Here is a 72,089-nt window from a genome sequence, read left to right as displayed (position 1 = left end):
CCTTTTTTTTCTGTTTTTTTTTGTTTTGTCATGAAGAAAGGACATATTTTCTCTTTATTAAAGGAACAAAATTCCTTCGCCGTGACTTGCACAGAAATGTTTGGTAATAGTGGAATCAAGGGAAATGTTTCTAGGTTATTTTTTCGATTACATAAATCTGGTGGAGTTATAATGTCGAGACATAATTTTTCTGTCAAGGAATTAATAGCAATCATCATTGTATTCTTTATGACACAAGGTAACTACCCTTGAACTTAGTACTGTCTGTGTTTCATCAAATAGTTCTGGAATATAAAGGCCACCCCAGTTCCCAATAAACTGGTATTTTGGACAATGCTTCCCTCTGAGTATTTTTAATGGGTAACTTTGCATAAAGCCTTCTAATGCACAATGTTTCCTATTTGCAAAACATGCCACAATTGTATGGTTCTTATATATTGACAGCTACGATTAGCTTTGAAACACTGACAGTGTACAGGAAAAGTGTATTTAACTTTTAGCTGTACAGGAAGGGTGCATAGGGAGATATTTAAAACTGCATACAATTAATTTTGGCAAAGGGTCCATGCGGAAAGAACAATTACAATATGAACTCCCATTATCAGTGATTGTATGAATGTCACAATGCTCCTTTTACATATTCAGATATTAATCTGATTTGGCAAGCTTAATGCAATAAATGTAAATGTTTGCAGCTGTTATTTCTGTGCATACTTTGCTATTATAAATGGGTCCTTTCAGATGACAAATTACAGTGTGGTCTATTGAATATTATATCCTTAATTGCTATAACACATTGGAACTGAAAGTAAGCACAGAGGTTTCCAAGAAATCATATATCTTTGATAGATTGTTTTATTTATTTCATTTGTATGGATGTATTTCTTCTTTCCATAGTTGAGCTCTTACCTTGTGTACTGTTTAGAACACTTGAATCCATGGTAAAGACACAATTCACTCTTTGCCAGTGCAGTATCTTAGCAGACTTCCTGCTTTGTCAAAAATTTGGTTTGGTGCTTGGTCAGATGCTCTTTAGGTCTGTGTGAATTCATGCGGCACTGAACTCAGTCAACACAGTAAATCGTGGTGCCTCATTTCAAACCATGTTTGGTCTTCCCTTGACACATCGCATGCCATGTTAAATGGGTGCAGAAATCAGCAGATTCTGAAGAGGGCAAACCTCAGAGATTTCGGGATTTTTCCCTGTCCTTTCCCCTTCAGCTGACTGCAGAAGTCCTGGTGAGATATTTAAGAGCATATCTGGGCAGTCATTGAGGGAACTATTCACAAAATATGAATACTCAGCAGATTAGGCAACATCTGTGGAAGGAGGAACAGTTAACCTTTTGGGCCAAGGGCCCTTCATCAGAACTTGGAAAGAGAGAAATACTAGGTAGTTGTCAGCAGGAGAGAAAGCACGGGAGGTATGTATTGAACAAAGGGAATATCTCTGATAGGGTGAGTCTAAAAGCCTTAATATGGGCAGTTATCAGCAGGTTAAGCTTCTTTGTGTAATGTGTTGTAAATGGTGAGGCTGTAGGACATGCCCAGCAGGTCAGACTATACAAATAGAATAATAAAATTTGTTCACAAAAATGTTTGCTTTTATACTATTTATTTAACTGAAGTAACTATCTGAATGCCTGTAATGTTACAAGAATTTGGCCCATGTATTATTTCGCCCAGAAGTGTCTGTAGTAATTCTCATATAGAGGATCACCTGCACTTTCAGAAGTTCTACTATTTTCATTTTCAGTAAATGGCTTTAAATACATAGGCTCGAACTTTATTGTTGTAATTAAAGGAAAAGCATTAACATTCACCCTCCCTGCAACATAAAACTGACTGCAACTAACGGAGTACACACATGTAGATTTAAATGTGGTACTCCAGAAGATGCCCTCTTTGATTCCCTGCTCTTCCACAGTCTGTGCTGCTTTGTAAATTTCTCTCAGAAATCTCCAGAAATCAGTGTGTTGACAAAAATTTAATGCATTCATGAACTATTCTCACTGTAAAGTAATGAAAGATTCACACTTTGTAGCATGAGTGATACTCAAATCTTTAATGGCATAATTAGTGTTTAGCAAACCCTTTGATTCCAAAAACTAATTTTATGTGTGCGCATTATAATTCCCTCAGAAAACTATTTAAAAATACAATCGAATTAGTCATTGTGATTTTTAATTGTTTTATAATATTTTGACTATTTTAATCTTATGTGTATCTTACTATCTTTATTCACATTCTGTGAATTTTAAAAGTATTCATTCAAAACTGCAGAGTTTCCTACCTGGTTTGCTGTGTGTGGGAATTCTTCAAAGTGGTGGGTTGTCCATCCAGCTTTATGACATCGTTGTTTCTGGACAGCAGAAAATAATACTTGACAACAACCAGCCTCAGAAATGGGAACTCCAGGGGATTACTAGATCTGCATGGTCAGCTTTTTTTGAGATTAGTGTTAGTTCTGGGCCAACTACATTACTGTACCTTGGGAGTCACATATACAGTAGGTCAGGCCAGGTAGCGGCAGCAGACTTGTTTCCAGGACAGAAATATTAGATATACTTTTATGCCAATGCACCAGTTTCATGATCACCATTAGTCATACTGGCTTTATACATCACATTTATTTGACTAACTGATCAAATTCCCCAGCTGCGTTTGTAGGATTTGAATGAGTGTCTGCATCACTAGTTCTGGCCACTGAAACTTCAGTTCAATTGCATAACTTTATGCTATTGAAGAAAAATCACTGAGTGCTAATTTCTGAAGCCTGTAGCTGCTGTTAAATAGTTGCTTTTTTGCAACTATTGATAAACTATTCACACATACAATGTAAACATTTCGGTTTCTTTAAAAATAAATTTTGGTGTTTTTTTTCTTGTTCTTCTAAACTTGTGTGTTTCCTGCATCTATAAAGTAGCAACAAAACATCTATTTTCTTTTCAATCAAAAGAAAACTGCAGATGCTGGAAATCTGAAATAAAAACAGGAAATGCTGGAAATATTCATTGGGTTAGGCCGCATCTGTGGGAATAGAAGTAATGTCTGTTCGTCCTGAAACGTTGACTTTGTTTCTCTTCCTACAGATATGGCCTGACCTGCTGAGTACTTCCAGCATTTCCTGCTTTTATCAGTCTTCTTTTTGCTGAAATTATTGACCGTCATTGATTTTCACATGAACAGCATTGTAGAGAGGCAGATTTTTAAATTGTGATCTGGTGTTCAGACTGCTGTTCAAGCTGTAAAGAATAGTAGAGATAAAGCAACTCAAATTGACATGTAGTGATCAAGACTTAGTTTTAAAACTTAATAGAAAATACTAAGAAACAAAAATGAGAGGACACACAATGTTCTGTAGTTACAGAACCTGGGAAAATGAATGACAATCACCAAAAAGATTTGGGGAGACTGTGGTTACACCATTTGTGGTTTATTACAAATTTCCTCGGGCTGAATGAGTCACAAAAAAGGCTGCAATAATTAATTGAGGTTTCGGTGGGTGGATGAGTTTGGTGGTGGTGGAGGGAGAGGGTGGGGAATATGGATCTAGTTACCACCCACGGTAATGCTATGGTATTTGAAAATTGATTCTATTTCATCACAGCACATTTTACTCAAATGTTTCAGTAATTTAACCAAAGCTTGTTCAGTTCATAATTTATTAATGGGCCTTAGAATTCATATCCTTTGCATTCTGGAAATGTCCTTAATTTATTTATTTTCTGGTACCACTCAAGTGTGAACTGGTTTGGATACCCGTACCTTTCACAAATATCCCTATGTGTCTTTAGAATATTTTCAAAAACAGAGAAAATAGTTGATAATTGAAAACCAGAATTGAATATCCAAGGCACTTCATTTTTAAAAGAACAAACATAGCAGCAGGTCTGGACTCATTCAATTTAATGAGTGAACTTGTCTTCATATAACAGGACCACAAACACATGACTCTTTTTGACAGTGATGCATCAACTTGCTTAATTTGGATTGGACAACTTCTAGCTGTCTTCTTGAAGTTTTCTTCAAGAATAAAGCTTCCATATCATTAGAGGTTTTTTTTGAAGTCACTACATCCACAATCTAATGGGTGGGCTATGCCACACAACCCTCAGACCCTGTTCAAAGGGAGTATATTATTTTGCTTTTACTGAGAGAGGATAATATATTGCTTTAGTCTGTCCTTTGAGAATACAGCAGATCATTAACATTTTAGCAATTTTTGTTCATTAAAAATAGTCCACAAGTATAACTTTTATTCCCCAAATACTTATGTTGAATAAAAACAGCAACATTTTAAAACATGATAGTGAAGTTACTATGATGTAATTGAAACATTGGAATATGAAATACCTGAAGGTAATATTTAGGTTTAACATGTATTTGATATAAAAAGGCTTATTTTTGATCCAGCCAACTTTATTCCCCAGCACAGAGGGATTAAAATTCTTCTGTACACCGGTCTTAACGCATTAGTTAACACATTCCTGTATTTTTCCTATGGGAGTGAATTAACAAAAGTTTTGAAATACCAAACTAAGGAATTTCAATCCCTTACTTGTCACCCCATGAGCTCCTTTTGCACTGCAAGTATTCAATATCCTTCCAGCTACATATCATACACATCCAAAATTTAAAAATATCCATGTTCATTCACACTCCATTTGTAGCTGGTTGCTACCAGAGAAAAATTCTAAACTTCCCAGTTCAAATGACACTGGTCTTACTTCCAGCCATAAAAACTCTAATTAGTAAAAAATTACTTAATTGGCCAGAAGACTTATTTAAGAAAGCAGATACTCGAAATATAGGCAAGCAGTTTAAGTAACCTTTGATATTCCGCCATGGACTAGATGGAACAGATCTTATGGTTGGTACCAGACTTGAGCAATGGGTTGAATTTTAACTCCCCAAGGTGTGAAGGTTTGGACAGTGCCAAAAATCAAAATGTAAACAACCTGAAGAATGCCTCAAACCTGCTCACTTGCTGTTTTAAAGAAAATAGGATGATAGAGATGAGGGGGATTCAATCCACATTGTAATTAGGTTTGTCAATTAAATATCAAAAGGCCTCCTGCCATGTTTATGTCATTTAAGTTCATTCTTATTGTTGGCTCATTTTGGACATATTTCCCAGGGTTCAAAGATGAGAAGGTCTGAATCCAAAATGTGTTTGGTTTGTACAAGATCTACAAACTCTTACAGACCATGTGGGAGTTGAAGCCAAGGAAATGTTTTCCTCCATAAATAATGAAGGGACAACTGGCTGAGGAGGATTCCAGATCTCAGAGCTTAGTTTTAAAAGGATAAGTGGTTAGGGAGCATTTATCTTAGTGGAAGCAATACATAGTGCCATAACCAATAAAGTTTATCTTCTGAGAGAACACATTGTAATGTAAGATGAGCCCTGAGCTCCAGTTCTCAATACATAGTCAGAGTGGGATGGTGAACTTTATTGCTTGTTTTCAGGTGGATGGGATTGTTTTCAGCTCCTACTCCTGATCTTCATTCTATAATTATTCTCAGCTTCAGGTAAAGTATTGGTGACTCCAATGTGTTGAATGGCATATCCAAAGGGTGTTAGTAGAACTATAACTTGTAAAGAGTTAGTAACTTCTGACAATGGATGAAGAGTGAAGGGAAAATCTTGTGAGGAGAGGAGGAAAAAAATCGATATCTCAGTGGAAATCAAAACAAAACTGCAAATCAAACAAAAAAATTCCAGCAAGGTGCTAGGAATCTTAAATAAAAATAGTAACTACTGGAACCACTCAGCAGGTCTGGCAGCATCTGTGGAAAGAAAAGCTGCATTAATATTTCAGGTCCGACAAAGAGTCTTCGAAGTGAAACCTCAGCTCCATTTCTCCTTCCGCAGATGCTGCCTGATTTGCTGAGTGCTTCCAGTAGTTTATGTAGATATCTTAATGGATTTCGTGTCATTAATGCAGCTTTCAGATGGACCAACTTACATTCTTAACAATGGAAATTTTTAATTGCATAAGATCTTACTTTCTGATCTCTCTAACCACTATCTAAGAGCTCAATTGGCATAAAAGGATTATGGCAGAACAGGTTCCTTCTGGCAATTAGTGGCAAGTGGAAAATGTGAGCATTGCATGCAGGAATGTACTACTCAAAAGAAAACTCACACCATTGACGTCCAATCTGCAGAAATTTTTTATATAGAAAGTGAGCCTTGGTAGATTTCACAATTAGTATACTGTATGCTTGTAACCAGTTCCTTAAGCCAGCACTGAGTATTGTGAATTGACTTTATAACAAATGAGGCAAAAAAGCCAACGTTTTCATATATATTTTGCACAGTCAGGTTTGTACTGAGTCACACATGAGCAGTCACAGAACAGTGTATTGTTCAAGGTTTTCTCATTTATTTCAACTGAAACTGGTTCCAGGGTGACGTGAAGTTTACATTGTACAGTAAAGCACTGATAATCTGATATTTTACTATTCAGAAATCCCAAAAAATTGGCATCTGGTTCATTAGGTGCCGATTCCCACTCTCTCTTTCACACTCCAAGGCCCTGATTCCCATTTTCCCTTTCATGCAGCAGGGCCCACATTCCCACTCTCCAGGGCTCTGGTTTCTGTATACCCTTCACTCACCAGGATCCAGGTTCCCACACTTTATAAAGTCTCACAGGGGCCTTGATTCCCATGGCCCCTTGAAACTCAGCTGATTCTGTTTCCTATCCTCCCTTGAAACTTCTCGGAGCCTTGTTTTCTGCATTTCCTTTAAGCTTACTGGGTTCTCTGGAAAATTCATTATTCTAGTGAGTGAAAAGTGCGCTGAAGTATTAATTTGGAATAACATCCAACAGTCCAGAAAATTTGCTAATCTAACATTACCAAAGTCTCAAACATGCCAGATTAAAGGAGTTTTACCATAAATAAGTATTTGCAATTAAGCTACTCGCACGTGCATATTGGAACACAAAATGTAAGTGTATGGATTGAGATAATGTACAGAATAACCATGTGTCGATGTAAGGAGGAAATTTGTAAGTGAAGCATATTCAGTTTTTGTTCACTGCTTCAGCCATTCACAATCCAAATCAATTTTCTCGAGACACTTTCTTCATTCTTTTGCTGTGAGAAAACAATTGATGTTTGAAACCGTTTACCTGCTATAAAATATAAATAACATATCTAAATACCAAGCGGCTATTTTACACTTAACACAATATATTGTAGGTCCCAACAGAACAAGTGTCAGATTTCTCATTTCAGCTGTGGTGAAATTTTGAATAAGCAGTGTATATTATTCACGCCAGAAATTCTAAAACGAGAAATTCTGCTCTTTTATCTTGTCCAGTATCATTGAACAGTCAAAGGATTGTTCTTACCCCAAAATTTCCAGAGCATTTTTCACCCATTATCTCTGAGAATCTGCACAAACTGGCCATCCTCCAATATTGCAAATCTGTGAAGTACTTAAATATTTGGTCAGGTAAAAGTACAGCATCAAAGGTAATATCTGCCCATTCATTCTTTGTATGGATTAAACTGATAAAAAAAATGCTTCTGAATATTGAACTCATGTTACAATAGTTTAAAACCAATACAAGCCAGCCCAGATCATCTGGGAATAACCAACAGTGGTTTTAGAGGAAGTTGTCCAATATCCCAAATGACTACTTTGACAATTACTAGTTTTTGTTTCTGATAGTGACAATAAGATAGGTAGATATATTCTTATTGAAATTAATATTGGTAAAAATTCTTGAAGACAACATGGGATGACTTTCCTTATTTTGCCTTACCATCTGCAAACCTCAGAATAGGATGCAAAGAAACCAAACCAAGCCACCCATAAATAATTAGAACCATAGAACACTACAGCACAGAAAACAGGCCATTCGGCCCTTCTAGTCTGTGCCAAAACTTTATTCCGCTCGTCCCATTGACCTGCACCAGTCCATAACCCTCCAGACCACTCCCATCCATGTATCTATCCAATTTATTCTTAAAACTTAAGTGAGCCCGCATTTACCACGTCAGATGGCAGCTCGTTCCACACTCCCACCACTCTCTGAGTGAAGAAGTTCCCCCTTTTGTTCCCCCTAAACATTTCCCCTTTCACCCTACAGCCATGTCCTCTCGTACTTATCTCTCCTAATAAAGGTGGAAAGAGCCTACTAGTACTTACTCTGTCTATACCCCTCTTAATTTTGTAAACCTCTATCAAATATCTCCTCATTCTTCAATGCTCCAAGGAATAAAGTCCTAACCTATTCAATGTTTCCCTGTAACTTAACTCTTGAAGACCCAACAACATTCTAGTAAATCTCCTCTGCACTTTTTCAATCTTACTGATATCCTTCCTATAGTTAGGTGACCAGAACTGCACACAATACTCCAAATTTGGCCTCACCAATGTCTCATACAACCTCACCATAACATCCCAACTCCAATACTCAGTACTTTGATTTATGAATGCCAGGATGCCAAAAGCCTTCTTTACAACTCTGTCTACCTGTGACGCCACTTTTAGGGAATTATGTATCTGAATTCCCAGATCCCTTTGTTCCTCCGCACTTCTCAGTGCCCTACCATTTATTGTGTATGTCCTACCTTGATTTGTCCTTCCAAAATGCAACACCCCACACTTGTCTGCATTAAATTCCATCTGCCGTTTTCTGACCCATTTTTCCAGTTGGTCCAGATCCCTCTGCAAGCTTTGAAAGTCTTCCTCACTGTCCACAACGCCTCCAATCTTAGTGTCATCAGCAAACTTGCTGGTCCAATTTACCACATTATCATCTAGATTATTGATACAGACGACAAACAATAATGGCTCCAGCACAGATCCCTGAGGCACACCACTAGTCACAGGCCTCCAGTCTGAGAAACAATCATCCACTACCACTCTCTGTCTTCTCTCACACAGCCAATTTTGAGTCCAGTTTACAACCTCTCCATGGATACCTAGTGTCTGAACCTTCTGAACTAACCTCCCATGTGGGACCTTGTCAAAGGCCTTACTAAGGTCCACGTAGACAACATCCACAGCTTTTCCTTCATCTACTTTATTGGTAACCTGCTCGAAAAACTCTACAAAATCCATTAAACACAATCTACCATGCACAAAGCCATGCTGACTATCCTTAATCAGCCCTCGGCTGTCCAAATACTTGTATACCCGATCTCTCAGAACACCTTCCAATAATTTACCTACTACTGATGTCAGGCTCACCGGCCTATAATTACCTGGTTTACTTTTAGAGCCTTTTTTAAACAATGGAACAACGTGAGCTACCCTCCAGTCCTCCAGCACCGCACCCACGGCTAAGGACGTTTTAAATATATCTGCCAGGGCCCCTGCAATTTCTACACTAGTCTCTCTCAAAGTCCGAGAAAATATCATGTCAGGCCCAGGGGATTTCTTTCTTTCTTTTTATTAGTTTTCAAATTAATACAGATTAATATATAACATCAATGTTTGTACATGTAATACAAAGAGATCAGGAGAACAATCATGGCATAGACAATCATAACGAACAACAAAATATTTAAAAAATCTGTAGATCCCACGATCTCTTAGTAAATGAATATAATATAAAAGAAAGGAAAGAAAAGGATTTATTATATATATAAAAGAAAAGAAAGAAAAAAATCCCCGAATCAATAAGAAAAATTATAAACAATATATCAAACCAAACTAAACAGAAAAATTAAAAAAAACAAAAAAAAGAAGATAAAAAGACTGGACTGAAATTTCTCAGTAGAAACAGAGCAATATTATGTCGTCAACTCCGTTCCTCTAAATTGAAAAGTTATTGAAAGGGGATCTATATCATGTGAAAATATTGAATAAAAGGACTCAAAATATCTTCAAATTTAAGCGAAAGACCAACAGTATCACTCCTAATTTTTTCCAAGTTTAAACATGATATAGTTTGAGAGAACTATTGAAAAGTAGTAGGGGGTATTGGATCCTTCCATTTAAGCAAAATGGATCGTTTGGCCATTAATGTAACAAAGGCAATCATACGGTTAGTGGAAGCAGATAAATGGCCAGACTCTATCCTTGGTAATCCAAAAATTGCAGTGATAGGGTGAGGTTGTAAATCAGTCTTCAATACATTTGAGATAATGTTAAAAATGTCTTTCCAATATTTTTCCAAAAGAGGACAGCACCAAAATGTATGTGTCAAAGAAGCCACATTCAATTTACATCTGTCACATATAGGACAGGGGATTTATCTACCTTTATTTGCTGTAAGGTAGCTAGCACCTCCTCCTCTTTAATCTCTATATGTTCCATGACACTACTGCTTGTTTCCTTTCCTTCCATATCCACTATGCCTGTTTCCTGAGTAAATACTGATGCAAAAATACTGTTTAAGATCTCCCCTATCCCCTGAGGCTCTACACATAGCCCACCACTCTGATCTTCTAGGGGATAAATTTTGTCCCTTACTATCCTTTTACTCTTAATATACTTGTAGAAACCCTTTGGGTTTACCTTCACATTATCTGCCAGAGCAACCTCATGTCTTCTTTTTTGCCTTCCTGATTTCCTTCTTTAGTATTTCTTACATTTTCTATACTCTTCAAGTACCTCATTTGTTCCTAGTTGCCTATACCTGCTATATACCTCTCTCTTTTTCTTAACCAGATCGCCAATATCCCTAGAAAACCAAGGTTCCCTATGCCTGTTAACTTTCCTAATTCCTGTGTATTATGTAGTTTCATGATTGCATCTATGTCATAGATTTCATTTGATTATTGCTCCACATAGCCAGAAATTAATCGATTTGGTAAACACTTCTTTGTATACTTGAAGCAACATTCTCAATTTTCTCCTGCTGGAAAATAAATAACATTATTATTCCAAAACATTATTTGGGAAGACTGTTTCTAATGGTCCAAACAACAAGAGGCTGAACATTGTAGTAAGACCTAAAAATTGACAATGCACAACCAGGCATGTTTAAACCTGTTTAACATCAATAGTAAGAAGACACCATGATATTCCTGAAAGCAATCATTGTATCACAGCTTCTTTATTGTACAGGAACAATCCTCCAATCCATAATTTAACTCTGTTGTTACAGTTTCATTTCCTTATTGATATACACCGTAGCTGGTGGGGAATTTTGAATAACTAAAGGAAATTAAGAGAAAATATAATGTGAAGATAGAGGAACCTCCATTATTTCCACTCTGGTACTTTTCATTAATGTTCATCTTGTGCCATCACCTATGTGGAATGACGGAATTATGTTTCAGTTCATTTACCCGTAACTAGTTCATTGATGATCTATTTTCGTAATATAGCAAGTGACTACATGGATGCACTTCTACTTTCCATATCACTCAAATTCACCTTTAACAGAGAGTAGGAATAAATGGGTTATTTCTGGCTGGGAGGGTGTGACTAGTGGGGTGTTGCAAGATTTTATGTTGGAACTCCAACTGTCCACAATCTGCAATAATGATATGGATGAGGCGATCAAGTGTAATATATTTCAAGGTGGCTGAAATTATAAGTATGGGTGGTATTATGGACTGTGAGGAGTATGTAGAAAGGCATCAGAGGGATATAGGAAGGTTAACTGGATGGCAAGTATTGAGAAGCTGGAAAACTGAGGTCATCCACTTTGGCAGAACAAAATACAGGAACAGTGTATTTGGTGAGAGATTAAATGATGTTGGTGTTCAGAGCGACCTGATTGTCTTTGCACACAAATCAATGTAAATTAACATTTGGGTACAGCAAGAAATTAAAAAGGCAAATGGTATGTTGTTTTTTATTGTAAGAGGACTTGAGCACAAGAATAGAGACATCTTGTTCTGATGATATGGGGCCCTGGTGAAATCAGGAGTTTTGTAATTGGTAATTGGCAATTAGTTTATTATTGTCACATGCACTGAGATATAGTGAAAAGCTTTTGTTTGCATGCCATCCAAACAGATCATTCCATATATAAGTACATCTAGGAAGTACAATATGAAAAAAGCAAACAACAGAATGAAGAATATAGTGTTATATATACAGTAGAACAGGTACTATATAGAATATAGTGTTGTATATAGAACAGTTCTTCCTCCCAAAGGAAGGATATGCTTGAGATAGAGGGAACACCTTGAAAGGTCACCAGATTGATTCCTGAGATGGGGATTTGTCATACAAGAAGAAATTAAGCAGATTGAGCCTATACCCACTTTATTTTGGAAGAAAGAGATCTTATTGAAACGTGCAACATTCTTATGCGGCTCTTTATAGGGTGGATGTGGGGTTGGTATTTACCCAGGCTATGGTATATAGACTCAGGGGTCTCAAAACAAGGAATCCCTTTATCATGACAGATGGGAAGAAATTTCTCCACCCAGAGAGTAGTGACTCTTTGGAATTCTCTACGCAAGAGAGCTGTGGAGTCAGTGAGTACATACAAGACAAAGGACAATTATTTTTTGGATATTAAGGTAATCAAGCGATATTTGACCAACGCGGGAAGGTGTTGCTGAAGTAAGAGATCAGCTACGATTCTTTAAAAGGTGGAGTAGGCATGCGGAGCTGACTGTTCCTATTTGTTATGTTCCTATATACTTACCAGTAATGAACAGAGTGAAATCTACCCAGATAAAAAGAGAACTACTGAGGTGTTGTGAAAACTAAGATTGTCCAAATGCAGCAATGAATTCAACAATTTCCGAAAATGAGTAGTTTCAGCAGGTTCTCTTTTTATTTCAGATTTCCAGTGTCCATACTATTTTGTTCTGATAATTTCAGCTAATGCTTTTGCTTCTCCTAGTCACAATGCCTTAAAACCAACCTTTTGTTTATTTACTCATTCCTTGACTACTGTTTCTCCCCTTGCCCACTTCTTGTCATTTAAATGTTGCTACTTTCCACCATTTCACAGACATTTCTTTTGTCCTCCACTCTTATTCTCTTCTCTTTTTCCCTGCAAATAAAACCAGCCCTGATGAAAGTTCTGAATTATAAAATCCATTTCTCCACAGATACTGCCTGACCTGTTGAATATCCCCAACATTCTGATCACCCAAATTCTGGTTTTGTACATATGATAAAATATCCCCAAAATAAGTTACATCAACAATATTATGAATAACAAAACAAACATAATCGATCTATGTATTGCCAAGAATAGGAAATGAAAATACAAGACACTTTTCAGTAAGCCAACGCCTCATGATTTCTAATGATAATTGTGAAGTTTCGAGCTCAATACTACAAATCTGTTCCTGGGAATCAAATCCAAATGCTCATCTCTTCCAGGTTTGGAGAGGTAGCATATAATCTATCAACTGCAAAGGAACTGTTCACAGAAAATGTTGCCAACACATGCATTCTTAATCAAGAATTTAGAATTACAGAAGACTACACTAGAAAGTGCCCAGTGTTGTGCAAATTCACACATATTAGAACCACTGTACTGACAAGTGGTGAAAGGTATGCTTAGCTTTATTCAAACTCTTAATTGCAAAGTCAGCATGCATATATTCACATATTTCACAGTATATTTTCTGTCAAGACATGAGGTGATCAGTCTTAGTCAGACTTATGACTCCATTTGTTCTCACAGACCCATATTCAGGGTTCCTCCATGTGAGTTTAAGTCCTGGGGTTTCTTCGTGACGCTAGGTTCTCATGCTGTTTCAAGGTTCAGTAAGGAGTTAGGTTTAAGTTGTTAGTTAGCGGGCTGTGGGAACATTATCCCTCTTGTGTTCATTGATCTCATTACTCGAGATTCAGTCTCACTGGACCCTGCCACTTTGATCTGGCCCATGCCTTCATAATCTGGTTCCGCGCCACTCACATTTATTAGGATCTGTGCCTTATTCTTTATTCCATATCTTAATAGAGTGAGATAGGGTTCCCAGGTATTGTAGTCGTGTATGTAAGGTGGGGGGTGGTTTATTGGGTTTGTGGAGGGTTTGTGGTTTGTCAGGGTGTTGGCTAGGGTTTTACGGGGTGGTTCAGTGTTGTGGGATGTTAGGGTTAGGGGAAGGGCTGGAGGTGGTGGTGAATTTTGGACATGTGGAAGTGTTTGAGGTGTGAAGGTGGAGGAGGTTAGGGTTAAGGTTAGGGTTTGGTCCTGTTCTAAGATCCATCCCCACCTTGTAACTTCTGTTCTGCTCCAATGAGATGGTACCACATTGATAGTCAAGTTCAAATCCGATCTTATATTCTGTCTATATTTGTCCTGTTGCAGCTGGTCTGTTGAGTACCACAGTATCACATTTATTTTCCACTTTATAAGTTGAGAAGCATCCTAGTTATTGGTGATAAGTCAATCAGGTGCAGAAGAGTGTGGAATTAATTTTTCCTGCCAGTTCATGCATAGACCGTAGACCTTACCCTCCACATGGGGCCTTTAGCCAAGTCTAATTACTTAGATATTTCACAGCTTTAACCTTGGTCTCTAGTTATCTTTTATTATAATGTAGTAACAACCAGCTTGCTTGTCTGTTGTTGAGGCCCCAGAAACCATTAGAGAAGTCTTAGAATGGACCTATTGTTCCTTATCACATAACAACCAGATGGCCACTTCTCAATTAGTCAGGCTTTTTTGCAACCATGGGCCTTGGTAAAACAACCTAACATCCCAATTCATCACTGCTGCTAGTGAAGCTAAGATAATGTTAAATTGGGGCTTCTTCCCTTATCTCATGACTCCTTCAATTAAGCCGTTATGAATCTTGTTTATATTTTCTCAACTTTCCCAGAGAACTTTAGACTATGAACTATCCCTGTAAGTGACAACACCTAGATGTCAGTTCAAACCTTAAACACTCTCCAGTCTTGTTCTGAGTTAGTTATTTTTAACTGCCTAGCTGCCACACTAGGCAAAGTGTTGATTTTTATTCTTTGCCCAAAATCAAGTCTAATGCTACTAGGAATTTTATTCTACAGTTTCCTTAGTGGAGTGCTCCAATTTTTACACGTAATATCATGAATAGTTCAATAGATTTAAAAGTTAAAAGTTGACAGCAACTGAATTAATAGGGGTGGGGGTGGGGGAGATAGGTTCTCTGAGGTGAGGACATCAAATTATTAGATGTTATTGAAGAGCTAAGATCTTACTTTTATAATTACTAAAACAACTACTGGCATACCTAAACAGTAAAAAATGGATAAGAAACCTGAAATAGGCTCATTGCTAATGTCTGATGTAATACAATGAGAATCTCATCTTAAGAAATTGCAGCAGGAGACTCTGCTTTCTAACAAGTTTATAAGAGACAGCTAGTTAGCATATAGCTGAGAAAACCCTGTCAGAGAAACCTCTCTGACATATCCAAGATGTTGCTAGGATAGTTTATTGAAAATTATTCCAAATTCTAACAAGATCCATATTGTTATAGATATAGATATTTATTAGTCACATGTACATAGAAACACACAGTGAAATGCGCCTTTTTGCGATACTGGGGGTAGCCCGCAAGTGTCACCACTCTTCTGGTGCCAACATAGCATGCCCACAGTTCCTAACCTGTACATCTTTGGAATGTGGGAGGAAACTGGAGCACCTGGAGGAAACCCTCGCAGACACACAGGGAGAACATACAAACTCTTGAAAATGCTATTTAATTTAAATGGCAGAAGATGGAATATGATATTGGTTAAGAAGCTGATTAAACACAGAAAGCAGGGTTCTTGACAAATGGAACTGATCTATTTCTGACATGATGCAGAGAGCTTTGTTCATTCAGAGCGTGCATCACAAATTTGGGTACAAAGTATATAAGTCAACTTACATATAATGTTAATTGTCCAGAAGTATGTATATAGCAAACCCAACTTTTCTTACAGAGACCCAAGATCCAGCTAATGAAAAAATGCATTTTGAAAAAAAAATAGATTTATTACACAATTAAAAGGACAAAAAGCAAATTAAATTTCACACTGCTAACTTTAAAAACCCTGACCTTGGATCATAAGTGTGTAATTACTGAGATTAAGTTCACAGGGAGATGAGAAAGGGATTCAAAGGAAGTAGTAGTGATGATTGTTGAGTTACCTGTGCCATGTAGAGTGTTAATACCCAGTCAGATCCCCTGCAAAAGTACTTCTAAAACTGTGCTATGGTGGTTTTCATATAGAAGCATACACCAAAATGGGACCTGCACAATTTCCAATTGAACTGCTTGGAATGCTTTGAACTGTCATGATTTTGCAATATTGATTACCATGATTGGCATTAGACTTTAAAAGAACAGTTGTATAATAGGTTCATATAGTAAAGAAAGATACAGAAGAGGAGGAGGATGATGATCTCCTGTACGTATGGACTCAAGTCCCCAATGCTTGCAGTCCACACCAACGTGAAATATTGAATGACCAATGTGATGGAGATTGCTGAGTATGGTTCTGGTATGCGCAGTGTGAAGAGACTACAATCAGTGATAGGGTAGTCATTGATGATGTTTCAGATATCCTGAACATTGAAAATTGAAGCTCTGTGCAAGACATTGACATCAAAGTGGAGGCATTTCAATTGACATCTCATTGATTTTCTCGTTTTAATTTGCTCCTAGTATTTTGTGGATGTTCAATAAAGTTAATAGGCCCAACCAAAAAATTCCAATATGAGCTGGTAAGGGAAGAAAAGTGTGACCTACAACTTGTGACTTCATTAGGTGCCTGGAGAATGTCAGATGCACAAAGGTGAATTTCACATATGTACCAGGGCCAAAAGCCTGATAGGCGTGGAAATGATCGCTAGTGCAATATAACCTGGGTAAACTTGATTTCATGTGAAAATAAAATAGACATTTGGATCGAATTTCTGACTGAAAATATAATGTGAAAACAAATAGTTTACCAGTTTAAAAATAATCTCATCATCCCTTATATGAGTTATAAATATCCATATAGCCAGAACAGTAACATAAAAATCTATGGAAATTATACTTGTTTTTTGGTGGAAAACCTTCAAAAAATATTCATTTTTGGTCAATGTACACTGACAATATGTGTATTTGGAGATGTACAGAGAAAGACAAGCTATGAAAAAGGATAAACAGAATAAAAACTAGAGAAATTTAAGCTATATAGTCTGGGAAGATGACTCCATGTAACCTGCCATATTAGTAAACATTTCTAGGTGAAGTTGAATGAAATGTAATTTCAAGCTGAGTAGTATAGTTGCGAATCATGCTTCTGCATCCAATGTTTTCACAGTGTCAGCAGTACATCGAATGACATCTGTTATTGTGCATTCATGAATCCTTGCAGGAAAAAAACTGGAAACCCCAGGTCCAGGAAGCACCTGCCATTTAGCAATCACAGAAGAACCAAGAGCACAACCTGTGAGATTTACATTTAGAGCCATTTAAAAGCCTCTCGGCTCACAACAGAATACCCCAATATATCACCATATTCCTTCCCCATAGTGGGAAGGGACATTGGGATCCAGAAAGAGGCTCAATCCTTAATAATGTCCTTTCTTTGCTAACTCAGCCCCAATATCTCTCCTACTTTTGGCCACTGCCTTCATGCTTCCTCCTTCTATGTCCCCAGGAATATTGTGGTATGGACTGGGTCTGGCCAGGGTTAGAGACCTGATAAGGGAAATACCAACATTTTGTCTTTGTGTGCTGTACCGAACATCGTTAAAGAGGACCCACATGAGAAAAGATAAATGTTCTTGGATTCCTTAACCATACATCTGGTAAGGCTGGTCCCAACTAATATCGCAGAAGAAGGCCTCAACCCTTCAGTTAAGCTCTGCTGCTGTGGGAGTGACCCATGTCATTCGGGCCTTAGATGTATGAATACATTTTTTACAAGTTATATTACAACCTTCATCGTAAGCCATTTGCTTTCACTGCATGTCTGTTTGTTTGTTTGTTTGTGTGTGTGACTGTGTGTGCTTGAATAGACCACACACATGGAGAACCACGACCATATTTTTCAAACTGTTGCATTTCTTAAATTAAATCTGAACTTCAAAAGGTTCTTAATTGGTTGTAAAGCACTTTGGATATTCTGAGGTTGAGAACCTGCTGTATAAATACACAATCCCACTTTGTGTGAACCACCTTGCTGTTTGTCATATCACCAATGAATACTAACACACAGGCTCACAGACTCCAGATTAGCAGCCACCTAATTTACCTTTTCATTGTCTTCAGCGATTTGATATCTGTAGCTGTTCACTGAACATGGAAATCCAAGGTCGTTAATGAGCCATCACTAACTATCTGTTGGGACATATTAGTCAAATAAAAGATGACTTAATTTGCAATTTATAGCAATGGATTTGCCAGCCACCTAATGAGAACCCTGATGAGTATTACGCAGATAACCCAGATTCTATTTTCTGGAAATGGGTGCAAGGCATTCTACACTCAAACAAATATTTCCGTTATGAAAACGTAGCTTCCATTATGTCTCTGTAAGGTCATTTATCATAGCACAGGCTGAAATCACTTATCTGAAACACAAAACCGTCAAGGATAAAAGTAAATGGATTATATTGGGGTAGGAATTTGTATTTGGTTGTTACTGCCAAATGATTGCTAGAATATTGACCATGAATTCAGTTCTATTGACTTTCTTCGTGACAGTCAGCCAAGTCTATCAGTCAAGTGAGTTTGCATGGGCAAAATGACAAATTAAAATGGAAATTTATAAAAAAGCCCTATTTGGTTTTCTGACAAAGTCTTCTGTATGTTGCTCAAATCAAAATCCAGAGTTCTATTCACCTGCTCTTTCTTCATAGCTTCCCAATTTAATTTAATCCTCTTTTCTTTCGAATATCACAATTAAATCTGTATTAACTATGCTTTCAGACAGAACATTTCAAATTACAACTACTAGCTGTGCCAATAATCAAACCTTTTCCACATATTCAATGTTGCTTAGATACACACAACATAAAAGTTACAGACCAGATACAAATTGCACAGGTAATTCCATGCTTGAGAAATAGTGATCAGGTTGGTTCCCATTGATCTAAACAATCTGGTTCTTGCAGTTGACTTCATCAGAGTCTTTTAATAAATTTTCTACCTGACTGGAACAGAGCAGTTTTTACGATGTCCTTGTTTTTTGGTAGATATGTCCAGTACAACCATGCCAACAGAAGGCAAGACTTCTCAGTGTTAAAATGTACGTAAGGACTTGATTGATTTAATGAAAGGAAGCTACAAAAGGAGCAATATCTGGAGTTACAATTGGCCATTTAAACTTGCTACAAAGCTTTTTTGCAAGTTTAAGCTACCAAGTGCCAGAGGGCATCTAAGAGTTTGGTAGGATTCAGGCCCAGTTAAGTAATAATTAATTGAAGTTGAGAAAGAAACATTATCAATGCCCAGGGAACACAGATTGAAAATGATTGGCAAATGATCCAGCAAAGATGCAGAGCGAAAAAAAAAACTTGTTGGTACGGTTAGTAGCTGTAATTGGAAATGTTCTGCCTGAAAGAGTGATTAATACAGATTCAAAGGGAATGAGGATTTAAAAAAAGGAAAGCTTTGAAGAAAGAGCAGGTGAATGGAACTGTCTGCATGACCTTGTGAAGAGCCAGCATAGACTCTAACGGAAATGGGTAAATGAGGTCATCAGGTGCTGAAAAAGAAACAAAAAAATCAGATAGAGAGGGGTGGGGAACAGAAATAAAAAGGAAGAAAATAAAATTTAAAATGAAAATTCTAACAGCAATTTCTTTGCTGCATGAATTTAGTTATTGTCTTACTATGCTGAGTGGTTGAATGGGATTATGGGAACATAAAAGAGGTTAACTACCAGATCTATCTTTCTGACTTCAGGAATTCCTTAGAAATTAGAGAGACTGGATGGGGAGCTGTCATGATCATAGAGTATAACGGGAAAGCAGCATGAATCAACCAGCAACTTGTGGTGTTTTATGGCTCACAGAGTATCTCTATCTTGCCATTTAAGTTGCATGCACATTTAAGCTCATCAACTTGTCAATAAAATTTGACACAAATATGGATTGTGAATATATTAAAGGTGTAAAGGAGATGAAAAAAGGGCATGGAAAATGAACAAAGCCAAAAGAAAAAAAAAGCACAGAAAATATGAATGTAATGAAATTGTTGAAGAAGTGTTCTAATATGTGGTGACATAGACAGGAAGCATGAAGGCCATTCCCTTCTCTCTCTTCTACCTTCAAAGAGAAGATACAGGAGCACGAAAGCCCGGACAACCAGACTCAAGAACACCTTCTTCCCCACTGCTATCAGATTTCTGAAGCAATCACCTCTTTCAGATTCCCTTCCCAGTGGTACTGCCACATTCTCCAACCCTTAATTCTACTTCTTCTATTATATCACTTTAGCATTTCTATTGCTCTAGTTCAGTTTGCACTACTTTGTACCATTCTGTTGTTTTTACGCTCATTGCTGTATTACTTGTTGTATTTATTATTACCATGTACACTGTTTACTTTGTGAGCTTCACACGAGCAAGGAATTTCATTGCATCCTGGTGTATATGACAATAGACTAACCTGAATGAATCTGAATCTGAATCTGGAACCCCTCAAGTTGTCTTTTCCAGCATTCTAAACTATGGGAACAATTACCTGCACTTCATTTCCTTCCTTCTCATGCCTGATAAAGCTGGAGATAAGTGTTTGTGATAAGCTATATTGTGTACAGTTCTGACAATCTTGCTGCAAGTTTTTCTGTTAGTGAGGCTAACAAGATTTCATAAAATAAGTTACTGAAGAAAAAAATTGAAATAATTTTCTTTATTTTTCATTCACTGGCATTTAAATTACATAAAATGTCAATTAACATGGTGATATATAAACTCAAAGATATTCCTCCTTAGCTTACACTTTCCAATAAATCAACCTTGAGATTGACAGATAAATATACAGGTGATTATAATACTAGTATTTTCATCTAGTTCGAAACTAGCAGATTGTAGCAGAAAATAAATAAGAATCTACAATTAAGTTACTTTACCATGTTCAGTAGAACATACAATAAAACAGCTTTCACATCAATTGTGAGTAATAAAAAGTACATCAGTTTTAACAAACAATTTTGTCTGGACATAGATACTATGCAGGAAGGTTTTTTCAGATAAATGCAGCTAATGCAGCTAACTTCTTTTCTCAAGATGCAGCTCAATCTTGTGACATTTTTTTCAGTATTTTGCTGGAAGACAAGAGGATCAATAAGTTTCAAATAATCATATGTTATAACAAGAAAAATCAATAAAAGTGTTGTCAATCATTTTTTTCTAAATATCAAAAATTACCGAGGAGTTGTTTACATTTGACACCAACTTGGTGAAGAAGATTACATTTTTAAGACTAACACACAAAAGTCTGATTGTGGATGCCACCCTTATCTTGATTGTCATCACTTTATACATTTCAGAATATCCCTATAGCTTTCTCAGTGTTACTGGTCAATGCATTTGCTGTCTGCTTAAGGCTGAATCTCACCTCAAAAACTTCAGTGCTCTCTTCACCCACTGCTGATCAGGATCTGCACACACTGCTCTTCTTCCGATGGTGTAGAATCTGTAAAATATGTAAATTGATGTTCTATTAATTGAAAAATCTAGTAAATTTTGTTCTACAATCATATGCAATACATTGTTGCTTTGTACTTACATAACTGCATCTATCTCGCATATTTCATTCGATTTTTGCTCCACATAACCAGAGATGTATTTCCTTGGCAATCGATGCTTTGAATAATTGAGGCAACAGTCTGCAAGTGAAACTAGAAGAATGAAAAAAAAATGACATGCTTGTAACACAAGTAAATCTTTTTTAAAAATCTGGTTAGTAGTAATGAGTTAAGAGGCATCTCTAAGACTTACCTGCTGATACTGAGTCACTAAACATGCTTAGCATAATCAGGGAAAGCATAGCTACCGGGGCAAGTTTCTTGAGAGTGTTCATTGCTGGTTATCGGTTTGCCAGATACCTTGCCTGTGGAACTTGTTAAGTTGGTAGCAGAGATCCAATATGTTTTTGATTTTCTGTCAGCCTGTTTATATACCCTTAGTGCTGGGAATTTTTTAAAACAAGGAAATGCATCCTGTGACCTCGTTGGGTTTTCCTCTGTCACTGTACCTGATTGCATCACCGTGTTTATAAATAGATCTTGGCAGTCTGATTTCACAATCTCCATAATTCCTAACACCCTTGTTTAACTGTCCAAGAGTTCAGGAGTGTATTCTTTCAAGTCAAGTCAAATCGTTGAATTTATTGTTATGTGTACAAGTACGGTGAGGTACAGTACGATGAAAAGTTTGCTTGCAGCAGCGTCATAGCACATAGGTTCAGACAACGTACAGAATACAAATTGTACATAATTTGTATATAGTTTGTTTCTTATGTTATTTCCATTTTAATTCAAAAGTATTATCACAACATATGGAAAACATAAGAAGAATAGCCTTTCAAAACTAACCAGTTCTGCAATAGAAAATGGGTCAGCACTGCACAAAACAGATGAATTTTAAAGGTGAACATTTTGTTTTAATTATCTGATATAAATTATTGTGCAAAATTAGAGCTAATTAATCAGAAATTGGCTAAGAAATTGAATCATGTAGCACATTGTGTACGTTACATAATTCACTTCTGGCTAAAACAAAAGTGGAAAAAGAAAATAATTCAAATTCTGCAAATGTCACTGATTTTCCTCTCTGGACCTCAGTGGGTCTGAGACGAGGAAGGACCTGAACATATGCAGTGACGTCTAACATTAAGGAATGCATGCTTGAGTGGAACTTCATGATCTTGGTCCATGCAGCTTGGCCTGTGGATTCATGGGTCATTGACTAAGGAACAGACCTCTGCAGTACTTCTGAGGTCTGCAGTGTCTTTCCTTGAAAAGCGACATCCTGACCAGGTCTCAGCCTGTGGAGTCCTACATTAGGAACCTATCTCAGATACGTCTTTAAATAAAATACTTACTACTGCAGTGAATATTCCTGAAGGTCCTCATCTCACCTATCTCTCCCACATCTCACATACACTCTTCAATGCTCCAACTAATCTCCCATGCAGAACTCAGGGGTACAGTCAGGAGGGTCACTTTAAAGGACAATCTGAGACAGGTTACCAGCTCTGGATTCCATGGGCTGCGAATTGCTCAGCCATACCCCTTTAATTAAAGACTAAGCAGGCCTCACGAATGCTGCGCTTGTAAGTTTCTGACCAGTGCCTTGCATGAAATAAGTATGAATATCACAGAAGAGTCATTTAGGCTGGCATAACATTCCTTTGGGTGTCAGTGCACAAGCCCGGCTCCTCTGCACAACATCATGATAGATGTAAGGAGAACCTGCAAGGCAAATCACACATTCTATGGAAGTAAGAGTACAACTTTCATTTACATTAAATGTCACACCAAAACTGAATAGTATAGGGGACAAAATATATCTCTATTCAATCCAATTTCCAGGCACTAAAGTGTAAAACACCATGTAATATTGACCTTATATAAGCATAAATTCAGCCCAGGTGTGGCAAAAGGAATTGCTGGATTGACTCCAGGGTTGAGGAATTACAGTGGTGTGAATTAAGTGGTGAAGCTGGTGTTGATTTTCCTTGACTGGAGATGGCCTTGTGCACTGTTTGTGTGGAGTTTGAATATTCTGCATGTACCCAGAATCAGAATCAGGTTTATTATCACTGACATATGTGGTGAAATTTGTTGTTTTGCGACAGCAGTACAATGCAAGGCATAAAAATTACTATAAGTTACAAAAGTAAATAAATAGTGCAAAGAGGAATATGAGGTAATGTTCATGGGTTCATGAATGTTCAGAAACCTGATGGCAGAGGGGAAGAAGCTGTTCCTGAAATGTTGAGTGGGGGTCTTCAGGCTCCTGTATCTCCCTCCGATGGTAATGACGTGAAGAGGGCACGTCCCGGGTGGTGAGGGTCTTTAATGATGGTTGCCGCCTTCTTGAGGCACTGCCTCTTGAAGATGTCCTCGATGGTGGGGAGGGTTGTGACCGTGATGGAGCTGACTGAGTCTACAACCCTCTGCAGCCTCTTTCGATCCTGTGCCTTGGAACCTCCATACCAGGTGGTGATGCAACCAGTCAGAATGCTCTCCATCGTACATCTATAGAAATTTGCAAGAGTCTTTGGTGACATTCCAAATCTCCTCAGACTCCTCATGAAGTAGAGTTACTGGCATGCCTTTTTTATGATCGTATCAATGTGTTGGGTCCAGGATAGATCCTCTGAGATGTTGACGCCCAAGAACTTGAAGCTGCTCATCTTTTCCACCGCTGACCCCTCAATGAAGACTGGTGTGGTTTCTCCCGACTTCCCCTTCCTGAAGTCCACAGCCAATTCCTTGGTCTTGCTGACATTGAGTGTGAGGTTGTTTTTGCGACACCACTCAACCAACTGATCTATCTTATTCCTGTACACCTCCTCATTGCCATCTGAGATTCCGCCAACAACAGTGGTGCCATTGGCAAATTTATAGATGGCGTTTGAGTTGTGCCTAGCCACACATTCGTGAGTGTAGAGAGAGTAGAGCAGTGGGTTAAGCACGCATCCTTGAGCTGTGCCTGTGTTGGTTGTCAGCGAGGAGGAGATGTTACTACCGATCTGCACCGACTGTGGTCTCCCAATAAGGAAGTCGAGTATCCAGTTGCAGAGAGTGGTATAGAAGCCTAGGTTTTGAAGCTCGTTGACTAGTACTGAGGAGATGATGGTGTTGAACACCAAGTTGTAATTGATACACAGTAGCCTGACACATGTTTTGCTGTTGTCTAAGTGCTCCAAAGCCGAGTGGAAAGCCAGTGAGATTGCATCTGCTGCAGACCTCTTGTGGCAGTGGGCAAATTGCAGTGGGTCCAGGTCCTTGCTCAGGCAGGAGTTAACTCTAGCCATGACCAACCTCTCAGGGCACTTCTTCACAGTAGATGTGAGTGCTACCAGGCAATGGTCGTTGAGGCAGCTCACCTTGCTCTTCTCGGGCACTGGTATGATTGATGCCCTATTGAAGCAGGTGGGAACCTTTGACTGCAGCAGTGAGAGATTAAAGATGTCCTGAACACTCCAGCCAGTTGGTCAGCACAGGTTTTCAGTACCCTACCAGGTACACCATTGGGGCCTGATGCCTTGTGAGGGTTCACCTCTTGAAGGATGTTCTGATGTCGGCCTCTGAGACAGAGATCACAGGGTCACCAGATGCTGTGGGGATTCACACAGGTGTTGTGTTATTCTCCCTTTCAAAGCATGCATAAAAGGCGTTGAACACATTGGGGAGTGAAGCATCACTGCCACTTATGCCGAAATGGGTTTTCCCTGGGTGTTCCGGTTTCCTTCCAAATCTCAGTGACAAGCTGGTAGGTTAATTGAGAACTGTAAATTGCTTCTGGTATAAATGATAACAGAAGAGTCAGGGTAGAGTTAATGGGTATGTGAGAGAGTATAGTTACAGAGAAAATATAAGAAAGTGAATGGGATTGCACTGAGAGTTGGCATAGACTTGATGTGCCCAATGGCTTCCTTCTGTGTCATTTGAAAATATGGAATATAATAGAGGATGTTTATAATCAGGAAGGGATTAAATGGTGAAATGAAGCGAAATTGGTTCCAGTGGCTGAAGGGTCAATATAGATGTCAAAGTGATTGGCAAAAGGATCTGAGACAAACTGAGGGAAAATAATGAATATTTAGAAATTGGAATGCTCTACTTGATACAATGGTGTATGCAGATTCAATGGTAGGTTTTAAGAGGGACTTGAAAATTTCAAGGATATGAGGAAAGAGTGAAAATAAGTCTATTGTTTTATTGTAAGTTGGACACAGATGGGCTGAAAGACATTTCTTTACTGTGCTATTCTTTGATCTTACCAGAATAGGTTTCACATTAATGAAATAAAAACAAAAGATGCTGGTAAAACTCAGAATGTCAGGCAATTCCAATGGAAAGAGAAACAGAGGAAATGTTTAATGTTAGATGCTACCTGACCTGCTGAGTGTTTCCAGCTTTTACTGCTTTTATTTCATATGTCCAGCATCTGCAGGTTTTTTTAAATCTCTTTCATATCACTAAGCTAGTCATAAAAAATCTTCAGCTGACCACAGTTGTTTAAAGTCTGCTGTTGGAAAGCATACACTTTGAACATTCAGAGAAGATGATAGCTGCAATAACTTCCTTTATCAAATAAATAAAGTGCATCTTCATCTTGCCAATGAGAACAGCCACATGCTGAGGAACCAGAACACATAAAACCTAACCTTAACATTATTCAGTGCTTTTATAAAGAGGCAGGTGGAAGGAATTACAAAATTAATCAATGAAATAATTAGAATCAATGCCAACGCTACTGTAATGAATTGCAGTGGAAAGCTTAGGTATCTTTAGTGAAATTAAAATAATTTTTAAGACTATACATCTTTTACATTGGTTTCTTGTAAAAAGCAATTCTACCTAGAAATGGCTGCTACCAATTTTGGTTGATAAAAGCTGAATGTTTTGTGCCATGTTCATTTGCCTGCTATTTTAATGCAGATGTCATTAGGCAGTAAATTATTTTATTTGATTAGTTTCAAAGTAAAAATCCCTGAAACACCTTGGGTAACTGTGCTATGTGATTTGGTGCTCAATAGTACTGAGCATCAAGATCCCAGATTAAATTTGTATTTCTGTGTTTGACTAGTTCACTTGGCTTTATCCTTGAACTCTTTACACAAAACAAGTCGTATTTCCTGCTGTAAATCTCCACCTCTATGACATTTGGTCAGGTTATAATATGATGCCTTCATCAAAAGACTATTCTGATACTCTGGCTCATGTGAAAAATGGCTGACTAGGCAAGATATTGCCTACCCCCAGACAATATAGACACTCTTGGCACCTCTTGGTTTAGACACATACCCCTCCTTAAAAAAAGTCTTTGTGTTCAAGACAGGAAAAAAAAGATTCCATTCAAATAAATTGTAATATGTGTAGTGAGCTAAGGTTATGTTAACGATATATTTCAATATCCCCACAATTCAAAACATGCTCATTCTATTCAGGCAAAGAGTGCTGACATTAGTTGTGGAAGTACATTGAGTGAAAGGTTTTAGATTAAAGCCACTAACAAATAGGAAGTGAGTTTCCCAATCAACCACAGGTGAATGGCCCATAGTTTCTCTCATGGTTTCCTTTCTTTAGATTTAAGACACTAGTTTCAGAGAGAATCACATCAAGTTGAAACTTGATTTAAAGTTTCATTATGTTACGGTCACACTTTTCTAAAGGTCCTTCTACAACAAAACATAAATATTAATCCTTTCACATTGCACAGTTCAAGAACTCAAATAGCCTTTTCCATACTTGGTTCTTGAATATATTGGTTGAGAAAAGCATCCTGTATACTTTCCATGAATTTGTCCTCTACCTTTTATCACTGTAAATTTGACTTGTCCACACTATATGTTGATTAAAACCCCCATGATTACTGTGTTACCCTTGTTTTATGCTAATTTCTTGATTTACAATGTGCCTAATGTTATAACTGGGGACCTATAATTAATTCTCATCAATATTTCCTGCCCTTTGTTGTTTCTTAACTCAACCCAAGTTAATTCTAATTCTATATCATGATCTGCCAAACCAAGATCATTTCTCACCATTGCACTGATCTCATCACTTACTCATTTCATGGCTACATTTCCTTTATATTTTTGCCTGTCCTTTTTAAATGTTAAATTCTCTTGAACATTCAGCTCCCAGTCCTGGTCACCCTGCAGCCATGTTTCTGATTAGGTCAAACCCATTTAGAACATAGAACAGCACAGCACAGAACAGGCCCTTCAGCCCACAATGTTGTGCTGACATTTACTTCCACTTGTGCCATTAATTCATCCATCTTCTTGTAAATGCTGTGTGCAATCAGATATAGTACCTACATTGCTCTTTTAACATGCATCTGTACCAGCTATAATAAAGTTGTCATAACAGGAGTTGTTATTTTACATAGTGCAAATGAGGAAATCTAGAATGATTGAATTATATAGTATGGAAACAGGCCCTTTGGTCCAACAGGTCTGTGCCCATTTTCTCTGTTCCCATCGACTCCTCCCAGGATACTATCATTCACTAAATAATCTACCTGTCAACCTGTATGTCTTGAGACATGGGAGGAGACTGAGCACTGAGGGGAAACCCACTCAGTCACAGGGAGAATGTACAAACTCCCCATGGACAGCACCAGAGGTCAGGATTGAAATTCGGTCGCTGAAATTGTGAAGCAGTGGGTCTACTAGCTGCTCCACTGTGTTACGCATGGTGAGTTTCTAATCCTAATTTCAAGGTGGGTAGTTTGCAACAGAGAAGCAAGGTGATTCAGATGGCAGGTCAGACTGAGGCAGTGCTGTGTCATAATGGTTAAGGCAATGGAAAGAACATTGGGCACCTGAGGAAATGAGAGGAAAAAGGGCTCACATAATGAAGAAAGTGAAATGAAAAAAAAACTGCAATGAAATTTAAAAAAAAAACATTTTTGTTTGGATCTATGGTGAATTCTAGTCCAAATTTGATTCAAATTAAAATTGTGAAAGTAAAAGCTAAGCCAGGCAACACATAGAAAGGGATACTACAGGGAAATATAGGTGAACAACAATGAGTTAAAACATTGAGAAGTAACTCTTTATTGGGCACAACCTAAATTAGGAAATTATCATGAAATATAATGAAAATTTCAATATTGAATTCTGCTTTCTACCAAATTAATTCACTGTCTCAACAAAACCTGGAAGGCCTTGCTTGACGCTAAAGATCAAACATTGTAGGAATGTTAAAAATTTCCCTGATCTCACCAATTCTACTTACCTTATCAGTTAAACATTAAGCTGAATGACGAGTGGATCATTGTTGATAAAAAGAGAAAATTCCCAGCCTTTGTGTGTGCATTTGTGAACATTTTCTAGATAATTTTGAATTTCTGCACATTTTGCTGGGTTCTGTTGTTTATTTGTTTTCTTCATCATCTTATGCCAATCTTTGATTATTTCGTTATGCCTTTTTATCACTTTATGCTCCTTTGATGTGTTTCTCAATTCCATTCAGCCTATAAAATTGTCAACCTCATCTCATTATTTGTTCTAAAATTTATGACTGTGCTTGTTAGCTTTGAACACTTTGGATGCCTTCAAATAGCATATGTCCACTGTTTTCGGCAATCTGCATTTATATATGGGGAAATGCTCCATCTTCATTTGGGTTGTAGGCAGTAGATCTGGGTCTCATTTGTGTACAATTTCCTGTAAACATGTAAACAATAAATCTGCTTTCATCTTCCTAGTTCGTGCTTAGATCTTACAACTGACTAGAGGGTGGAGCAAGAGAGCGAGATAAGCTCTCCTCACCTGGTCCGGGTAAGGGCAAGTGTGCAGGAACCACATACAGTTATTCCAGGAGGCAGGCCCAGTGTAACACCATCCAGCCCAACATTTCCAAACTATTATAATCAGGTTCAGATGTAGCCAATTTCCATGAAGCACTGATCTGTTGAAAACTGTGAGTCAAACCTTTTCTCTCTTACCCTATGAGATACAATTTAATAGTTATGGGTGTAATTTGTACTGTCCCCACCGCATAAAATGCAGTCTTATTTTCACTCATTTTCAGATTTATATATCACCCATCCTTTGATGGTGTGAAATCTATGAAGAAGGATTTAAGAATATTTGTCAGTGAATGGGCTGTCATCAAAAGTGAGTTGTGTCCAATTATTCTGTACGACATTGTAATGATTTGTCCACTTAAACAACTACAACTGTATCACATAATAAGTTGGCTTTTTATTCTATATAACCACTTATTTTTCTGCAAGGAACTAATTATCCAAGTATTGGAGCAACAGTCTCCTAAACATATACTGTATAAACTTGAGCAACAAATGATCTGCTGGATGAACTGAGCCAGTCAAGCAGCATCCGTGGGAGGAAAGGAACAGTCGACGTTTCGGGACAAAGCCCTTATCAGGACTCAGAGTTGGAGGACTCAAAAAATTGCTCCTCCAACAATCCAGCTCAGTTTCAGGAGTCGACTGTAATGTATTCCTAAATTTTGTGCTCAAGTCTTACTGTTAAGTACAAGTTAATTAGTACCATTATTCATGATTTAATACTTTAAGGAGACTGACTGATGAAAAATAGCATAAATTTAAACATTAATAATTAATATGTTGCAATGAGTTTGTTAAGCATGTTCTGCATTAACAAAAAGATTAAAACAGTTGAGAGGACTCATTTCATCATTGGTATAAACACCTGACAAATAAGGAAGCTGAAGCTTAATGACCTCATGGGAAAGGAATGTTTTATTTACAATACCATTGATAGGTTGTAAAATTTCCCTTTAAACTAAGCAGGTAGATGCTTTAAATGTGCACATCAAGGGGGATTAAAAAAATTGTCTGGAAACTGGAGTTCACTCTAATAGTGTGTACTAAAAAGATTACTATTACAAACCCACTGACTCCCACAGCTACCTTGACTACACCTCCTTCCATCCTGTCATTTGCAAGGACACCATTTCTTTTTCTTAGTTTCTCCACCTCCGCACATCTGTTCTCGAGATAAGGCTTTCCACTTCAGAACAACCGAGATGTCCTCCTTTTTCAGAAAATGGGGCTTCCCCCACTGTTATTGGTGGAGCCCTCGCCTGCATTTCCTTTATTTCCCACACTTCTGTCCTTACCCCATCACCCCCCACCCCTGCAGAACAAGGATAGAGTTCCCCTGGTCTTCACCTACTACCCCACCAGCCTATGCATCCAGCATATCATTCTTTACAACTTCTGTCAGCTACAACGAGATCTCACCACTAACCACATCTTCCCCTTTCCTCCCCTCTCTGCTTTCCGCAGGCATCACACTCTCCGTGACTTCCTGGTCCACTCATCCCTCCCCACCCATCCCCCTTCCTCCCCAGGCACTCTCGCCTGTAACCGCAAGAGGTATAACACCTGCCCCTGCACCTCCTCCCTCACCACCATCCAGGGCTCTCAACACTCCTTCTAGGTGAGGCAGTCTTTCACATGCAAATCTACCAGCATTATTTATTGCATCCAGTGCTGCCAATGTGGCCTCCTCTACTTGGTGAGACCGGTCGCAAACTGGGCAACCGCTTCACTGAGCACCTTCGCTCTGTCTGTCATGAACATCTGGATCTCCTGGTTGCCAGCCATTTGAATTCTTCCTCCCATTCCTACTGTGACATGTCTGTCCTCAGTCTCCTCCACTGCAATGTCTAGGCTAAATGCAAGTTAGAGGAACAGCATCTTATATTCCACCTGGGTAATCAGCAACCTGGTGACATGAACACTGAATTCTCCAACTTCTGGTGACTGCTCCGCCTCCATCCCTTCCCTTTTTTCCCTTATCCCACTGGTCCCCATCACCCTATTTCTCTTTTCTCTCTCCTCCCAATCTACTTGGTGCCCATCACCACATTTCCCCTCCCCCACCATCTGCCCATCACCCACACACTCCTCTCACTCCACCTCCCTCCCTTTATTCCATGCTGCACCTTCCTCCTATCAGATTCCATCATCCTCAACTCTTTGTCACTTCCACCTATCACCTCCCAGTTTCTGGCGCCATTCCCACACTCCCCTCCCCCATCTGCCTCTCGCTTCCCCTCACCTGGATCCACTTATCGTCTGCCAGTTCTTACTCCACTCCTTCACTCCCCGTTTTTATACTGGTTATCTCCCCCCTTTCTTTCCAGTCCAGATGAAGGATCTCAACCCAAAACATTCACTGTCTATTTCCTTTCATAGATGCTGCCTGACCCACTGAGTTTCTCCAGCATTGTGTGTGTTGCACTAAATGTACTGTATATTGTGTTTTGCAGCAACAGTCAATGGGGAGAACACCATCCCCCGCCCCCGAAAAAAAAACACAGAATAGCCAGGTTTTCACTCTGATGCTTGTGTTAAAATGCAATCCTCCTGGATCCCAATAGCAGCTGCTCCAAGTGTTGGAGGTTTCAATGCATACGGGTGTTGGATGTGGGGTAACATGATATTTGAGACCACGGCGACCCATTGATTTGGGTGTTACATATAAGTGGTACTAATGCAGTAGCACACACGAGAAGCCATATTTCAGATATGACTCAAATTAATCTGAAGTGGAAACAAATATTGGTGGGCAAATCTGTAAGAAAAAGCAGTCTCTTTTCAGGTACTAGTTAGGTTAATTCCCACAAGGGAAGGATGATGGAAACAAAGCTAAAGTTTCTTGAATGATAAAGGAGATGGAGAAAATGATGAACAAGGAAATGTGTCTGTGTCAGGTGGAAAAGACCAGCGAGAATTAGGTTAAGTACAGTAAACTGAGAGGGGAAGTGAAAGGTAAAGAGGAACAAAAGGGAGTACAAAAAGAGAACAGCAGTTAACATAAGAGTATCTAGAAGCCTGCTATAGGCATGTAAATAGTAATCAGGGAGTGAAAGGAGAGGTGGGACTGACTAGAGGCAGACGGCAGAAGGCAGAGCATGAACACAAAGTGAATAGTTTGTATCCATCTTTTCATAGGAAGAGGGTGATGCCAAAATATGGGAGAATGAGAGGTAGTGGAGATTGACATAGAAAAATAGAAAACATAGAGCATTACAGCACAGTACAGGCCCTTCGGTTCACAATGTTGTACCAACATTTTATCCTGCTCTATTATATATCTTGTGGCGACTCACCGTACCGTCATTGAACCGGCTCCCGACATCACGAACGTCGTCGGAGGCCCCGATCCAAGATGGCACGAGGCCCTCCTTCTTGTCCATCGTCAGGCTAGGAAAGCCCGTGCGCGGGAAGGTCAGGTGACCCGCGCGTGACGTCAGCGCGGGAACTGTAGCACGGGAAGCTTTCAGGTATTAAAAGCGCACCGCGCCCCTGTCGTCCATTCGACTTCTGACTTCAAACGATCGTCTTCATTTCATAGTGTGTAGCTAGCCGCTACAATCTAAACCTCCCCTCCCACATAGCCCTCCATTTATCTAGCATTCATGTGACTATCAATAATGATGAGATGAAGATTTATAGAAAGACTATACTAGAAAGGCTGGCTATGCTTACAGTTAATAGTTCCAAAAGGGAAGACATCAGAGGTTGCAGAGAGATGCGGGGTGGAGATTATGGAAGAGCTTGCCATAATCTTCCAGTCCTCTCTGCTTACACGGGAGATACCAGAGGACTGCAAAATGGCAAATGACCTATCCTTGCTCTAAAAGGGGTCTGAGGACATGTCTGGCACCAATAGGACAGGCTGTTTAACCTCAGTTATGTGGAAGTTTTAATCAGGGAAAGCATTGATAGGCACTTCAAGAAATTTGAGTTGACAAAGAAGAGCCAACAGGGATTTATTAAAGGCAACTCATGCTTGACTAACCTGAGCAGTTGAGGACAATGTAATAAATGTCATCTGCATAGAATTTCAGAAGGCATTAATAAATTCACACACAAAAAGTTGGTTAGCGAAACTGAGGCATACGAAATGAAATGGTCACTTTGAGCTTGGACAAGAAATTAGTTTAAGAGCAGACATCAGATATTAGTGACAAATAGTTAGTCATAGAGTCATACAGCATGAAAACAGACACTGCGGTCCACCAATTCCACATCAACCATCAAGCTTCTATTTATACTAATCCTACATTGATTCCCTTTTATCCTTCCTGCATCGCCTTCACTTCCTACCATGTTCTACCACTACCCTACACAAGGGGCAATTGACAGTGACCAATCAACCCACCAACCCATGGGAGGAAAGTGGTGCACCTGGGGAAAACCCACAGGGAAAATGGCAAACTCCACACTGACAGCACCAGAGGTCAGGAATGAACACAGGTAACTGGAGCAGTGAGGCAGCAACTCTGTTAACTGTGCCACTGTGCTGCCCACTTGGCTACTGTTTTCCAGTTTGGAAGATGGTAGACAATCAGTTTTCCACAGACATCAGAGCTTTTTACACTCAGTATGTAGTTAGAATCTGAAATTCAATGCTTATAATAGTGGTGGAAACAGAATGAATGAGTGCCTTCAAAAGGAACTGGATAAACACTTGAGAGTGACTTTTTACAAGGCTATGAGGAAAAACTGAAGAAAAACTGAAGGATTGTACAGGGAACCAACATAGATTCAACAGGCTGACAGGCCACCCACCCCGCCATAATGACTCTATTATTACAGGACAAAGAGAGACCAGTAAGCAGAGCATTGGGCGTCAAGCCAAAATAAAGAATGGATGAAGATTTTATTAGCAATGTGGTCAATATCGAATGGAAGTGGTTAATATTGTGAAGGTGCTCTCACTGACAAAAAACAGTGTATGATGTTTGAAATATATTTCAGGATTGATGGGAGTTTAATGATTGCATATGATTTTGTTGAAAACCCAGCAAAATGATATAGAGTCTTTGCCCAGGTAGTGGAACTTGAGCTATATCAAAAATTATAGCTTTGGTTTTCTACTGCAATGAAAGAAAGTGATGACAAACCAAGACGCAATAAGTTTAAATGCCAAATATCATTTATGTAAAGGGCAATACTTAATGACAGGCAAGTCAAAATAATACGTCAAACTTACTTGAGAATGCTTCAGCTCCACCCTTCCTTTCAGGAGCACACTTAGCTCATTGTGGACACTCCTCTCCTCAGGGCTCTTGAATGAGGATTTTGACAGCTCTTTGTGCATGTCCAGTTCGATGTCTTCTGGGAACATTACCCTCTGTTTCCTTCCAAAAGTGAAAAACTGCAGATGCTGGAATTCTGAAATAAAAACAGAAAATGCTAGAGCTGCACAGTGAATCAGACAGCACCTTTGGAGAAAGAAGCAGCGTTGATGTTTCAGATCAATAACCTTTCATCGGAACCATGCTTCCTTAATTTAAGACTAAGTGATAAGGGACTACTCATGCTTTGCAAAATTGTTGCTATGAATATCAGGAAGGTGTGCATTTTCTCACCATTTTGAACCTCTATTCAAAAAATGGTACATGAATAACATAGATATGTTGCAGTAACCAGCAGGATGAGCTATCTGGAACCCAGGTTACCAATTCTACCTCTGCAGGAGCATTTGCTACTGGTATACTAAGTGCAGAAAATCATTCCCCATATATCAGCCTCAATGATACAATCCCCTAAATGCCGAGAACAACAGATGTCATAATGTTTCCTAAATGTACTCAACAATATCAATATTTCAATGCGCAGTGATATGTACTCACAAAAGATCCAACATTATCTGAAACTTCATTATGTTTCTGTGAAATTCCAACCAAAATTAGAGCAGGAAATATGGATTCAACATTATTTAAATTTTAGAAATCTCAGCAAGTAGCCTAATGGAGTCACAACAAACCACTTGTATTTAGCAGTTGTGGCAGCAAGCTCCACATAAATTTAATTTACCACACGTGCAATGTAACATAACAGATTATAAATGTTGACATGTTCACTGGATGACATTAAACATGCAATAAAGTAGAATGTCAATCCTTTACTATTAGTCTCTGCAGCCAGGAAGAATTCTAATGATTATTACATAATATGCTGTCCATTTGATGCAATCGTTTGTTCACAAAACAGTAGTAAGTATTTTCTTCTTCAATTGTCTTCTTTTGCAGTTTCTTAGGATTGAGGATAACTTGTTCTATGTGTTCTGAGGTGGCTGATGAAGCTAATATGGGACTTTGTCACAGGTGGAACAGAGGGTGCTTGACAAGGTGGGTGAGATGTTCACTTATCCCACAGTTATTGAGATGAAAGACCCGCCCATTTTAGATAGCAAAGCTCACCCACAAAAGGTGTTTCTCTTTTGGATTACCCTTCCAGAACAGGGTGCATCTGCCGCATTGTTCTTGAGTGAGCACCTCCTGCCCATTGTGTCTCAGTCGTGGTGGCCATGTCAATGTCAAGGTCATTCTCAGGAGTTTTTGGCATAAAAATAATGAGTAGCCAGTGAGAGACTGGGCACTGGGAACACAGTGACAGGAGTATGGACCGGACAGCTGATCCAGGACTGGGAAAAGTATAGAGCTGGCACGTGGGCTTAAATTAAAACAAAAAAAAACATAAATAGAAGGGTAGCATGAAAGTGCTACTAGTAGGTGCTGTTGTTTCAAAACTCCAAGGACCCATGTTGATCCTGACTTCAGTCGCTGTCTGTGTGGAGTTTGCATGTTCTTCTTGTGTTTTCCTGCATTTCTGCTGGGTGCTCTGGATTCCTCTCACATCACAAAGACCTGCTTGTTAGCTCTTATCTTCCTTTTTTATATTTATAACAGCATGGAAAGAGGCCAAATAAAGCCAGAGATTGATAGATTTTTAGCTAAGAGGGTAATTGATGAATATGGGCTTAGTGCAGGAAAGTGGTGCTGAGGTAAAATGTCAGCCATGATCTTACTAAATGGCAGAGTAGGCATGAAGGGCTGAATGGCCTGTTCCTACTCTTAATTGTTATGTTCTTATTGGTCCTCTTTGGCTCCCAGGGGAGCAACCTCATTTGTCCCTTCTTCCCCTCCTTATTCGCTCTCACACATGCCCATCAACAGCGACTTTGCCATTTACTAGGGGGTAATTTACAGTAATCAGTGCACTTAGCAATTAATTTTTCACTGTAAACTATCCCTTCGTGTAGATAAGTAACAAACAAATCTAAAGAGGAGTTGGTGGGTATCTGTGAAAGAGAGTAGGTTGCAAGACATCTGGGAGCAATTGTGTCTGGGCATGCTTCAGTCAAGGAGTTATAGGATCATAGAGTCATACAGCACAGAAGCACGCCCTTTAGCCACCGTGTCCATGCCCACCATAGTATATATATTAGTTCCATTTACCTACATTTGGTCCATTGCCTTTTATGCCTTGGCAATTCAAATGCCTGTCTTGCTTGTCCTCTTAAATGTTGTGAGAGCACCTGCTTCCACCACCTCCTCAAGTAGCACATTTCACATTCCATCTACCCTCTGTGTGAAACATTTCTTCCTCAAATTCCCTCTAAGTCTCCTACCTCTCACCTTATGCCTATGCTTTCTTGTTTTAGACAGCCCCACCACGGGAAGAAGGTTCTTACCTTCTACCTTGTCTATTCCCTCATAATTTTGTAAACCTCTGTCAGGTCACCCATCAGTCTCCTCCACTCCAGGGAAAACAAAGCAACAAAAAATCTGCTGGAAGAACTGAGCAGGTTGAACAGCATCTCTGGGGTGAAAAGAATTGTCAATGTTTAGGGTCAAAACCCTGTCCTTCTTGTTCCCCTTCCCCTTCACTCCCTCTGAACTCCCCTGCATCAGTGGAGAGGGGACAGAGCCAGTATAAAGAGGAGAGGGGGAATGTTCAGACAGGGCTCGAGGTGATTGGTGGACTGAGGAGAGCCTTTCCTCTTTATACTGGCTATCTCCCCTCTCCACTCTCAGTCCTGATGCAGGGTTTTGACCTGAAACATTGACAATTCCTTCCCTGCACGAATGCTGTTCAACCTTCTGAGTTGCCCCAGCAGATTGTTTGTTGCTTCAAATTCAAACATCTGCAGTCTCTTGTGTCTCCAGGGAAAACAAAACCAGCCTATCCAATCTCTCATTATAACTGAAAAACACCAATCCAGGCAACATATGGTGAATCTCCCCTGCACCGTCCCCAGCACAATCACATCATTCCTCTAGTGTGGCAAACAGAATTGCACACAATACTCCAGCTGTGGCCTAACCAATAGTTTATAAAATTGTAACACAATATCCCTTCTCTTGTATTCTTTGCCAAGGATGATGAAGGCAAACATGTCATATGCCTTCTTCACCACCCTATCTACCTGTGCTGCCACATCAGTCATGCGGCTATGATAAATTGCAGGAATGAGAGTAATTACAAATGTTCTGCTGTGCTAAGCAGCCAGTAGCTGTAAGTCAGAGGAGCCTGGAATAGGTGGGAGAGGGAAAGGATGAGGAAAGGGTCTGGGTGGGAGGCGGTATGTGTAGGGGGAGAAAACTGAGATGGAGATGATAGCCCTGAGCTGGCCTTTCCTTAGTAGTCCCACTCCTCTGTCCTATTTCTCTCTGGGGCCTGCTGACCTGAGGCAGTCCCACACCCTGTCCTACCCCCTCACCGTTGGAACACCACTTAACATGAGCCAGAGGGAAGAGGTTTCTCCAGGGCTGGAGAGTGAGGGAGGCTGTGAAGAGGACTTGGACTGAGGGTGGTTAGTTGGAGAAAGTGGAGAGCAAAGGGACAGAAGAAAGGATAAATAAAGGTTGCCTGATGCAGGGAAGTAAAGAGGAGGTGAAGGGGAGAGGAATAAGAAGGGAGGGGTTCTGAGGGAAGATGGGAAGGGTGACTAGGAGACCAAAGGAAAAGAGATTCATGGACGGGAAGCTTGAAAGTTCAGAGGGGTGAAGGGGAGGGTGGGTGTTGGGGAGAAAGAAAAGAAAACAGTGAGCATAGATACACGCATGTGTGTGCGTTTGTGCATGTTTGTGTGTGTGTGTGTGTGTGTGTGTGTGTGTGTGTCTTTTCTGCTAGGCATGTCCATTCATATTTAAGTGTGTTGGTGCCCTTGCATCAGAGCCACTGGATTAAAGTTAAAGTAGCGTTTATTGTCCTCTGCACAAGTACATGTATGCACAGGTACAATGAAAAACTTACTTGCAGCAGCATCACAGGCACATAGTATTATATAAGCAGCATTCACAAGAAAAGCATAGAAGTACACATAAATTATACACAATACTTACAAGAAAGAACGCAATTAGAACAAAAAAAAACAAAGTCCATTTCAGTGCAAAGTGATCAAAGGGGTCATAGTGTTGCTAAACTGTAGTGATTTGGGTTTTGCCAGTTGGTTCAAGAACCAAATGGTTGAAGGGAAGTAGCTATTCATGAACCTGGTGGTGTGGGACTTCAGACTTCTGTACCTTCTACCCGATGGTAGCTGCAAAAAGATGGCATGGCCTACATGGTGAGGATCTTTGATGGTAGGTGTTGCCTTCTTGAGGCAGTGGCTGCTGTAGATACTACCAATGGTGAGGAGGGAAGTGCCTGTGATGTATTGGACAGAGTCCACTACTCTCTGCAGCTTCTCATGTTCCTGTGCATTTGAATTGCCATACCAGACCATGATGCAACCAGTCAGGATACTTTCAACAGTACATCTGTGGAAGTTTGTTGGAGTGTTTAATGACAACTGAACCTCCTTAATATCCTAAGAAAGTAAAGATGCTGGCGCACTTTCCTTTTGATTGCATCTGTGTGCTGGGCCCAGGACAGGTCATCCGATACGTTAATGCCCAGGAATTTAAAGCTGTAACCTCACTCTGTAACGTGTGGGAAGCTGATGTGCAACGAAGTATCATGGACTTGAAAGGAATACACAGGAAACAGAAAATGGTGGAATTTTAGAACTTTAATTTTGTAATGTATGAAAATAACATTGAAAGATATACAAAAAAATAAGTTTCATTGTATTACAAAGCTTATTTGTAATCAAATAATAAAAACATATTTAATTGAGCATTACAACTTGTCAGTGCAGATAATGTTAAGAATGTTATCGTCACTAATCATACTTTAATACATAGATGCTATGCAGAAATAATTGCTTAAGTAATATATCTGTGGTGAATGATTTCATCCATCAATTGACATTTCTTCTAGCTTTTTGCTGTAGGAAAAGACAAAGGAAATTAATTTCTAATCATCTGAACTCTAAAGCAACACAGATCAGTAGCTAAATTCAGTCAGCATCTACAAAAAAGGTTTCTGAATAAACTATTCCTGTCCGACTCTTACACTTTAATTCCGAAGATGGTTGCAAACCCAAATTGTTTTCTTTCCTGCTCAATCTGCAGGTACTGACTCATTCGTCTCGTGCATTTTCTTATTATTTCAGGTTTTCATCATCTGGTGTGTTTTACTTAATGCATAAATCTGGGTTTTGTTGAAACGGAAACATTTGGCTTTTGGTTTGATACTTTTTAAAATAATATTTATTTAAATTGTGTGCTTATCAAGCTGAAGAATGTTTGTAGGATTAGAAAATTTCCATTTCATCCATTCTGTGTCAACGATCTCAGTTCAAGAACTATCTGTTTTGATGCAGAATGTTGGCTTCTGCACCCTGGTCAAAAAAAGGTTTTCAGATCCACCCTCAACATAGATCAACTGATTGTGCAGGCATGACATTTTTCATTTCCTGTATCAGTTGCCTTGCATGTGATTGCTAACATTTACCATTTAAGCCTCTTTAACTGGAAAGCTAGTAAATGCAGGTGAGGCAATGATTGATTCTAGCTCCAAACAAATCTTATGTATAGGTTTGGATCATACACCGAAATGCTTTTGAGCTTTGAACTCGTGAGAATCTTATTACTAATAGAATCATGTAAAATTTTTTTATAAATTAAGAAGTTCTGTCCTTTTTTTCAATAATCTGTGGTGCTGCAGCAATTATCATAGAGTTAGTTTTATAATCATGCTTGGAATTTTGAATAAGACGCCATCTTAACATAACACAAACTTTTGAATCAATCTTAAATCTATTTCTGGTCTATGTAATTTGGTCAAGAGTAAAATAACATTCTAATATTCCAGGTTAAAATGGTACCGTTACTTAATTTAATCTCATTTGTAATTAAGGAGGTTATTTTGATTGTGCGCGAGAGTTAATGGTTGAGAGTGAGTAGGAAGCCAGTTTTTCATCCCAAATTTTTCCAACTTTTCATAATTATTGATTCATTGTAACCCATTTTACACTTTTAACACAAAGTCAAAATAACCCACAAAAAGTTTGTGCCCATACCTGAGAAAAATCAATATTCTTTTTACCCATCTATCTTCAGGATTTGTGCAAATTGCTCGTCCTCCACTTGTGTAGAATCTGTAAATTATATTGAAATAGAGTTTGTCAATTAAGGTACATTATCAATGCTAATTCAGTCCATGTGATATTTCAGGACCATGTACTTACATGACTGCATCTATATCACACATCTCATTAGATCGTTGTATTGCAAACCCAGAGATCAGTCGGAATGGCAATCGAGACTGGGAGTAATGGAGACAGCAGTCTGCTGCTGAGGTGAGAAATAGAGGAAGATAAATTACAGTTATGTTTTTATATGATAAGAATCTATATTACATTTTGTAATTATAAAACTCAATAAAGCATTTGTGTAAAGCTTGAATTAAAATTAATCAACATCCTCATAAATTTCATTGATCTTCCAATTATCATTTCTGTAAATTGTGACCTTAAATATGTTAAGAACAATAGTGTTGTGGTCTTATTATTGGATTTGTAAACCAAAGATACGGATGAATGATCTGGCTTAAATGTTGCCATGAGTTCTGGGCAGCTTCTGCTTGGTTTAATGAATAACATAAATTTAGAATAAAAAGAAGCTAGTATCAATAACAGTGACTGTGCATTGTTATAAACACTCAAATGGCTCACTAATGTCCTTCAGGAAAGGAAATCTACTATCTGCACCTGGTCCAATTATATGTGACACCAAGCCCACAGCAATGTAGTGACTGTTAACTGTCCTCTGAAATTGCCTAGCAACAGAGGTGAAAGTAAGCAAAAACTGGCTGGTACGATGTACAAGTAAGAAAGGGGGTGATGCAAGGGGTTAAATAGGCTGTGTTTCCAGTATGACCGTACCAAAAGAAATTTCATTTACTAGGTTTGCTATACTGGGGTGTGAAAGAACCAACATGAGGGAAAACTCCTTGAACTTATCCTCACCTAAATGCCTATTCCAGATATGTGTTTGTTGTGTTAAAAATGACTACAACAGCCGTTGTGATGATTAAGCTGCAAAACACGCTGAGGAGACCTCCTGTTGTTTGTTACTAACAAGATGCTAAATGGGATAACAGACCTATGGAAATGTCACATCAGCAAGTTCCCATCCAAGTCTTACAATATTTGGAAATAATTTGCTATTTCTTTATCTTAGCTGGGTCCAGATCTTGGAGCTACCTACCAAGCAACATTGTGGCAATACTTTTAACACACAAACTGCTGCAGTTCAAGATGATATCTCACTGTCACCTTCTCAAGGATCGTCAGGGATGGGCAATAAACACTCGTCATAACTAAATTTCAAAAATTAATAGGACTTTCATCCTTCTGATCTCAGATATTTTATAACATTTGTATATAATCAACAGTAATAATATCAGTCTTATTCTGTACCTTGAGTTGCAATTTGTTAAATAACAGATGTAGACTTACACATAGAGGCTGAGTCATCGATCATGTACAGAATCAAGAATGAAAACAAAGCAGCTACTGTCAGGTTCCTGAGAGCGCTCATGTTTGAAGCAATTTTTTCTCTTGATCTCCAACTGTGCATTGAACTTGTGATTTCTATCATCTCTTTATATAGAGAAGATTCTGAGTGTAGGTGAAACATGTCACTGGAAAATCACACAGTCACAAAAGAGAAACAAATTCCCCTTGTTACAAGCTTCCTTCTCTGGGTTTTTTATTTCCACTGCAATCACAACCAAAACTGCATAACATACCTCAATTATATTGTACCAATTCAAAATACAAAAGGGGAACAAAATATCCTTCCCTGTAAAAAGCAAATAAACAGGAAAAAAGTTACATTAAAGTTGACATGTATGGATGCACATGTTCAATACAATCTTAATAAAACTCAAGGAATGCAGAATTGTGTTTGAATGTCACCTATAAAATTATTCCACATTAGTTGGCGATACCAACGTTAACTCATTCAATCTCTCCCTATCAGAGATATTCCCTTTGTTTAATCCATTCCTCCTTCATCTTCTCTGTACTGAAAACTAACTTTTTTTTTCAGTTCTGATGAAGGGTCCTGGACCTGAGACATTAACTGTTTCTTTTTCCATAAATGCTGCCTGACCTGCTGAGTGTTTCTCGTATTTTCTTTTCAAAGGTTATTCCCTTGCAACTTTGATTTTTATGAAGATTAACAGCAAGTTTGGAAGCTTGTGACCAAAACCCCTAATGTTTATGTCATGTTCTCCATTCAGCTAACAATCTTTGTTTTCTTTAATATAAATAGGCTGTGAAAACCACCGTTCTTCCCTACACCTTCTCTGCAACTTAAGACTAACTTGTTTTTCTCTTATTTTCAGTTCTGACAAAAGGTTTTTGACCTGAAATGTTAATTTTGTTTCTTCTTCCACAGATGCTGGATGATCTGCTGGGTGTTTCCAGCATTTTCTGTTAGGCTATGTAAACATTACTTTATCTGGTTATTCTGTTGGATTGAATTGCTTATATTTACCTATGTTTATTTTTTCAAATTCAATTTTAGGACAGGGGCATTGCTGACAGGGCCAGCATTTATTGCCCATTCCTAATTGCCTGTGAGAAGGTGGTGGTGAATTGCTTTCTTGAACCACTGCAATCTTTCTGATGAAGGTGCTCCCACTGTGCTGTGGGATAGGGGTACACTAACATTTTAGTGTCTGTTCGGATGTCACGATCATGAAAGACTCTTGTTCGGAGACATCCAAAAGCTGTTCCAGTGCATTTAAGACGATGTTGGATCTCGTCATTAAGGTCGACATTGGAGGAGAGGTAACTTCCAAGATATGGAAAGTCATCCACATTTTCCAGGGTTGTTTCGCCAAGTTGGATTGATGGTTCTATCCGATTTGTCTCAGTTGGTGACAGTTGATAGATGATCTGAGTCTTCTTGGAATTGATGGTAAGTCCAAGTTTCGTGTACGCATGGTTGAAGGCAGTCAGAATCTGTTGTAGGTGGTTTTCTGAGAGAGGTGCAACACAGTTGTCGTCTGCGTATTGGAATTCAATGAGGGAACTCATAGATGTCTTGTTTTTGGACTTGAGATGGGCAAGATTGAAAAGTCTGCCATCTGTTCTGTAGACAATTTCGATTCCTGGGGGTAGATCGTCCTTGGTGATGTGGATGATTGTCGCAATGAAGATGGTGAACAAAGTTGGGGCAATCACACATCCCTGTTTTACCCCTGATTTGACTTGAAAAGGCTCACAGTTACTGTTGCTGACCATGACTGTGGCAAGCATGCCATCGTGTAGGAGTCTCAGGATTCAAATGTACTTTTCAGTCAATCCAGAGGGGAATTTCATCCCATAGGAGTTCCCTTGATACCAAGTCAAAGGTGCCATCTGGAACTACCTGTCCTGAATGCCGAAGAACTTTCAGAGCCAAGATTGGACTCATAAGCCACTTGAGAGCCCATAACTAGATCAACGGAACGAAGACCATCATCCTCGACCTCGAAGGGTAGCCACGACGACGACGACAACGACAGGATAGTGGTGGGTTGGACAAGCCTTGCTAGTTCAGGGTAGGATGAGAATCATTGCAAGGGGTAGAGGGCTGGGGTGATGAACAGAGAGTCTGAAGGAGAGCAGAGCAGGCCACCTGACATCGGGTCTCAGCACCTCCTTTGTCCCTGCTTGATCTTGCCCTCATACATGCATCATTGAAAATCCCAGAAATCAGAGTCACAGAGCATGAAAACTGACCCTTCAGCCCACTCACACGCATCAACCCACCAAGCATCCATGTGCAATAATCCCCTTTTGTTCTCCTTTGGGTCCAGACGTGCACTGCATGAGGTTGGGCACTGCTCCAAACATCTGGGGTTCTCTATGTGTCAGTGTGTCGGATGTACAAATATTGAATGAAAATCAAGAATTTTATGTCATTTAAAATCCCAGGCTTTCAATTACATCTGCTGTATCTGTGAAATTTCAAAGCTATTGTGCCTAACAATGGGGAAAAAACCCATCTCAGTGAGGGCGTGGCAGTTTAGCTCACCAATGCCATGGTTACATTTTTAGCCTCTGAAGAGTGTAAACTTGCACACCTGCCAGGAAATTCCTAAAGAGATCAATCTGAAATTCACATGTAGATAAACTGTGTCACATGAAAAATAAAGTTCTTCATAATACATTGTTGCAAATGTGAAAATGATACCACTTGTACTTTCTTTGCTATACTTGTGTTCACTGCAGTAGATTTTCTGAGACCTCAGTTTCAGGAAATTACCTGTTCTTTGTTTCATTGTCCTTGTGAACAATCGTCTATGGCCCCAGAACTTCCCAAACCAGTCCCTACTTTTCAGGGGCAATTTGCAATGAGCCACCCTGACTTCTGGCATTGATAAACAGTAATCAAAGGCTCGATATAATGGTGGTCATCATTTCACAGCTTAAAGATAACACAGAGAGGATGCAGAAAATGTGTATTCTGTTAGAAGTTGCAGGAAACAATTGACAGGGTAAGTGGCATGTGGGAAAAAAGAAGCAGAGAGAATTTTAACTCCTGAGGGAAGGTACCAGGTTAAATCCATAAACGGTGGTGCAAACCCACCCATTTCCAGATTTAGCAAGTCGGCGATGTTCAGCAGTCAGGAAAGGAGAGCCAGGTTAGTAATTTCAGTCTGTTAATCAGTCACTATAATGACGTTAGTTTTGGGATTTAATCCAGGATCCGTGGTTTTTCCCAAAGAGCAGAGGAACATTGGACCGGGTTTAAAGAGCTAATAATGGAATTCACAATAAATAGCTCAGCTCCACACTTGTTCTTCTGAGTGTTGGTCTTTGCCTTGACAAACTTTGGGGTGAACGTTTTGAGAAGATTTCAGCTAACCTTGCTTTTTGGCATCTACACCTTAAATCTGTGTACATCTTTTACGGCAGTATGAGTGTTGCCACCAATACTTGAAGCAGCACTCTGGGATCCAGAGGTGGGATGGGCTGGGCAATCACAGGAGCCTCAGCAGCAGCCTGCAGCTGTAAGACAGAGGGGAGCTTGTGACAGATGAGTGGGTTGCAGGAGCCACACACTGCACACAGGGTATACATTCACAAGCTTATGTCAGAGCAGTGGTGCCTCGGGAGGCCCAAGCACTCACACAGGTGGTGGCAGAACTCTGCTTGATTGAAATTTGCTCCCTGCTCAGCCTGATGAACATGATCCATATAAATGTAACTGTAACGTTGAACTTGCGGATCATTCCGAGATCTCACTAGAGACAACTACAGGATTTCTGTCAGTTACGTGCGCGTGTATTAGTAAGTGACTGAGGCATCTGTTACCTACCAGTACACATGCTGTTACTGAGAAAACTGTTATGTATATCAACCATCAGAGATAATACCAACCAAAATGAGAGGACACTTGAATTTCCTAACCAGGAAGGCCTGTGGATACAGAGAAAGATAGACAGAAACCAAATGGCAATTCAGAAACTCCCAGACCAGCTACGAGTTATAGACACATATGAAAATATGAATTAGGAGCAGGTGAAGGCCACTCAGTCCCTCAAGTTAGCTTTGCCATTTAATGATCATGGGTAATCAGAGTGGAAACTCAATTCTGCATTCTTGTCTATCCATGGTAAACTTTCACCCCCTTGATTATCAAGAATATACAGTATCTACCTCTGCTTTAAAAAACTCAAAAGTATTTGCTTCCACTGCCCTCTGATGAAGAAAATTCTGAAAACTCAGAGTCCTCTGAATCTCTAAAAGAATAAATAGATTACCTCCTCTGTCTTAAATTAGTAGCATGTATTTTTAAACAGAGAAGCCTAGTTCTCTGGATTCCCCTACAAGTGGAAACATCGTCTCCACATCCCTGCTGTCAAAGACCCTCAGGAGGTTACACAAAAGCAGAAAATGCCGGAAATATTCAGCAGGTCAGGCAGCATCTGAGGAAAGAAAAGCAGAGTTAACGTTTCAGGTCAAAGACCCTTTGTCGCTCAGGATCTTATATGTTTCAATCACTTTCCCTCTCGCTCCAGCAAAAAAGATTCAGTTCTACTAATCTCCAGCAAAAAACAAAACAGCTGGAGGAACTCAGCAGGTCAAGCAGCATCTGTGGGGGGAAAGAAATTGTCCATATTTCAGATTGAGACCTTGCATCAGGACCCTGCTTAACTACATTTCATATTGTACTATGTTCTTAAATAGGGAATTCAACACGAATCTTTGGCAATTTGTCACACAATTTTTAAGACTGGCAAATATTTTAAATTCCCCCATTCCTTTTGAGGGAGTAATCCTGGAATGCAGAAATAATTTTTCTTCTTGTGCAGGGTCTTGATATAGGGTCTCAGCCTGAAACACCAAAAATTCCTTTCTCCTCCACAGATGCTGCTCGACCCATTGAGTTCCTCCAGAAGTTTGTTATTTTGCTCCAGGTTCCAGCATCTGTAGTCTCTTGTGTCTCTATTAACCTCCAGATTGTTTGCAACTACAATAGGATGTTTATTTCTTCAGGATGCGCAAAGCACCCAGTCAGCAGCTGTGATTTCTTTATCCTATAGATCTCCACCCTTGCCAAATTATTAATCCTCTTAAGGTCTGGAAAATACTCCTGACCTCAATATCTCAACGAAATAGACAAGCGACAAAACATGAATCCATCTTTCCAGTGTGAAATATGATGGAGCAATTCAATGGAATGCTGACAATGTGTTTTAGTCATCTTTATTATTCCAGAAGACCTCTTCAGTACGGACCTACCTGGATGTCAAGGATGATGCTGGCCTGGTCCACAACATTGTGCATTAATGAGTGTTGAAAACAGGTGCATGGGAAGAAATAGGATCCTCAGATAGGAACTAAAAGAAGAGATGGAGAATGAGGAAAAGAGGAGGAGCGAAGGTGCAACATCTGGGCAGTTTTACTTCCTCTGCCTTGTATTTTCTAGTGCTGTACCTGCCTTTACTATCTACTCCTGTTTGCTTGCAATGTGTGAGTCACCAGGTGCAAACCCAACCATTTACCTCGCTGGTCCCAATGAGTATCTATAAAAAGGGATGGAAAGCCCAAGTTCTGTAGTGGTGCAGCCTCACAGTGCATGACATCCTCTTCCAAGTTATCATTATTATCCTCCTATTGAATATATTGCATGATAGGTGAAGGCTCTGCATGGAACTGAAGACAGCAAATACAATTTCAAATGCAAAAAGGCTAAGAGCTTTGATTATATGCAAGACTGGCTTCTGACATTCACTGGCTTCTGACGTCTACTCCAGGTGAATATGTCATACACAAGACATCTGGATGAGATAAGATTCCCTCACCAGAGACTCCATCTCCAGTGCCTTGCATTCTGATATTCTGGTACCTTCAGGGCTAACTCTGCAGTAGACATTAGCTGGATTTGAGTGAACTTGCAGCTGTGTTCAGTTTTCCTGATCTGAGAAGATAATTAAACCTGGAAAAGGGATCACACTTCTACTGGTAATTCTGTAGCCAGCTCTAGACGTGTGTTCCTGGCATTGTCTGCAGGTATTTTTCCCTCGCTCCAGCGAGGAAGAAGTTCCTCTGCACCCTTAAGTTCCCAACATAACCCTTGATGAGACAGCTGTGAATAAGGGAGCAGTCCTGTTTATTCACTGCCCATTTTCCTCTTTTGTAATGCAGACAGTTACAGAATCCATTCAAATGTATGCTTTGCAATGTGACTTTAAGTATGTGTGCTGAAGTTGATGCCTGTGTGTTATTAGATTCTTTATGTTTAGTTAGCCAAGAAACTCTGAACTAACTGGTAAATAGAATGGCTGAGCTAAAGCTAATCTAGCAATCACTCTGCTGGGAAAGATCAGCTCCTCCATCTGTTGGCATTCCCACTGCCAATGTATTGGAAATTTAGAACAGCATCTCTTTACCCTCCCATCCTTGTTATATGCCAGTGATTTTTCATCAGAATCTCTTAATTTTAATTACTTACCTTTTAACTTAATAAAGCAAATTAAAGAGTTGTAGAATAACCATCTTTAAATGCAGACTACTACACTTGCTTTAACTGTGGTGTTAAGCAAGATTGACTATTCACAATAAAAATGGCAGTTAGAATTGGATAAAGCAAAGAACAATTGAACACTATTGTTGTTAAATATTTTGTTAGTTTTTGGACATTTCCTGAAGAGCAATGTTTTATTAAAATATTTATTTGATGAGGTATTAAGCAATCACTGTAAAGAATGGACTTTCCTTTCTGTCAAAGTGACAGAACGATAATTTTCAATACAATGTAGTCATTCATCATTCCTTTGGACACTGTGGGAATGTATCTTCAAGCATTTGTTTTCTTTCATGTCACCTGTTATTATGCAATATTTCCACTACTTAACCATTTAAATTGCCATTTAATAGGCATAGACAATTAAGTTTTCATTTAGCTGTTGACATGCATAGGTACCAAAGGTAAATGAGGGACAAGTGAGTTTTATTTGGATTCCTCATGTTCTCATTGCCATAGGGAGAGAGGTAGGTCATTCAGGTCCTTGGACCTGTTCTACTGTGCAACTCAGTCACTTTCCCTCAACTCCATCCATCAGTGTAATCTTACAAGTTTTACTCTGGAGAGGAGCGAGATTACTGGGCACTGTACGTTGATGAAGTCTGGTGGTTGTCTAGTGAATATTATCAGGATGCAGCACACCTCATAGGAAATTATTATCTTCCAGTCATCTCCTTATGTGACTTAATATTAAAAAGTATGAGCTAATACTCTGAAAAACACCTTGGAATAATTGCTACCTTAAAATGTTATACAAAATATAAATTGTTTTATTGTTTCTATCATCACCACCACCAGATCCATTACCTGAGAAGCTTCACAACCTGGCTGTCCTTGCTTCTGCTAGCTGCTCACTAATCTTGCTACTGCTGAGATCTGTCAGAAAATATTAAGTCCATTAAGAATAATGAGGTTCCTTATGGGTATTAGTGGAGAGTCAATTCCACATATTTGATCTTTGCCTCCCAAAGTCAGTCTTCTTTCTTTTGCATTTTAGCCATCTTCTTCCAGGTGCTGGTTGTCTGCTGTTTACTGGAGTCATTGATGCATTCACCTAGCATATTTGGTTTAAAATGTTAACACTTGTCATCCTATTTTACATGGCTAATTTTGAGATTACGCAAGTGCTGACATTAACTCTTTCTGTTATTTTGCCTGTTCTGCAGTCAATTGTCTTCTTCACTACATGTGAAGCAGCCCTACCCCCCCTTCCCTCCCACCAACTAGTGAAGTATCTTCCTATGCTGCTCTCATCTGCTGATTGTACACTTATGTCAAATGCTTTCGTGCCACCATTCCCCCCTTAAGTCACTGGTGCATATCCGTTGCTTTTGTCAATGCAAGTGGCCAATTTAAAATCCAAGCTATGACCATCATTTACAGAGGTCTGTCTGTGTTTGCTTGTAATGAACAGAAACTAAAGACCTCTATAAGACATATGGTGCAATGTCCTCCCCCATTGAAATTCAAGCAAGTTCTTTAATTATGATATTGCCTTTGAAGTTTGATAACATTGAATGTTGAGCAAAATTGGTGTCACAGTCTGCAATAAAGTTTATGATGGGAATTTTGCTTGCTCAACCTGTTTGACAACAAATACCTGTCTCATTGCAGCAAGTAATTCACAGACATTAGGAAATATTCTTACAGTCCTTGTTGATACATATTCTAAAAGTTTACACACCCACAAACAAGCTGGTGCTGGGCTACCTGTCAATCAAGTCAAATGAAGTCATTGGATTATATTTTCAGCAGTGAGGGTACGATATTGCTCTTTAAAAATGATTTTTAACATGAGTACATTTTAATTGCATGGTTATCATTGGCCCTCTCTAGAATGTCATGTGCCACAGAGATGATCGAGGCTTCTAAGAGAAGGTAGGCACAGGGAGTCCAGTCAGAGTTCGTAAAAGTCTTCAAGATAGGGTATGCAGCCTTAAGTGAAAGAACTGCCCAGACATTTACTTAAGTCTCACAATGGTAAAAACCAAAATTTGTTTTTATTTACAATGCAGACAAATATTAGAGATGCAAGACAAATTATGGCTCACTATCGCATGGGACAGGTATATTTGTAAAATACATACGCCTGGCATGTTATGACAAAATAGAATTGACTTCCACAGAAGATAATAAAAACAGAAAATGTTGTAAACCTTCAGTGGGTTAGGCAGCATCTGAAACAGTAAGTGTTTTAGGTTCCTAAACCTTCATCAGATCTGGGAAAAGGTTTTTCAATTTTTCCCAAAGTTTTTTCCAGTTCTGATGAAGGGTCTTGGACCTGAAACAATAACTGTTTCTCTCTCTATATAAATGCTGCCTGACCTGCCGAGCGTTTCCAGCATCTTCTGTTTTTATTTCAGATTTCCAGCATCTGCAGTTTTTTTGATTTTCATTCACAAAAGGTAAATTGATTTGGGAACTATCAACTGAGAAATAGAAAGAAATTATACATTTTTGTAAAGTTATAAGTCTTGTTAATGGGGAACAATCTGAAACCTAATTTTTGAGTTGGTATCACCTCCAAGGATCCTTGTTGATTTAATAGGCAGAAACTCCACTGTAGCATATTGCAATACCAATTGGTATCAGGAAAGACAAGCAGGTAGCTTCTGTTCTGCATTAAAAAAAAATCTACCCGAATACTACCTTAAAGGCTGGTTAGCAAGTTACAAATTCATGCCATAGTCTTATAAAGAAGTGATAGGCGGTTTTACCTGTTGCACATTTCCTTATGTTCTTAGAAAATCTTTGTCCAGAAATTGGATTACCATTAGAAATTGGTGATCTAAAGCATTATTTTTATTGCCATTCCAAAATTACAAATTTGGCTGAAGTCCAATGTGAAATAGTATTAGTGGGTTTACACCCAGACACAAGCTTAAAAAAGGGACTCAGACAAATCCCGATAGGACCTCACTTAGTTCAGTGCAGCTCCCAAAAACTGCTGTGCAGCATTCAGAGTAAGACATCAACCTTTAAAGGCACACTGCACATGGCTACCAGGTAGCAACATCACTCAATGTGGCTGTCATCTCTACAGGAGAGAGGAAGGCAGCTCCCATATTCACTCAACAAAACTGGCAAGTCTTGGCCAACAAGATACATGCCATGAAGGAGGTCCTGTGCACTAGTGGGGTGGGTGAGGATGGGGAGGAAATAAGGGACCTGCCAGGTTCACCATAAAAAGAAGACGCCTACAGTAGTCTCCAAGGTAAAGTCGTGCACAATGGATTAATGAGGAAAGACATGTTATCTCTTCACAAGATATCCGTATATTCACAAGTCAATTGGCATATGATGTTTACTGTTACAGAATGGAGAATCTCACAGAAAGGTATATTTTGTGCAGAGGTCTGAGTTTTTTTTAATGCAACACAGTGATGTTGTAACAATCAATCTGTTGGAGGAACTCAGCGGGTCAAACAGCATCTGTGGGGGGAAGGGAGTTGTCGATGCTTTGGACCTGATGCAGGGTTTCAACCCAAAATATCAACGATTGCTTTCCCCCCAACAGATGCTGCTCAATCCACTGAGATCCTCCAGCTGATTGTTTGTTGCTCTGGACTCCTGTATCGGCAGTAATACTAGAGAAACAAAGGACTGCAGATGCTTGAATCGAGATGAAAAAACAACAAGATGCTGGAGGAACTCAGCAGGCCAGGCAGCATCTGTGGAGAAAAACAGATGGTGAATATTGGCAGAAGATACAAAAGCTTGAGTGTATGTACCACCAGGCTCAAAGACAGCTTCTGTCCCACTGTTATTAGACTCTTGAACAGACCTCTCATACGCTAAAAGATGGAACTCTTGATTTCCCAATCTACCTTGCCATGACCTTTGTACTTTATTTACCTTTTAACTACCTTGATGTAATTATGTATGGAATGATCTGTCTTGACAACCTGCAAAATAGAAGCCTTTCACTCTATCTCGGTGTATGTGACAATGATAAACCAATAATAGAGCCTCTGCCTTACAGCTCCAATGACCCATAGTCAATCCAGACCTCTGGTGCTGTCTGTGTGGAATTTGTATATTCTCCCTGTGACTGTGTGGGTTAGGGTCCTGACCTGAAATATTGTCCTTCTGTTTTTCTCCATGGATGCTGCCTGGCCTGCTGAGTGCCTCCAGCATCTTGTTGTTTTTTCGGCAGTCTCTTGTGTCTTCAGAGGTGTTGTAGTAGGTAATCTAAGTAATTGGAGTGGGAATTCATTAGTGGTGTAAAGCAGAATCGGAGGCATTTTATTACCACCCCGATCCCCCACTTGAGTACAGGTGCATTCTTTTGGTGGTCATGTTTGGACTGTGGAGATGGTCATGTGGTTTGCATTGGGGATTGTGATTTTTCCTTGGAAGCTGTGATTTTGCAGTCTCCTTAGGAGGAGCAAGCCTCAATTAGGGAGGCCCTTACAACCATGTTGACTTCCCTTTTTCACTCATCTGGGAGATAAGGTTGTGGATGCAGAGCAGGGATATCTCCATGGTTGGTGCCTTCTTCCCCTGCTCTTTTTACTCTTTCTGCTCTTCAGGACTCAAGTTCTGGGTCTTCTTGCTCCTCATTCTCTGCTACCAACTGTTCTGTTTGCTCGATAATGTAGCATTCAGCACATGATAATGAAGTCTCTATACTTGCTGGATAGTCACAGGCAATGAAATCTCATCCTGAGAAAATCAATGGCATTTTCCACTAAGATATTGGTACTTGCACAGCTGGTATGAATTGTCAGGGAGTAGAGAGTGAAAATACAAGTGACATCCCAGAAACAGCCGTAAACTGAGAATTGGAAGAACTTAGGAAAACTTCAATTGCAATGGTAGTGGTACTGAGCAAATTGTAGAAGATGCAGGCTGACAAGTCCCTGAGTCCTGATGGACTTCATCACAAAGTCTTGAAACTCTTAAGTGAACTAGTTTTAGTTTTCTAAAATGTCCTAATTTTGGGGAAAGTTCCATTAGATTGGAAAATAGCAAATGTAGCTCATTTATTCAAAAAGGGAGGGAAACAGAAAGGAAACTACAGGCCAGTTAGTTTAAGATTTGTCTTAAAATATTGGAAGCTATTATTAACAGTGTTGTAGCAATGTATATAGAAAAATACAACATTATCAGGTAAAAATTAAATTGGTTCATAATGCATGGCAATGACATGACAATGGTATGGCAACCCTAATGCATAGCAAGGGTTTGCTGCAACCAATTGAAAGGCCCTGTGACAGGGAAGTTCAGAGTCCATGCAACCTTGACCTCCACAGACAGAGCAGTCCAGGTATCAGATTTTGGCTGAAGTTCTTGCAGCAGAATGTCATGTATTGCAGTGTTGACAGCCTTGAAAAACCCAAGCCTGTAGATACATTGTTCATTAGAGGGGTCTGGGTAGGATGTGGTGTCTCTGAAGACTCCCTGGGAGTAGACTCTTCACTAACAGGCAAGTCTTTGCCTGAGCTACCTGATCCACCCAGCCATGACTAGTAATGGAGTGCTGTCAACTGCATCATGGAATGAATATCCTAGCTGGTAAACACTGGAAAAGATACTGCCTGTTAATTTTAACATACTCTGGGGACTTTGGAAGGTGTCTGAGCAGCCTTTAGTTGGTAATGCAACTGTCAGACAGGTTAGACATCTGCTTTAGTATAAAATTAAACCCTAGAGCTGATCACGATCAATCTGAGACCAGTCTGAGGTTTGATGCCCAAAAGACCCAAACCATAATGTGATTGGGACCCATTAGCTGGAGTTGGGTAGTCAGGCTGTCAGCAAGGCATTCTAATTTCAGCAAAGTCAATCAACAAATTAGGTCATGAGCTTCTATTTCTATGGAAACTGTTCAACATCAGTTGTAGTGTGAAGCTCTGGGTGCCAATTTCCATTCCTAATGTAATTTGCATTACAGCATTATGTGAATGGTGTCATGAAGTGCATGCCTGATGCTGGAGTGAACATCAAGCACAATAATGTCAATTGTGGATGGAAGTGCCTGGTTCAATTTTGCAATTGGTACTTTTTCATGTAGAAGTGATCGCTAGTATAATTTACTTAGAGTGAAATCAAATTTTAATGTTTTATTGCCTAAAAAATGGCCATTTTGTGATGCAATTTCTAGGTCATTTAGTATGATTAATATTAATATGATTGAGTGGACTTTATTGACGAATAAATGATTTTGGTTGGACTTCTATTTCTGAATAAATGTAGGTGTGTTGTGACACAGTGACATTTTACATTTTCTCCATCTGCTTGTGACGATATGGTCGCATTTGTGGCTGCCTCTGTGACCTACATAGAGAAATAGCTTATTGAAAGTGCTTCTGCATACTGCAACAAAAGAACTGGTTCTGGTGGAAAGGAGCATGCTCATCTCTGAGTCAGAAGGTTCCAAATTCAAGTTCCACTCCAGATATTTGAGAGTAAAAATACAATTGGAAACTCCATGCATTGCTTAGGAAGTGATGCATTCTTGAAGGAGCGTTTGCTTGGTTGAGACATTAATTGTCTGTAAAACAATGGAAAGTGCCAAGAACGATGATATCAAATGGAACTTAGTTGCCAATAATCTACTCACTGATGTCCAAATTTGGATTGCCCTCAGACCACTTGGCTCCAGACCTCAATACACCCTTGGACCAAAGAGCTGAATTCCATAGGTGAGTTGGGAGTGAATGCCCTTAAAAGCAAGGCATCATTTGACCAAATGTGACATCAGGAAGCCCTTGTAAAATTGAAGGCAATAGGAATTACACTCCAATGATTGTAATCATACCCCACATGAAGAAACATGCTTATGGTTATTGGAGGTCAATCATCCCAACATTAGAACATTACTAAGAGAGTTTGTCAGACAATGTCCTCAGCCCAACCATCTTAAGCTGTTTTATCAAGACCTCCCTTCCAACCATAATGTCAGAAGTGGGAGCTGTTCACTGATGATCCCACAATATTCAATTCCATTTGCGTGTTCTCAGCACATGAAGCAGTCCTTGACTGCATGTAGCAAGCCTTAGACAGCATTCAGGCATAGGTTGGAAAGTGACAAGTAGCCATCATGCCACACAAAAGTGTCAGGCAATGACCATAGAACATAGAACACGAGAGAGTCTAACCACCTCCCTTGACCTTCACTAGTATTATCAGCAAGTCCCCCACCATCAACATCTTGGGGTTCACCATTGACCAGAAATTCAATGGGACTAACTAAATAAAAACTACAAGAGCCTGCGTATCCAGTGGTGAATGATTAACTTTCTGATATCCCAGTGTCTTTTCACCTTCTACAAGGCATGAGTTAGGAGTGTGTGGAATATTTTCCACTGCCTGGATGAGTACAGCTCCAACAACACTCAAGAAGCTCAACATCGTCCAGGACAAAGCATTCTGCTTTATTGGTACTCCACCCATCGTCATAAGTGTTCATTTCTGGCATCACTGGCACATGGTGACTGCAGTGTGTAATATATACAAAATGCAGCGTTGTTACTCACCAAAGTTCTCCAACAACACCCCCCAGTCCCATATTTCCAATCAGGGTGGAGTACAACTTGAAAAGGAACATGCAGATAATCACATTCCTGTAGTACATGAACCCTTCACCTTCTCTGTGGTGGGATTGTGGGACTATCAATACTTTCCCTTTCATCCTGTTGCAGGCATACTTTAATTGTTTTCCTAACATTAGCGATTTGATGTGTAAACAGGCCCAACTGCACATACTAATACTTTTCAGAAAATAACTTGTGAAATAACAAAATATTTCTATTTCTCAACCAATATTTCAGTGATTGTCATCATTACCGGGGAATTCTTAAATACGAGTCTCAAATTTTGTTTTCTTTAAAAGTGTCAGGAATTTTCCTGAACCTTGTCAAATTGGGTTTCAAATGTGACAGTCAACGGTAAGACAAAATTAAAATCCTCGTAGAATGCTTATCTCTTGTGATGCACATCACATTGACTGATTTTTTTAAATGCTGATGAAGTTTCTTCTCTTTGGTTAAAAAGCACTATTATCATCTGTTCCATTGCTGCTGCCGTTCTGCCTACAGCCAAGTACTTCAGGTTTGGATCTGACACCTTCTTAGTTCAGTCCCACCTTGAATTATCCACTGAGCCACATTTCAAATATCTTGGTGAAAGATTTACAGTGATTCAGGACATTCAAATGTTAGTGAGTGCAATGATGAGCAATTCTGGAATTAAAAGGAGCAATTCTGCTAGAGAAATGCCACTGAAGTAATCACTAATTTAGAACCCTATTGGTGGAGCTAGAAGTGATCAGTAGAGGGGCAAGTTGTCCAAACCTAACGTAAGATTTATCCGTTTGTAAATTTTACAGCAGAACCAGGTGCTGAACTTTTAATCATAAGATATTTATTATCAATTCCAAAGCACGTTTTGGTATGCAAATTGCAAACTTGATCTACTGGTATTGTATTGATATAGAGGTTAATCATATTCACCTTGTAAAACCATAAGTATGACATGATGTAATGTATTTCAATCAAATTTCAAATGCCTAATTTACATTGCCTGTGAGGATTTGTCCTCAAAGATGGGTCTGGAAGCAACTTATTCATCCAGATCTGTTCTCATTGATATTAAGGTCAATTGGAAATTATGATTATTTAGGCCGCTTAGGCTCTGCAAATAAATAAGTGCAATTCCTTTCCCACCAACAATGCTTGTTTGGAGAGAGAAGGATTCTAGGAAGAACAAGTGAAATCCAATGCACTCCTATTTGCCTTTCCTCGGGAATAGTGTTTACAAAGATTATGACAGTGGCAATACTGCTGAACATCGTAAGTATCTGAATGTACTTCACGGAGTGCAGTAAATTCTGTTTGGGAGAATGATCATAAGCATGATTGCAGCAATTGACTTTGCAATGGAAGTAGGGTGTTGGCAAGATAGAAGACTGAGAATCATAGAATCAAGGAATCCCGTAGCACAGAAGAGGACCATTCAACCTATTACACTTCTAGTTACTCTTTAATTCCACATTTCCCACAAGCCTTCAAATTACTCTTCTATATCACATTTCTAATTGCTTTTTAAAAGTTCCCATTGGATAACATTTCACCAGTCTCATGTAGAACATTCTAGATCTTAATCTTCTGCATGAAGCAAGTTATCTTCATTTGCTCTCTGGATCTTTTGCCAATTGTTTCAAAACTTTGACTTTTGATTTTTGATCCATTTGCCAGAGGAAATAATTCTCTCAATATGATATTCATATTTGGTGGAGAGGTAGCTTGGGGCAAATCAGCCATGATCATATTGAAGAGTGGGGAGGGTTGAAGGGCTGAATAACCTCCTTCTATTCCTATTTTCTTAATTTTTTATGATTCTATTCTTTTCCCTTCAGCTGTCAGTGAAACTGGCCCACGTTCTCCCCTCCCACACACCTATGTCCTGGAGTCGGTTTTAAAAAGGTCCTTCATTGTCAAATATTGTGGGAAAGTCATCATTCTCAGGGCTTTATGAATATTAATTGCCAAGGGAAGAAATAACATAAAGAGTAGTATAAGTAGAATGTATCCAACAAAATACGTCCATTTAATCAGTGAAATTCAAAGCAGGAACTCCAGATTTGAAAAATGAACTAAAAACATAAGCTTGTGGTGTGATGTTCCCACAAGCCCCAGCCACAAAATCATCTCCAAGACTGTTATGTGAAGTCATAAAAAATTGTATTTAAGCTAATTGTTAACAAATAAGTATATGTTGTATACTTGGAGAAGAGAATAGTAAATTCCACTTTATGATTGAAAATTATGAAATTGTAGATGTTGGAAATCAGAAATAAGTATGCAAATACCAGGCAGGACATTCAAAATACCGTGGGAAAAGAAACAGAGTTAGGTTTCAAGTCAATGACCTGTAATCAGAACTGGAGAAGTGAGAAAACAAGTATCTCAAGTTGTAGGGAGGGCAAAGGGTGGAGAAAGCAAAGAGAACATCTTTTATGGGATGTAGACCAAGGTTGCATCCAGGGTCACAGTGCTTTTGGAGTCATCTGGTTAATAGTTGAATGGGGGAAATTAGAGCGAGAAAATAAAAAAAACAAAAGCACATTTAGAACACAGTGGTTGTTGGAAATCTGAATGAAAGAGAATGCTGAAAATACCCAACAGATCAGGAAGCATCTGTGGAGAGAGAAAAACTGAGCTAATATTATCAGCGGATGACTTTACACAGCAATGGCTAGTTCTGGCAGAAACAAAAATGGCTGAATTCAGTCATGAGCCCCAAGGCTGCAATGTGCCTCATTGGAGATGACATGCACAAAATGCTGCAAGAACTCAGCAGGTCAGGACTGAAGGGTCTTAACCCGAAACGTTGACTGTTTATTTCCCTCCATGGCTGCTGCTTGACCTGCTGAGTCCTTCCAGCATTTTGTGTGTGTTGCTCCAGATTCCAGCATCTGCAGAATCTCTTGTATCTCCTCATTGGGAGATGAGATGTTTTCCTTTAGTTTACATTCGGGTTTCTTGGAATAATGCAGGAGGCTAGAGAGATCAGAATATGAGTGTGATTCTTTCTGCACTTACACAGAATTCAAAAATTTTACTGAAAATCAAAAAACCAAGGAAGTTGGAAATCTGAAATAAAAACAGAAAATTCTGGAAATACTCTTCAAGTCAGGTATCATCTGTGAGAAACAGAATGAATGTTTCAGTTTAAGTGGATGGGTTGCAGCACAGTGTGAAAGTCCAGGGTCACCTTTGCATTCCAGGATACTCCTGGAAGAATTGGCTCTTTTGGTAGATGACAGCTGCTGCTTTATGTGGTCCAGCATGACCATGGATGAATGTTAAACCAATTTCTTTCCTCAATATCTGATAAAACATATGACCCTTGGAACTCCAACAACACTGCTTGTAGGCTGCGATGTCAAGGAAACTATCAGGAAGGTGAGTCCGCTGTATGCTAATCTAATCTTAAGTAATGACATAATTTTGTCATTGGTTGCTGGCGGGGAATTCCACAGTCTTACAATCCTTGTGTTAAAAGAGGTTTCCTTTTTTAACCTTTGTCTGTGGCCCACTTGTGAGGTTTCAGCATGATTGCAGGACAGGTGGTGAGAGCCAACTATCTCCTCTCATTGCAACTTAATGCATCATTGCTGAGCAAGCTACAAACATGTCCACGGTAGTGTTGATAAAGCTGTTCTCTCTCAGAACAATTCTAAATTTGGCCCAGATAGACTCCTGTTTACAGGTGTCAGATACTGGCAACACCAGAGGGCTACCATTTTTGCTGTCATGGCAGAAGCAGTTGCCATGACTTCTCAATAGCAGCTGTTTGAGATTCAGGTGCTTTGATCTGGATAAATATAGGCACTGCATTTCAAATTACTCATGATAAAACCAGGCTACCATCCAGTGGGGAAGAAGCAAGGTAGATTTGAAAAGCTTTTCTCATTTGTGGAAGAAAGTCCACATTCCCTCATACCACAGGCAGGGAAACAAATCTGTTGCATTTTATTTCATAGTTGACTGAAGGTCTTAATTCAGATGTGGTAGTACAGAAGATTTTCTGTATTCATTCACAGAAAACAGACATCACCAGCAAGACCCACATTTACTCCCTATTCCAATTTACTCTTGATCTTGAAGGAGTGACTGGCCATCTCAGCGAGCATTTAAAAGTCTTCCATTTAGCTTGTCGGTCTGAAGTCAGATAAAAGTCAAACCAGCTAAGGACAGTAGGTTTCCTCAAGATAATTTTTGTCAAGAATTTGGCGGTCACTGTAATTGATAATTGATTTTTAATTCCAGGTTCATATTATTAACTGTGCTTAAGTTCCCCATCTGCATCAAACCTGCATCAACACTCATGATTTTTAAAACTGTTCCAAAGCAGAGTTTAAATTAGAATCATGAGGCAGTCCAGAAGCACAACTAAAGCAATCTTCGGAGTTGCTCTGAGAATAAATAGTGGTGTCTGTTTTGTGTCCCACCCTGTGTGTTCACACAAGCTTATCTTTCAACAGCAGTAACTGTATAGTTGTCAGGAATAGGAGTACTAATTAATTTTATTTTTAATCTCAGACCAGAGGTCTAATGCCAGCTATAGCACCCTTGCATTTTACCTGTGAATTATTTCACTCTGACCTTTACTGGCAGAGATCAATAAACACTTTGTGCGAATGGAATTGGCCCTTGTTGCGACATAGAAGTTAGGGTATCCAGGCTGCAATTCAATGTTCATGAGTGGAGCATCTGCCTCTGCACTAAAAGTGTGAAGCTAATTCCTCAGATGGAGACAAGCTCTGTGTGTCAACCTAAGGTGATTGTCTCCTGCTGTCCAGTATAGACAAGCTCACAGATCACCTGGTTTTAATGTAGTGTTTTCTCTCTTTGCAATGTTAGCATACTTCAGGTACTTTATTCCGGGATGGGGTAGAGTGCTTATGCTTCAATGGAATTATTTAAAGATTCATTTGTGACACTACATCTCTCTTATCCCCCCTCCCATCAAGCAGAAGATATAGGAGACTGAGGGCACCTACCACCAGGCTCAAGGACAGCTTCTATCCCACTGTTATAAGACTATTGAACATTTCCCTTGTACAATGAGATGGACTCTTGATCTCACAATCTGCCTTGTTATGACCTTGCTACCTGCACTGCACTTCCTCTGTAGCTGTGACACTTTACTCTGTATTCAGTTATTGTTTTTACCCTGTACTACTTCAAAGCATTGTGTAATGAATTGATCTGTATGAACAGTATGCAGGACAAGTTTTTCACTGTACCTTGGTACAAGTGACAATAATAAACCAATACCAATACCAATACTTAAAATTTTTCTGAACTATTTCTGTTCATTTAATTTTCCATGGCAAATTGTCATTGAGAGTTTATGACAGAATTAATTCTTTGCTTATTCATGATTGAACAGGAAAGCTTCATACCATGTTGTATTTTGCTACAAGAAATCGTATTCTTGGAAAAAAACTTAAACAATAAACCCTTGGAACTCAGTTCAAATAAAAAGGAACCTTTGAAACCAAAGTTAAGTAGATTGACCTATTCTGGAATAGTCATGTAAAGCAGGACTACCTTCCTGGAGCACTTCTCTTCCATCTACAGAAGGGAAAGAGTAACAAAGAGTAACAAGCTTATGCTTGACCATTAGTCATTCTGAATGGCTGTGATTGAAACTGCTATTAAACTAATTTGGAGAGTTCCTAAACTTCTTAATCTGAGCAGATTAAATAAGACTTAAAAGTTGTGATTTTCCTGGTGCTATGGATTGCATGAATGAAGTACACACGTCAACTATAATGGGAAAGAGAAAGACGATTTGCACAAGTGATTATTAACTGGTGTTCAATGTGCTTAGCCTTGTCAATCACTAATGGGCTGGGATTACATTGAATTTTAACCAGTGGACCAGAGAGACCTGCGATCTGCTGGTCAATGCCTTCCGGACTTTTAAAGGTGCACAATACAATGTAGAGAATGTGCTGGAGGTAGACGGGTAGCATCTAACTGCCTGTTCCACTGAGGATCAAAATGTGCTGAGCAATTCAATGCACTTCAGATCTGTTCCTTTCAGCTATAGGTGATTTTTATCACTGCCCCATTCATTTGAGTGGAGCCACTGATCAGTGCCAAAAAAGTAAGTGAAGTAAGCACTTTCTCTGAAGTTAGACTCTGCAGGGTGCAGGGTTTTGTGTGTTTTAAAGCCGCACATGATGGGGCACAGTGAGCTCTGTTCACAAAATAGCTGAAATAAGCCAGAAAGGCCACAGTGCCTTTCCCTCTTTGCTAGATGTGAAACCCACCAAGGACTTGCACTATAGAGCAGGATTCACAAACACTGGCACAAACCTGCAGTTCAACATGGAACTGTCTGCACTCACCAGCAAATACCAGTTCAAGATGATTTTCAAACAATATTTCACAGAATATCATAACATAGCATTTTTATGTTGAGAAATGGAATGAATCTTATTTCCTTGTGAGTAGAGAATGCAATTGATCAACACTTACTATGCAAAGAAAACATATAAACTAATAAAGCTCTTGATAGCCATTAGTTTGTGAGAAACAGCAGCAGTTAGTCTTTCCCCCATGAAGATGGACTCTCAAGAATATTGCATCTAAGTAATTGCACAATTTATTAGCTTCACTGTAGAACTTTGAATAAAAGTGGCCCCAGCAAGGGGAAAGACACTGGATCATTGAAAAGACTTGTTTTCTAGGATTACATTATTATGGCGAGGAGAGAGGACAAGGAGACAGTTATTCTCACATATCAAATAACCTTGTTGAAAGAACTCCTAAAGAATTGTTAGGTTCAGAATTTTCACCATGTGGCATCAGAGGAGTGGCAACATATTTCCAATTCAGGATGGTGTGTTTTTGGAAGGGAAATTTTCAAGTGGTGGTGTTCCCATACATCTCTAGATAGTGGAGGTCTTTGTAAAAGTAGTCTCTTTTAGAAGATACTCTTGAATAAGTCTTGGCAAGTTGTTACAGTGAATATTGTAGATGGTACAAACTGCAGTCACAGTGTGCTGAAGGTAGTGGGAGTGTTCAGGCTGGTGAGTGATATGCCATCCACTTGTTGGGCTTGGAAATATATGAGTTAGAACAAACTCAAAATGCATGAAACCTTGATCCACAATACATAAAGCAAGCTAAAATCAATTATCTTATCACATTCAGTGATTTTCATGGACCATAAATATAAGATTAAAAGGGATAAGAGAAAGTTCTTGACACAGAGGATTGTGAGGCTGTGGAGTTTTCTTTCAGAGGAAGTTCTGCTTCAAGATTAGAAAGGCTGGATGTAAGAATTGCATATCATAAAGTCTGTTACCTGTGATTTGGAATATCCCACTTAAATGTGCGAAAACATCATTGTGTGCAATATCAGTGTTAGATCATTCCCCACCCCCACAACCCCAACTGAATGAAAGGTTCTTTGAAGAAGTACAATCATGTTTCTTATATTGAAAGAAGGGGTATGTCTTAATCTGGATATTTCCTGAAGGGAGATGAGTTAAAAACTCATGACTGTTGATGCCACACTGATCACAAGGAAGATTGTCAGACTTTAAGTGTTCCCTCCCCTTTGCAGCCATAGACCAGTTAGACGGAGGTGCGGGAAGATACAAAGGGAGAAAATCATGGCTATCATCTATCATCCTGTGCCATAGTCTGCTCAGATAGGTTCCCATGCTGCAAATGGACCAGGATGATCAGTAAGGCAGAGCCCACAGCATGTTGCACTGAAGTGAAATTAAATAAAAAGATTACAATCATTGATGGACCAAACAATAATAAAAGTTGAGCATTGTGAAAGGAGGCTGGAAGACGCTATGTGCAACAGATTGATATCAAAGTGGAGACCAGTTAATGTATGTCTCATTGAAATGTCTGTAAATCTTTTTCTTTTTCTGAATGATAATTGTTTACCGGATGAGGGATATCTAGTTTAGATTAGTGGAGTGTGAAAGATGCACAACTAAACTTGTGATGTTACAGTGTCTGAGTCCAATGCTGCATAACAATTAGAGGAGCTAACATGAACCCTGAGCAGAAAATGATTATTAGCACAGTTTATTCCAAATACATTTAATTTTTATATGTTTTGTTTCTGTAACCAGTGCTACACAATCCAGATTCTTGACAATGTATAATGTGCTCTTCTTCCATTCCTTTTGTGCCATGGACTATCTATGAGTGTTTTCTTTTCTGTCAAGTTCATTGGAGGTATGAGGTCAGAAGGTAAGCGGGGTTGATTCATACTAAGTATACACAGAAGCCTGTCTACCTGGCATTTACAAGCAACTCCTCCTCAATGTGGGAACTGCCCCCAGAAACTTAGTATTAATCATCTGAAAGTACCATGAACTCGATTACACCTGCAATCTTCATTTGCAAATGCTCCTTTTTTACACATGAATGCATGCAAGTCACTGGAAAGTTTTCAGTATGATCCTGCTGACACGCACCTGTTATCACTTCTGTTATAGTATGTATTACCATAGTCTGGTTTTCACTGAAGGTTATCAGAATCAGGGGACATTCTCACTTTGAATATTATCCCTAAGAGATTTCACGCAGGTGCTGAACATCATATCCTATGACCTGTCTGACCCTATGAGGAGGAAGCTGCCACCAGACAGAGTCTCAACCCAAAACGCCAGAAGTTCCTTTCACCCCACAGATGCTGCTTGACCCACTGAGTTCCTTCAGCACTTTGTTTTATACTCCAGATTCCGGCATCTGCAGATTCTTGCGATCCATAACTTTATGCATTGCATTAGAAAAATGCCATGAGTAGATGGCCTTGCCCACAAAACTGGTGCAATCCACAGACCAAATTTAGTGAGTTTCTGCTACATGCAACTCTTCGTAATTTTGACAACAAACCCTTTTTTTGTGGTGGGTAGGGTGCAAGCATACATATAGGCAAGTTTTCAAGTCAAGTCAAGAATCTGACTACATGTGCCTGGATGGGTTCTGTCTCTGGATGTGTCTGTCTCTGGGTCAGTAGTGGAGAACTCTTCCTGTTTGTCTAGGATCTTAACCACTACACTACAGAACCCCTTAAGTTACCATTATTAAACATACCAAAAGAAAGATTTGCATTTATATAACACCTTTCTTACCCCTTTCATGACATCCCAAATTGCTTTAAATCCCATGGAGAATATTTTCAGTTCAGCTGTGGTTACCATGTCGGACACGTGACAGCTGATCTATTTATAGCAAGGTTCCACAAACAGCAATATAACAATGACCAGGTAACCAGCTTTGCTAAAGATAGTTGAGAAATAATATTGCCTGGAAAGACTGGGAAAACTACCCTACTCTGTCTTAAAGTATTCTGAACTAAGCTAATTATTTTCTTTACAATACCTGGATTATGCTTTCTCACAGCAGAATGTCCTAAAATGTAGCACCTTGACCACCTCACTTCCACATCATCATTGAAAGTAAATAAAAACTGCAGATGCTGGAAATCTGAAACAAAACTAGAAAATGTCGGAAATGCTAAGCAAGTCAGGCAGCATCTGTGGAAAGAGAGACAGAGTCAACGATCTAACAAAGGGTGTCAGACTTGAAATATTAATTCTGTTTCTTCTTCCACACATGATACCTGATCTGCAGAGTGTTTCCAACATTTTTTGTTTTTGTTTCAGTTTCAGTCATCGTCATTGTCTTGATCAAGACACGAACTTGAGCTGAGTGCCTAAGATAGGCTGTCCTCAATTCATGCATGGACAGACAAGCACTACTTTGGTACTGAATATCAGTACCAAAGTTATGCTTGTCTGTCCGTACACCAACAATTTTTAGGAAAAAGCAAATCATTAGCAGTCAAGAGAAAACTCTTCAGTGGCTCAGTTGTAACCTACACAAAGGCAGGTGATTGTTTTAGGAAAAAGCAAATCATTAGCAGTCAAGAGAAAACTCTTCAGTGGCTCAGTTGTAACCTACACAAAGGCAGGTGATTGTTGAAGGCTTACATTAGTGCAAGGATTCTTCAGGGACTATTCTCAGCCTAACTTTATCATGTTTGATAATAAGCATTATCATGTTTGAAAATGGGGCTCCAGAGTATTTGGAGCAAAAAGCAAACTGCTAGAGGAATTCAGTGGATCAGGCAGCATCTGTGGAGGCAAAGGGACAGAGAACATTTCAGGTCAAGACCCTTTCAGCATCTGCAGTCTCTTGTGCCTCCAGAGTGTTTTGTTCTGTTCACCACTCCATTGAATATGAAATGGGCTGATAGCAAGACCTTGATAGCATCCAGACTTAAGTTGGCAAATGGCAAATATTATTCTTCCCACTCAATGGAGAGATGGCCCGCATCATCACAAAGAAACCCATCTAGATGCTGGAGATTACGTTAACTCTGTTGCTCCAAGAGCAGGATAGATTCTGTCACTTTGCGATGAGTACCTCACTCTTGACCTCAAAGCTTTTCCAATGGACACAACGTACATGTCAAGAATCTGATTACATTTGCCTGGTTAGGAGCCTGCAACAATACTCGATAAACTTGAAACATCTATAAATTGCAACTATTTAACACTTGTATCTGTGGTAAGTTTTACAACTTGACTATTTTCCTTATTATCACAGTCAAGATACTAGGCATACACAGAACTGTGCCCAGTCTTAAAAGGAAATGCACAAAAAGGAAAATGTGCTAACACAGCACAACAATAGCGTAACATATTAACTCTGCATTCTTCCACATGTTAATGAAAAGAAACAGTATGATTGTTTTTAGTCTTTAAAAAACTTAATCACTAAGTTTTTCAGATATTAAGGAAGTTTCCATTCAGAGCATGGATAAGGCTTAGTGATTTACAGATGTGAGTGCACTGATATTGAGAGTATCCACTTTTGATTCACTGAGAGTGGATGATGTTTTGAGGACTTTGAAAAATAAATAGATATGCAAGATGCTTTGCTAACCATGTGATGCTGTGATCCTGGAATCTTTCCTAGCAATAACTTCAAACCATCAAATGACTGTTTACTATATGGGGTTGCTTGCTTGGTTATGTGGTTATCACACTTCACAAGAACAATTTCCTCAGTCAGTAACAGCATAGATCTGAAATTTATGTGTTTCTCATTTGCTTTCATACTGTTTTTCTTGGCTTTGTTATGTGGATGTGGATTGCCTTTCTGGTATTCCTGGAATACATGTAGGCATCATCTATGCAAAAATGAGTGTGGCTAGTTGCATTTCCACAGATGAATACTGTGTTGCTCTGTTGCTTCAGAAAAAGTGATGAAGTCGGTAGTCCCTTAACTTTTTTTTCCATGTGAGCAGTGTTGATGATTTTCTTTAGTGTCTGTATGCATCGCTCCATTTCATAATTCAGATTTTTTGCATTCATTTTTCTGGATCTGGGAATCCCTAACAAGGCCAATATTTACTGTCTACCCCTGATTGCTGAGGATAAAATGGCTGAATGGCTGCAATTCATCTGGTGAAAAAGTGCTTCCAGAATGCTGTTGGGTAGCAGCTTCCAGAATTTAGACCCAGTGATGTATTCTGAGAACAAATAGTTTAACAAATACATTCATGAGAGTTATAAAAACTTCGACTGTTCCTTTCAATTAAAACTACTTGATTTTGGATTGAATTAGCCATTGTCAAGGATTGTTATGGATCAATTATTTAAACTGCTTCATACGTTGATGGGCAGTGATTACAGTATAGTTAAACGTGAAATTAAACATGCTGTTAATTTAGAGTCTGACTATTTCAAGTACTGTTGATATTTCTCTTTAGTTTTATTTAACATCTGTTAAGTACTTGGATTCCTTTATTCTGTTTATTAATCACAATCTTTGAAAACACCGACTCCATTTTATTTGTGTTTATAAATACTTGGGGGATTTTAAGATGATGCAATAAATTAGGTGGGTGCCTGCAACTGATATCTCTGTGGTTTGTTAGCCATTCTGACCCCATCTAAAAAACTTCTCATCTCTCATAAATATTAAAACAAATCTGTGAACAATCATACCAGAACAAGGAAAATTCTTCCTGTCAATATGGAATGATCATGTATAACATGTATAAGTAGTGATAATTAAGATTTTAAACTCTGCTTATCTACATACCAAGAGCAAGATATAAGAAGAAATACGTTCTAATAATTGGAAGTTTCACTGATATTTTGAAACAAATGCACACAACAAGTGGAAAGATTAGAGGATGTGGTTTTCAAAAAAATTCTACAAAAAAACCATGCCTCCCATGCAGCTCAAACCCGATCACAAGCTTAATAGATACAACAAGGTTCACGGCCTTCCATGAAAGAATTATGTTAATAATCAGTGCATGTTACTTTAATGGTTTACTTGATATTATGGAGTCTCCATTTCGTTTTCTTTCTTCCCTTATAGAAAAGACCATAGATTTATTTCACACCTTCCCATTAAATGGAACTCTGCCCAGGAGTTCAGCACAGATAAGCATTCCTTCACCACTTTTGTCAGCAAGCACCAATGATCCCACTTTCCACTAACCTCTTCCCCTGCTTCCTGCTCACTCTAGAGTAAATACATTGAAAACCTTTAGATGTAGGGAAGTCATGTATGAGGAAAGGGACCTAATTGTTCAATGAGTGCACGTGTTAAACCAGCAAGATCCCAGACATAATTCTTGGCCCATATTGAGGCTAATCAATTAGGATGGGATTGCCATATAGGAGCTGCTGTTCACTTTAATATCTATGGACATGGAAGGCCTAAAGCCAGCTTTGGTTGTAATCTCAGGCACAATATATTAACCTCTGCTACAGAGCAGACTGCTGGCAAGGAGGTCCATTATCATCCACAATATGTACTGTGTCAAAGAAATGAGAGAAAGAATGTAAAATCATGTAAAATTCACAACAAAGAATTGTGTTTTTATGCAATATGCAACATTGATTTGTATGGATTTCTGTGCAGAAAACAAACATTGTTATATTTATTGATTTATTTGTTATCAATTGGTTCATTAAGTCATTATTATCAGATAATAATTTGTTCATGTTTTAAAATACCATTTAATGAAGGGATGCACTGAGTTTTATCAGTATCTTTTGTTCCTTCTTTTCAGGAAAAGACTACAGACTTTACCAGCATTATTTCTCTACTGCAGAAGGAACATCAACATAATTAAATATTTAACCAAAATTAATACCTACTAATATGATCCTCTATGTTTTACTGGAAGGAGCTAACAATTGATTTGCTATCTGGCATTTGTGAACAAATAAATATGTATTAGCTGGATGACATAGATACAATGTGGTATATAAAGTTTATTTCTTATCTAAAAATGATTGATACTGCAATAATCCTGTGTCCTGTTGTTGGAAAATCCCAGTGGCCCAGCATCTTTCCCTCACTCCCTTTAAATTCACTGGGGCCACATTTCCCTCAGTCCTTTTAAATTCACCATGGTCCCTTTAAAATCACCAGGATCATTGCATAATGTATTATACTACTGTGTAACTTATTAAAAAGAAATAAATTCAGGGTGTGGTTGGGTATTACTATGAATAACATCCAATAGTCCAGAAAATCTGCTGGTCGAATACCACCAAAGTTCCAAGGGTGCTGGATTAATGTAGTGTTACTGTGTTTCTGTTTAATATTGTTCTTATATAAAATTATGGCTGGTCAGCTCCAGTGATCCAGGTTCGATCTTGACCTCAGGTTCTGTCTGAGTGGAGTTTGTACATTCTCCCTGTGACCATGTGGTGTTTCCCCAGGTGTTCTGGTTCCTTCCCATATCCCAAAAACAAGTGGTTAGGTAGGCTAATTAGCTACAGCAAATGACTCCTACTGTGGATGGGTTGCAGAAGTTGATGGGCAGAGAAATAAATGAAGAAACAGGACTGATAGGAAAACATTGACAGCCAGCATACACTTGACTGGCTGAATATCCTCCTCCTATATTGCAAGAAAATGTGAAATGGAACACTCGATTCAAAAGGTGATCAGAGGTTGCATTACAATGTGTAAGAGGAACATTGCGATAACAAAACACAATTAAATCTGCACTAAGGAAACGAGAGAAACTGTGGACTAAAAATAGAAAATGCTGGAAAAACTCAGCAGGTTATGTTGCATCTGTGGAACTTTCTGATGAAGGATTTCAACATGAAATGTTAACTGTTTCTTCTTCCAGAGATGCTGCTTAACCTGCTGAGTTTTTCCAGCATTTTCTGTTTTTATTTCAGATTTCTGCATTTCGGTTTTGATTTTCAGAAATGGTGGCCTCTCCATTTAGTGCATTAATAAGGCCATGAACACATGGAGTGTAACTTTTCAATAAAGACAATCATAATTCGCCTGCCATTTCTGCTATTAGAATTCTTTGTGGTAGGAAGTAGTGGGAGATGCTAGAATTATACTAGGATGCTCATGCAAGAATGACATTAGACATTACTAATACCAATGGCCTAGAAATTACTCAGCATTCTGATGGTGCAGGAAAGTATGGGCCTCCTAAATACATGATAGTATTATATATTATATCTGCTGGAAACTTTTCTAGCCAGATAGTCACTCTTGCTAGGTTATCATAAAAAGTTCACCAATAAATGTGGATATTAGGATGCAACAATGAACTGGAAGTAATTTCTGGGTGAGCTAATACTATACAGTTCAAAACACAATCATAGATTAGAGAAGAATGATTAACAACTTATGTTAACCATTTTCTATCCATCAACCTTTTCCCTGATGCTTCAAAGGTCTATTTTTGCAGTTGATTTTGGAACCACCATTTATTTTTAAGTGATTCAGATGACTTCCAATCCTTTTGGCATTGATGAGTTATCTCAAAGCTCAAAAGGTTGTCATGTACAAATCCAAAACTAGAAATGATAAACAACTTCAGAGCAAAAATTTGATTATCAAATTTTCAACAGAATGGGGCAATATTAATTTGTAATAGCCTTTACATATTATTGATAGAATTAGCTTGGCTTTATGACTGTTGAATGGACAATATTTCAATTTAATATACTTCTGTATGTATTAATTGCTTCAAGCTGCAAAGAATATAATTGCATTCCTATGACATACTTTACATTTATGTCTGCAATCTTTGTAATACAGGTATAATTCTGTTCACTGACTTCACTATGAAGGCAAATTAGCAACTGGACATAATCATGATTGATGTGCAAGTTAAGGTTTCAAACGTCTGTATTTTTTTGCACATTCATTCAAACCCTGCTTATTTTCTCAGCTGTGTGTTCAATGTTTTCAGCTCTCTGCTAGTCTTTCAAACACCATCAAAAATAGATCCTTACAGCAAGCAGACTGTTTGCCCTCCTAGCTTCAGTTTATGGATTGTCCCATAACATCATCAATCACATGGAAGTTATCCTGATGAGTATGTGTTGGTATCAAGTAATTACTTCCTTCTGTCAGTATTACATCTACATTTCCAATGCATACTTTCAGAGAGTTGTGCACATGTTGGAGTTTACAAATGGGTGCCAACTCAGCAGGGAATCCATCATTAAGTGTTAGCATGGAGTATACAAACTGTTTTCATCAGACATATTAAAACACAATTTACTTTGTGCAAATTATTTCCATCTAAAAATAATCTGAGCAGAATGACTTTCTGTTTCTCTGGCATTTAACACCAGTAACTGCACATTAAAAAAAACTGTATGACATGCTTTTCAATGTTTCCATATGATAAAATGCTTTTTAAATGCAGATTTATTTATTATAAATTATAATAGTCTGATTACATGGAATAAGACCTTATCCAGTCCATGGGAATTACACCATGTACTTACTTAACAATGGATC

At 38.9% G+C, this 72,089-nt stretch overlaps 2 protein-coding genes across 2 annotated transcripts; both read right to left on the bottom strand.

The window, feature by feature from the left end:
• Positions 1 to 20,737: 20,737 nt before the first annotated feature.
• LOC127571828 (C-C motif chemokine 20-like) lies at positions 20,738 to 21,932 on the bottom strand. The gene is made up of 4 exons (XM_052018575.1): positions 21,809 to 21,932; positions 21,597 to 21,708; positions 21,426 to 21,503; positions 20,738 to 21,132 (listed from the first exon to the last, which is right to left on the bottom strand). Exons 1-4 carry the CDS (start codon positions 21,888 to 21,890, stop codon positions 21,102 to 21,104), a joined length of 303 nt encoding a protein of 100 aa, XP_051874535.1. The 5' UTR covers positions 21,891 to 21,932; the 3' UTR covers positions 20,738 to 21,101.
• A 17,588-nt stretch (positions 21,933 to 39,520) lies between these two features.
• Positions 39,521 to 42,298, bottom strand: LOC127571929 (C-C motif chemokine 20-like). The gene is made up of 4 exons (XM_052018681.1): positions 42,198 to 42,298; positions 40,926 to 41,031; positions 40,758 to 40,835; positions 39,521 to 39,620 (listed from the first exon to the last, which is right to left on the bottom strand). Exons 1-4 carry the CDS (start codon positions 42,277 to 42,279, stop codon positions 39,587 to 39,589), a joined length of 300 nt encoding a protein of 99 aa, XP_051874641.1. The 5' UTR covers positions 42,280 to 42,298; the 3' UTR covers positions 39,521 to 39,586.
• Positions 42,299 to 72,089: the final 29,791 nt, after the last annotated feature.

This window comes from Pristis pectinata, chromosome 6, assembly GCF_009764475.1.
Source record: "Pristis pectinata isolate sPriPec2 chromosome 6, sPriPec2.1.pri, whole genome shotgun sequence".
Lineage (NCBI taxonomy): Eukaryota > Metazoa > Chordata > Chondrichthyes > Rhinopristiformes > Pristidae > Pristis > Pristis pectinata.
This window is presented reverse-complemented; position numbering and strand designations above follow the sequence as displayed.

What these genes read in the sequence shown, in the direction of transcription:
- LOC127571828 (XM_052018575.1), bottom strand. Translation starts at nt 21,890, where the DNA reads ATGAACACTCTCAAGAAACTTGCCCCGGTAGCTATGCTTTCCCTGATT. An exon ending in TAGTGACTCAGTATCAGCAG is followed by an intron (nt 21,709 to 21,808) that starts GTAAGTCTTAGA and finishes TCATTCTTCTAG; the next exon opens with TTTCACTTGCAGACTGTTGC. An exon ending in TGCGAGATAGATGCAGTTAT is followed by an intron (nt 21,504 to 21,596) that starts GTAAGTACAAAG and finishes CATATTTTACAG; the next exon opens with ATTCTACACCATCGGAAGAA.
- LOC127571929 (XM_052018681.1), bottom strand. Translation starts at nt 42,279, where the DNA reads ATGAGCGCTCTCAGGAACCTGACAGTAGCTGCTTTGTTTTCATTCTTG. An exon ending in TGTGATATAGATGCAGTCAT is followed by an intron (nt 40,836 to 40,925) that starts GTAAGTACATGG and finishes TATAATTTACAG; the next exon opens with ATTCTACACAAGTGGAGGAC. An exon ending in AGAATATTGATTTTTCTCAG is followed by an intron (nt 39,621 to 40,757) that starts GTATGGGCACAA and finishes CTTTTCCTACAG; the next exon opens with CAAAAAGCTAGAAGAAATGT.